Below are 72,089 nucleotides of genomic sequence, written 5' to 3' on the forward strand. Positions count from 1 at the left end.
GTTAATGAAGGAGATTTGAAACAATGCATTTACACCAAATTGATAGAATTTTAAAATATACGATCTTAAACTAGAGTCAATAATGAATTTCGAGAGTTGGGGAAATTAAGTAATTAAAATACAGAAAGCATAAACATTATTCTGTTGAGATTTTTAAATACTAACTGAGCATGTATCGATATAGCATAAGCGCTTAGATTTGTGCCCGAAATTCGTCATTCCAATGGTTGGTCACTAATACAGGCCAACTAGTACCAACCAATCCAAATAAACCATCCTAACGCTTGCGTGTTCAAGCCACCTCAAATCGACTATGTCTTTTTGTTGGAAGGCTTTAAAATAAACAAAAAAACAAACTGGCTTGGATTAAACATTTATTTGATTCAATTTAAACATTTTAAAAACTAAAACTAAAATAAACAAAATATGACTAATAATGAATACAATTAAAAATATAAAGGCCACTCAGATGAAAATAAAATAGTTATATGAATTATGAAGATGAAAATAAAATAAATTAATTTACAAATTAGTTATTATCTTCCAGAGTTGCGAATGTGTAGGTCGCAACTCTGGTAGCTAAATAAACCGCTGCAATGGTCCAAATATCCAATCATCAAGTCATGTTAATGTATTGAGCGAGCCGACGAAATGAACGCAGACAGGGCTATTTACACACGTTCATAGCCACTAATTGTCCGGAATTGATATTAAAATCGAAACACAGAAAGGTCTGGTTCCGAACTGTAATGATAGTTAACTCACTTAAAATTTCCAAACTATTAAATTATAAAGGCAGACAGCGCTGCTTAGACACTATGACCGCCACTAATTAGCCGGGACACATATTAAAGTCGAAACACAGAAAAGATCTGGTTTCGAACTGTAATGATGACTAAAACATTCAAAAAATGTATAATAAAATAACATCAACCAAACGCAGACAGGGCTGCCTAAAGAGACTACCAGGGCCACTAATTAGCCGGAACTGCTATAAAAAACTAAGATGGTCGGTCCGTTGCTAGGTGACGCCTTAGCAACCATAATCAGCCCCTAGCAACTGTCTCTATTACTCATTATAACACACAAATATAATTACATTTTTTTCTTTTCATATAACTAAATATAAATAAAACAATACAAATAAAAATAGATGTAACTAGATTAAATACTAATAAAAATCAAATACTATTTTACAATTATTTACAAGGTAATTATGTAATGGCGTTAACTCTTGCGCATGCGCGAATTTGCCATAGTTTGGCAAATGTGTACCAGTATCTTTATGGTGGGCATTATGACAATCTGCTGCCTGCGGTAATAGACGCCCTAACACTACCGGTACGCCGTTTACACAATCTGGTCATCAATTAAATATTGACATTTCATTCACCATTCATAATTGATTGTTTTATTTTCAAATGAGTGTTTTTGACTCCACAGGCACAAATACTTAGTTTGAAAATAATCCTATATTTCAGGGGTGGCCAACAAGTCGATCGCGATGACAAATCTGGTCGATCGTCGATCGCTCACATGTACTTGGATGAAATTCCGTGTACCATGGACTTTGAACCCATTGTAGTAGACAACACTTTCTAGCAATAGTTTAATGCATTCTGGAAATTTCTAGAATTCTGACAGCTTGGCAATGAGATCTCCGCCCATCCAGAACAATACATTTTTACTTCAGTGTTACTTTTATCACCGGACAAAACGCGTGAACAAAACAATTACGACTCAACTCATCGAAGAACACAGTCAGTTATCTTGAAAATTTGGTTGTGACATACGGTAGCTTCTTTTCTTTTATAATAACAGTATTATTATAAATCGATATTATTTATCCTCAGTGACCACGTTGAGTTTCAATTTTTCTTCTGTTTAAAATGCAAGTATCTTTTCTTTGTTCTAAATTAAATTGATTTTCTTACATATCTATTTATTTAATTAGTGAACATTCTCGGAAACAGATCTCTAAACTGCGGTCATTACACAGTAGATAGAATAAGAGACAATATCAAAAATATATTATGAATAACAATAATTCTATTTACATTAAAAAGTCAATATTGTAAACCGTAATAAATATATTGTAACTTTAGCATATTTCTAAAGTTCTAATATATCTATTAGATTTTAATATACTTGTATTTCTGTCGTCCGATCATAATATGCAGTATTATTATTTATCTCAATATAACGAAGATAATTACCGCAGTTCAAGAGTTTTTGAATTTTCTAGGAAAATATTTATTTCAATACTTATTCTTTAAATTGTCATATTTGATTTCATTCCAGTATGCCCATGAGTGTGAGTAGTAAACTGGAAAAATCTAAAACTTATCAGTTCAATGAAGAATGGAAACTTGGTTACTTTTTTAATGGAAAATGATAAATGTTGTTGTTTAATATTCCCTGGAATGCACTTTATACTGAAACGCTGTGTATAAACATGGTATGCATTTCACACACCTTATACTACACATATGACAAGTAAATCGCGACACACTTTTAAGATAAAAAGTGGATCTTATATACAAAAAAGTTGGCCACCCCTGGTATGTGTGTGTTTATTCATATATAAAGATTGAGAAGGATTCATTTTGACAGCATTTAAAATAGCATTACATATATCACATTATTGCATTCTAACGAAATTAAAATTGTAAGAATTTTCAACAGTATTCTTTGACCTTATATCCATGTTTTAACACAACAAATTTCGAATATGTTTAGTAAGTAAGGTATTATTCAGCTTGATAATAAGAAAAAACAAGGAGGAAAGAAATACAGAAGGAAAAAAAACAGAAGAAAACTTAAATTAAAGAGCAGTATAGTATCCTTTAATTATGTTTCTCTTACCCTTGTCGAACAGATCCGCTCCCTTGGACTAACCTGGAATCCTCACACAAGACAGGATACTGCACGTCGATTTCGAATACTACAGCACATACTAGACAAACGGTCTTAACTTCCAATTCATTAAAAAAGACTGATCTACATGACTGTAATAAAGCCAATCTGGACATACGGAATCGAGCAATGTTCCTTACTTTGTCACAAATAAAATCATACATAAAGACTTTAATGTTCTACATGTAATCGCTCTAGCCCGAACCAGATATCATTTCTTCCATTATAAACTCCCTAACCCATTTTCTTCACCAGTTTCTTTCCTTGATTCCTCTTTCATTCCTGACAAACCTCCGAGGCACCTGAAAAGAAGATGGCAACGGAACCTGCTCATGTAAAAACGTCATTAGAGTGCAACCAACGGATAGTTTCTCTACACGCCTCCATCACTCCATTATAACTTACATCAAATTTTCTAAATGTATTATTATGTACAGTTGTAAATTTCAATAAATATTTTTAAAAAAGAACAAATATTTATGTATATACTAAAATAAATTTGAATAAACCAAAATAATAAATTGGCTAAAAGTCTTGACTAGTCAAATAACATATTTTGCTTTCTTATACGATTTTTTTTTTCCTTTATTGACATCACGAATAATACAAACCTTTTGAGTTAAAGGAATATAACATATGATTCAATGCATGTACAAACTCGCTAACTTCTTTATCTGATAAGTTCACATACTAATAATTATTGGAAGATTGTTCACCGTATGAAGTGGATTGCTGGAAGATAGTCCGGGTGGCAGTCAATAAAGGTATCAAAATAGTAAAATATAACTATTTATTGTTAACCAAGGTTTCGCCCCACTTTGCAGGGTTACATAAGGGCTGTCAGACTGAAACGGAGCTGAGGACGATCTGACATCACGAATAATACATACCTTTTGAGTTAAAGGAATATAACATATGATTCAATGCATGTACAAACTCGCTAATTATTTTATATATTAATAGAAAGAAATATGATATGTTCATATATTAATTATCTGAAGAAGATGTTCACCGTATGAAGTAGATTGTTGAAAGACACTCATAGTCCGGGTTGCGGTCAATAAAGGTATAAAAATAGTAAAATAAATCTATCTATTGTTAACCAACATTTCGCCCCACTTTGCAGGGCTTCGTCAGGGCTGTCATATCGTCGTCATCTCCCTTTCAATTTGACAGCCCCTTCAAAGTGGGGCGAAACGTTTTTTAACTATAAATAGATTTATTTTACTATTTTGATACCTTTATTTACCACCACCCAAACTATCTCCCTACGATTAATAATTATTGCTGGAAAGTATACAATTTATTTTTTATAATTATTATTTGTACAATATTATGAATTTTATCTACATAAGATATTAAATCAAGAGCGTATTATATTGTATACCTATGTATGTACGAGTATGCATGGATTTATTGAAGTATTTAGTTCAACATTAATACGATCAACATATTTAACACGATTGTGTTAAATATTATATTCGAAACACTGTATTTTAATATTGATGTACTTTAATATTATGATACTGTACTTTAATGTTTATATATTTTGAATATCGATATAGTAATTTACAAACACTAATTGGACCAGGTTCCATGGCTTTGTTGTAATATAAGCCGATAAATCATCTAATCACTTTATTAGTATCAAATCATAATTTAAAAGTTCCGCCATCTACTAAAGGAGTTCCACCAACAAGAAAAAGGTTCGGAATCACTGATCCAAGGCTTAAAACAAAATACAACGATTAAAAATCGGTTGTTGTACTCTCAAGAAAAATAGCAAGGTACTCTTCATCTTAATAAATCTACGAATAAAATTCCTATTAAAACACTTAATTTTTTCCTATTTCTTCATAAATGGTGATTTCCCAGCACTCAAAGACCTCTAAACACGTACTCTAAAAAAAGTAGTAATAATAATAATGCAAGATCCCAAGAAAAAAAAGTCAGTTAGCCAAAATTTTGATTATTTTAATGAAAACTATAATAATAATTATATATACATATATAGTGTATAATTACAAATCAAAATGTATTTTTCTACCAAGTATAGTTATAGGACATAAAAAATTACGACGTATGGAAATATATAATTTTTCATTCGGAGCTCCATATCGTTAAAACTACCTACAACACCAGAAAGCCCAATAGAACATTATTTAAAGTAGAGTAAATTTACTAAAATATGAACCTTAAAAGAGCTTTTAATGTCCAATAGTTTCAGAAATACAGGTTATTTAAAAGCAATATTTCATTAAAAAATTGACTGAAAAATCAGTTGTTAGTGAATTAATTGTGAAATAATATCTCTGGAACCATGAGATGTACAGATCTCTAGTAGCACTCAAATTAAAGCAAGTTTAGTGTACCATAAAGTACAAAGAATACAAAGCAAACGCTTAAGTAAATTGATTTTTTGTTATTCGGACAAAATTTCATATAAAAAATTCATATTCATCTACAAATATAAAAACTACTACCCGTACGAAGATATATGTTAAACATTACTTTATAGTAGTGTAGTTAAACTATCTTTTATTTGATTTCTGATAGACATCTGTTCGTCCAATGAATAGTTCCTGACGTATAATTTTTCGTAAATCAAAAGTTTTGCCGGAACAACCATAAATCAACACTTTCAGAATTTATTTTGGAAAATATCATAAGAATTACTACTCCTACTAAGATAAACGTTATAAACTAATTATAAAGTAGTTTATGGCGTTTTATCTTCCTAGGGAAAGTAGTTTTTAAGATAGTTGCTCAAATAAATTCATTTCTAATCGTTCGGACCAAATTTCATTTGAAAATTCATATTCATCCACAAATATCATAAAAACTACTGCCACTACGAAGATAAATGTTATAAACTACTTTATAGTACACTTAATTATCGTTAAATTGATTGCTAGTAGATATGTAGGTCCAATGCTTCCTGAGATATAGTTTTTCATAAATCAACACTTTGTGAATTTATTTGGAAAATTTTTATAAAAAGTAGAACTCCTACAAAGATAAACGTTATAATCTACATTCAGCTAATTTTAAATTAAGTGCTAGCGTCTGTACGTCCAATGGTTCCTAAAATATAATTTTTCATAAAACTAAAGTTTTGTCCGAACAACTAAAAAATCTTGTTAATTTAGTTCATAAACTTTCACGGAAACGAAAACAAAGATAAGCGTCATAGACTACTTTATAGCATACTAAACTAGCTTTAATTTGAGTGCTAATAGACATTTGCAAGTCAAATGGTTCTTGAGATAAAGATTTCCGAGAATAAATTCACTATCTACTGATTTTACAGTTTATATTTCATAGAATGTTTTTAAAAAAAAACTGTATTAAATTTATTTACTTTAGATGTTCTCATAAAGTTTCTAGTGCTACTGGTAATTTCAAAGATGTAGAGCTCGTAATGAAAAATTATTTTTTTAACATGTTGAAACAGTCACCATTTTGTATTACGCCTCGGTATACATGTTAGATTTATCAATTTTTACTAGCTCTATGTAGTTTTCATTAAAGTAACAAAAAATAAAATTTCACAGGGATCTTGTACTATAATATTGTGATCAAGAACTTCCCTCTTAATCCTAAAAATGTCATTATAATAACAATATAAATCAGTAAAGGTGGTGAATTCACCATGATATTAATTACTCATATCACTGTTTGCTCCATTACAAAGTGTTAATTGGTTCAGTGTACACTCGGGCTCAGTTACCGGGGCAGCGGGTTCGGGAAACCAACACCCTATGAATAATGGAATGCCCCTTAATTTAAAGCTCATGAACCAAGCAGTTCGCTCTCGTAACGATGTGCTAAGTCTAATGGATAACATATTTATAAATAAATCCCGCTAAAGAGAATTAAGAGCCGAGGAGGCAAGTGCTGGTAGGAGGTTCCAGATTCTATGCCTTTAAGCTATTCATGGGATGAAATGCGAACAACAAAATAATGTCATACACTTATAATTATGTTCAGAATCAAGTGTATCTGGTAAACCACGTTTTATGTCTAACAATCCGTAGAATATCGGCTAAGGGAAAAATCTGATGACGTACGCATATCATACGACTTATCACCCTACTTCATCTCAAAATTTTGGGTATATTAATGGACTCTTGAGCCAGTTATCACTATTTTTTGTAATTTTCGAGAAAAATCATAGACAAGAAAAAAGGAAAATTAGAATAAAATATTTTGATATTTCCGTTGCTATAAAAATATAAATATATTTAATGGTTCTTAAATGGAATTAACTAACAAGGAGAGTGCAAGGTCTTGAGGTCACGAATTTTGTTCAAAATTTGTAGGGTGGTAGATTTAGTTTCTCTGTTGATGAAGATATATGGTTATAGGGGCCTCTACTCAATACTTTTTTTTAGTTATTCGCAGTTAAATTCAGTTCAGTAGCAAACACGTAATGGGTTTAGCGTAGCAGTAAGTGTTCCTCGTCAATTCATTTGTTTTTATGACAATTTTCACAATTGTACGAACAATGAAGGGTAACAAGGTTGTCATATTTTTATACTAATTCTGTTAATCTGATAAATCTTTTATTTATTCTTTCCAGGCACGATTAACTGGCAGTTAAAGGGTTTTTTCTCCTGTTCTTCTTGCGAAATGCTTTTATTGTTCTGTAATAAATATTATTCGGTACTTATACGAAAGATAATGACAAACAAAACTCTTATAAGTTTTCTAGTCATTAAAGGTCATTTCATTTCCAATTTATTTAAATTTCATTATGTATCTGTATATAAAAACAGGAACAGGAATTAGAAATTTTTCACGATCCCAATACTTCTATTTACTATATAATTCATATATAGGTATGTGAAAGTAAAAATTATCGAGAAAGACATGATTTTTAACTAATGTCAGTAAACAACTGTTCTGACGTAGGGATATGATGTCAATGAACATACGGATAAGTTAGTAAGGTAGTCAGCCTCCAAATCCTACGATAGGATTAAAGGTAAAGGAATGAGGAGAAAACAGAGAGGACAGAGAAATAAAAGACTAAATACATTTCCTAAAATATGATACAAGAAGGTACTACTCCACTAAGTAAATTGTTATGACCTGCCTCCTTAAGAAGTGTTTTTTGTGAAGCGATATTTCACACTGAGACCTTACCACAATTTTGGTATTTTTTAATCTCTGGGCTATTAAACGCAATCGAGAGGTACTAGGCTAGCTTTAAGTGGATTAGCAGATTCTATTGGAATCTTTATTAATTCAAATGATACATTTATATATATTACAATGTCTTAGATAGTTATTATATGTTACAATTATGGTATTTACAGTGAATAGTATAAATATTAATGTACAGCGTATGCCTGTTGCCTGTAGTAGTTCCTGGACTTCTGGACTCCTGGACTAACTAGATAGGAGTTATGAAACGAATTCAAAATCCAGTCTCGACCTTACGAGACGATCTTATAATAGTGTTAATCAAAAGATAATAATTTTTCATAAAAATACGATAAAAATAAGAGCTAAATATAAATCAACTAAAATTAAAATAATAGAATATATGTCACCAGGAATATTGTTCTTTATGTTTTAATTTAACTTTGTTTTATTTACTTACATCAGGATGAAGAACATTTGACAAACATTAACATCTTTTTTCTTCCTCTATGACATTAAAAATATTTTATTCAAAAAAAGTAATGGAAAGGTTAATCTTCTTTTTCATCTGTGTCTCTAGACTTTTAAAATGTATATTTATAATCCACGCAAACGAATGTAATCCAGATTTTGTTCATTAAACTAATTCAAAAGGAAGTCTGATTATCCCATAATCCTATAGAAGCAAAGAGAGCTTTAATCTCCAGAAAAAATACTCAATTTTTTTATAATTCAGACACAAACTAAATCAATGTGTCACTGAACATATTAAAAAAACCTTCCTCAATAATCATATATGTTTAAAAAAAAATCATTAACCATAAAATTATTAATTACTAGTTTGAATACTAGTTATATTGTTTGAATTTAAGGTAAAAAAACAGGGTAGTATCCTTGGTCCTATCCTTTATACAGTTTTCACAGCTGAAATCCCAACCCATCCTAACACTATCCTCACCACGTATGCCGATGATACATGTCTATTGTCTGTGAACAATGATCCTTACATTGTATCCCAAACCCTCCAATCCCACATCACCACACTTAAAGAATGGTGCCAAAATTGGAGGATTAAAATTAATTCCAATAAATCCCACCAAATCACATTTACCCTTCGTCGTAAACCTTGTCCAACAGTATCCTTTAATAATACCCCACTTATTCCTGTCGATCCGTTACTTAGGACTACATCTCGACAAACGACTGACATGGAATCCTCATACAAGTCTGAAAAGACAGGAAATTGCTCGTCGATTTCGATTATTACAACATTTACTAGAAAAACGGTCTAAATTGCCAATCCATTACAAAAGACTGTCTACATGACTATTATAAGGCCTATCTGGACATACGGAGTTGAGCTTTGGGGCTCCAATATAACATCAAATTCCTCCCGAATCCAATCCTTACAGTCCAAAATCCTTCGTAAAATCCTTAACGCTCCTTACTTTGTCGCAAATCAAGTCATCCATCATGACCTCAATGTCCTATATGTTGCCGATTTGGTCAAAACCAGATACCATTCCTTCCATGTAAAACTTTCCAACCACCCAAATCCACTGGTTTCTAACCTGGCTTCTCCTTCATTACCTAATAATCCTCCTAGGCGTCTGAAAAGAAGATGGCCTCGGGATCTTCTCTTCTAGAAATGTTATTGGAGTTCTATCAATGGGTAGATTCTCCACATGTTTTTATCATGTCACTATCTCACCTACAGCAAATTTACTTGTTGTATATATGTTATACAGTTGTAAATAACAATAAATAAATTATTTAAAAAAAAAAGTAAAAAAACTGCGAATGGTTACTAATAATAATAATTGCCCTTATAACCAAAAAAAAAAAATGAAATCAAAGAAAAAATAATTATTTATATTTATATTAATTATCGACGATGATTATGAGTTTTCAATAATGAATATGATAATTTATGAAATTGATAAGGATAATTTATGATGATGAAAGATATGATAAGTTATAATTTACAAATCAGATTCATATCAGGGTAAAAAAATCTGATTATTTTAATAAAATTAATGGTATTTTTGGTATACTCTCCTTATAGCTGCCCAAGTCTTGGAGAAATTTCGAGGAACACCACATTTTTCGATGATCCCTCTTTATCGGGGGAACTCTTGAAAGAAGTGAAAAAACTTTTTTTTTATCCTCCTCCCTTGCCATTTCTGGCATACGGGGTGCGGGAGCAGTGGGGTAGTCCGCTGGGGTTTGCGCATGCCAGTTTGTGCTCCCAAAGATCACCATTTTTTTTTTTTTATTCTTTTATTAATTATTCAACTATTAATTTTTTTTTAAAGTAAACAATTATGCACCACATGGTTAAATAAATAAAATCTTTAGCTCAGGGCATGTGATTGGATAATAAGAAACATATTGATGGAAGTTGAGGTTAAACGGTATAAAGAATAAATTAGTCAGGTTGTTTTGTAAATGATTAAAAAAACTGTTAACGATAGAGCTGTGTCACTGAGGTCTTATTTTCCTTTCATTTTAGTCTGGAAAACATATGAATTTTTTTTAATTGTGCAATTATTCATAAGAACTGCATTAAAAATGGTGGGGAGAGGTTCGGGAGTTCAATCCACATACAAATTCTCAAATCTAAACTCAATTTGTAGGCGTAAAATATAAAATTGGACAATTTTCGATGATGGTCCAATCTCTGGAAAATTAAGCTTTTTTTTAGGGAGGATACTCAAGTGTCGATCATGGATATTATTTGAAAATGTGTAAAGCATACGTCGGGTCCATTTTCAACCTTTAACCTGAGCACCAGTCATTGGATAAAAATAAGTATAATCGTTTTTTATACTATGAAGACTAGATTTTACCCCTAAATTAGATTTATAAGAAGTAAATACAAAATAAAAAAAAAAATATCGTTTTTGCACTCCTTCACCATGTCCGATCTTCCAAGGCACTTCAAAAATTCGTATTCAATTTATAATTGATTCTATTTTTCAATCCAAAAACTGATTCAGTCAGTAATTACATGAGAATTCAATTAAAAAATACACCTCATTATTTATTGCAGTCAGTAAAAAGAAATAAACAAAAACTGTACGTCCAGACGTTTTTCCTTCACTCCGTCACAAAAAATGTTTGAAGGGGTAGGTGAGGAACATGGCTAGATGGCTGGAGTAGGAAGGAACGGTAGTGGGTAGCCCCTTGGATTATTCTAGACCACCAGTCAGACGCTCAGTCGCTTCGGTTTTTCAGAGGGAGTTTTAAGTCCTTTTCGCCGCCCCCCGTAGTCGCCACAGACATCACCAAGGCAACAACCGCCTCTTAAACAGGTCCTCCGGTCCTTAAAAACCATACCGTCTAACCTATTTCTATTTTTTTTCTGGATTTTGAACCCATTCTAATTATTTTTTCCATCCAACCTTATACCCAGCTCATGTATGATCAAAATAAATAAATGCACTATAAAAACTTCACTTCTTCTGTCGGATTTACACATCTGAGAATTGTAATATTTTCAAACCTTACTTTGATACCCCCTTGCAGATATTGTGAATCACGCGTAGCAACCTGATGTTACTACCTTACATCATTTGTCACGCGTAACCTAGCTACCTCTATAACTATGAATTTAAACATGCTGGACAACGTTCGATAGAAAAACAACTGGATCGGGTGAAGTTACATTGATATCACAATAACCCGTCTGCTCAGCCTGGTCAAAGCCAAGCATTGGCGAACGAGACCTGAGAGGACGGCGGAACTGACTGGACCCACCTAAGACTCCAGCTGCACTTGAGCCAGCCATCAGACCTCAGGGTCGTGATCACAAAACCATTGTCTCCTTCTCTCACATGATCCTTCGGGATTAAATTTTGTTCTATAGAAATCATATGGTTACAAAAAGTGTCTCTCAATTTATTTAGTGAGTTCAATCTCTCAACATGCAATAAAGAACTCGCGGTCGTAGTGCATGTATCGGGCTTCTGAAGTTGCACACCTACATTTTTTACCTCCCAACAAGCGTATTTTCACTTCATGAAAAGGGGAGGTACTATGCTTCTTAGAAGGTATGAAACGGCCCCATCATTGAAAATATTTCCTTTCCATTGCAAATTCTAGAGTTAAGTGCACTGGAAAAGTGGATGAGGTTACCAGAAGACCTCACTACAAAATGAACATTCACCATAATTAAGAACTATCAAGTTTCATTTTGAAATTTTAAAAATACTAAAAAAAAAAAAAAAGGAGGATGTCAATTGATTCTTATAGAGGATGAACAACATTAAAATTTATTTCAATTAAATCAAAAATACTAATAGTATAAAAAACAATCTTACTTATTATAATACATTACTTTACAGGTTGGTTCAGGTCCAACTCCAGTAAAAGGATTGAGTAAGTACTAAGGGTACTGGTAAGTACAAAAAATCATCCCAATTCAGTAAACAGTAGTAGAAAGCTGAATTTTAATAACTGTAGTAATAATAATGAAAGTAGGAATTTTTAATTTTCCATTAAACATTTTTTAATTTTATTTTAAATTTAAATATTATATTATTCCTTTTACTGAGTATTGTAAAGCTATTAATGATCCAAAATTTATATTTCAGGCGGAACAAGGAATGTTGGAATATATGTAAATCAATTGTTTAAATAAAGTTTGGAAGGTTCACTACTTCATCAAAATTTGAGATTGGTTGCTGCATGTTTCATATAATGAAGTATTTTGCACGTACTTATATTTCATACATTAAAGTTTTAATTTAATTAAATAAACAATAATATTGGTAAAATTAACCATACTATGGATACAATGACCATACTGTTTATAACACCAACCTTGTTATCAATATAATAAAGATGTTGCCAACATTGACAAATTCATGATGATGAAAGCAGTGTCAACAGAAAGAAATCAATTACAAACCTCCTGGTAAGGTCAACTTTTATTTCATGGTAGACTGATATAATATATTAAAAATAATGCATACAAGTTGGTAATCCGGAGGATAGTCCATCCTTTCTCCTCCCATAAACCAGACAAATAGACAATGAAACAGCTAATACGCACTTGAGCCAATGGGTCGAATGAATGAGTGAGGTACACTCCTACACCCCAACTCCAGGTTCGATTCAAGATCTGGTAAATAACCATTTATTCTTTTATATCAGAAGTGAAACACTTCTGAGGAAAACCCAGCCTCTATAAAAGTAGGTGCTTTTAATAAAGATAAAACCTGGCTGTTGTTGTAGTTCTGATAAAATTGCCTCCTTGCACAACCATTGACATAAAAACAGTACTTCCTTATCAAGTACTGTACCCAAGACCCTCCATGGGTTGTAGCAGTACAGTTTTTATTGTTTTGTTTTTTCAATATACATGAAATTAAAAGGAACATCATTGCTAAAGAAGTTACAAACTAATAAAAATAGAGGAAAAATATTTTCTTAACATATTATAATATAAAAGGTGTTTCCGAACTTAAAATATGAATTAAGGATATCAAGAAAAAAATTCCTAATGAAGACATGTCCCTTAAGACTTTGTTTAGGAGATATTCACGTTAAAGATTTTCATTGGTAGGGATTATTTAGGTTATAATAAATTAATTAATGAGTTACAAGTACTTTATTAATGAAATATGAATTTCTTTACATTGCCCTGAATATTAACATAGCCTCGGCATCTTTCTCCCACAGGAGCAATGGCTGAACGGCAATAGATATGTGTCATTGCTTCAATTATCCTTCTTTGAAAAGAATTAAGGTCATTCCATAGATTATTGTTTTAAAGTCACCACAAACAAAATAATTCAATAGTGTCAGATCTGGAGGGCATAACAGATGCAGATCTATCCTCAATGTTTTTTAAATATTTAATATGAATTAAAATTCACATTTCATTAATGAAGTAATTGGAACTCAAACTAATTCAATTATTATAACTTAAATTATTTATAAATGGAAATCTAGAGACATTCATTATTTTCATTCTAAATCATATTTTCAGTTGAAACACTTGACCCTCAAACACCCTGTTAATACAATCCTTGCAAAATTAATTTTTGCTTTTTATTATCCTTATTTCTTTAGTCTTGGATAATTAGAGGCTTTTTCCTTTATCATCTGGATTACATAACATTTTCTTTAGTTGCCTCATTAATCTAATATATAATAAAATTTAGAACATATTTTACATGGAAAATTATCCTACTTAAACTGTCTGCATTATTACTTAATTTGTAAGTGAAAAAAGAAGTTAAGTGATAATGCAAACAGTTAACTTAGAATAAGTTTCTAAGCAAAAATAAAACAAATCATATATAGGACAACATATAATTATATGGATAAAATTAAAAAAAACAATTGAATCTGTACCACTACAGCCCATGAAGGGTAAGGGGTTCAGTACTTTGTAAGGCTTAGACCAACAGTTGCAAAAGGAGATGATTTGGTCAGAATCACACTCCTGAACCCACAGAGCTGACTCAATGGCTACAGTAAAACATATAATTATTATTTGCCACAGCCGGATACAAACCCAGGTCCTTAGAGTAAGTAGTCCATCCCTTACCAATGGCTACCCACTCCCAGATGGAGGAAATTAAGGAAAATATAGTGTAATCCTGATAATGGGGAAAAGATCCTGAAACGACCAATGAAAATAGGGGAAAAAAAATTAAAGGAAGAACTATTTTTGATTAATACATAAAGTAATTTCTTTGTTCCCATATGCTTAGCCATTGAAGTCTTGAGTATTAATATTTCCAAAAGAAAATAATTCGTTATTAATTCAAATTTATTTAAATTATAGGTGTGATTTCTCACACTCAACCATAATATATTCATACCTCTTTCTCATCAGCATTCAATTGAATTATGCCAATTAGGCGTATATTTATTAAATAATAATCAAATTGTATCCTTGTATAGCCTCAACACTTTTTATTACATCAATAGTCCAACGTTTCGGCCATCCTCAAGGACAATCTTCAAATATAAATTCTCACCTCACATCAAAATTTAAAAATTGTTTTCCTGGCTATTTTGCGAAGGTCATTAATAATACGTCAAACACACCCTATTTTTTAAAAAATTCATTAATTTTTAAAACTTCTAATTTTCAATTAATCCACACTAACACTATCATATAAATAAACTATTTATAACTTTAAGTGTATATTGTTATATTTAAAGCCTAATCAGGATTCACAAGAATAATCAAAATATAGGTAAGAACAATAAGCAGTGTTGAATTTATGCAACTAAATTATTGATAAATAACTCTCATACATGAATTTAAAATTATCTTTTTTTACATATCTTAAAATCAAATCCTTAGTTCAAATAAGTAATGTTTATTTAAATTTGGATTCTTAACTAAACAATTAATTAAAAATCTATCCCTGTATCTGATTAAAAAAAGGTCCAGTAATTTATTAAAAATATAGTAAGCAACTAGATTTCGAAAAATATGAGGGTAAAAAAATAATATCGCTGCTTTGTTAAAATAGTGGCAGAAGAAAAATATTTTATTCTGTATTTCAAGTATTCTATTGATTACTAATATAGACTAAAATAGTCTATGGTACTTAGACTGTAGTTACTTTTTGACAACCCTACTGGCATTGGGTTTGTCTTTGGAAGGACCATGGTAGCGAAAGAAACACTTGTCTATCGTAATATCTATGTAACATGTCCGTTTCAAAATGAAACAAGAACTCTTTTTTTTTTCAGATCTGCCACTATTCAAGCAAAGCAGCGATAAACGGATGTAGAACAAATCCTGCTTTAACAATCACAAGATATCTTTATTCAAACTAAATTTATTTACACCTTTAAAAGATTAATTATTATATAAAACCTGAACTATTTAGCAAAGGACTTTAAAAAGACCTGTTGCACATCAACATGAATGTCTCCATGAATAAACTTAATTTTTAAAACAAATACGTATATCAATTATAATAACAATTTACATTAGATTTTACTGTGATTAGTAAAGGAAATACTTTGGCTACACTGATAATTTTGAATGCTGACCATGATTACAATGGTTGATCAAATAGTTGCAATTACCAATATCTATTACCTGAAATTGTAATTTTATTTTTGCAATTTCAAACTACAGTAATTGGTAAGTAATTATAATAGAAATAACTTTTATACCGACATTGCATAAATGATAAAGTTCCATTATTAAACCAGGATCATTTTGACTTGTAACAAATTATTTAAATGAAGTCTTAAGGCTGCATTCTTATTGCACCATCTAAACGAATGACCTCACCATTCATGACAGGATTCTCAATAATCGACTGAACAAGAAGAGCAAACTCCTCAGGCTTACCCAACCGTTGAGGATAAGGAATAGATTTAGCTAAAAAGTTTCTTACTTTTTCTGGCAAAGAAGAGAGTAAAGGAGTATCAAATAAACCTGGTGCTATGGTAACTACCCTAATACCTTGTGAAGCTAGATCTCTAGCAAGAGGTAATGTCATTCCTGCAATTGCAGCTTTACTTGCAGCATATGCCACTTGGCCAACTTGCCCATCAAAAGCAGCTACACTGGCAGTATTGACAATGACTCCTCTACCACCATCTTCATCAGGACTGTTCTGACCAATGAGGCCAGCGGAAAGACGAATAACATTGAATGTCCCAACTGTATTTACCATTAAAGTTCTTGTAAAATCATCAAGTTTGTGAGGTAAATTCTTGTTGAAATTGTAAGTTTTATAAGCTACTCCAATACCAGCACAATTCACAACACAATTTAATTTCCCAAACTTTTCTTTGGCAACATTCAAAGCATTAGTCACATCACTTTCAGAAGTCACATCAACTGAAGCAAAGATAGCTCCAGAACCTAAATCATCTGCCACTGCTTTTCCCTGGGAAGTGGGTAAATCGCACACAATAACTCTACCACCATTCTTACAAATTCTTTCTACCGTAGCTTTCCCCAAGCCAGAAGCACCGCCGGTAACAAGAGCAACAATATTTTTGAACATCTTAACGAAGCAGTCACACCAACGAAATGAAGCTTCTCACTGAGAGAAATCAACTCATCAAGGTCAAATTACATAATTATCATAACAGATTATCTTTATTATCATAATCAAACACTCTTAACCGACATAACGATGTAACCTTAAAACAGTACAACCTCGCAACGAAGTAATTGGCTCAGAACCATCGTTGTCAGTTACAAAATTTTATGATTGATGATAAAAAACCAATAATGAGTAACTGTTTAAAAAAATAATAGAGTAGTTAGGATGCAGTTTTAATCACTAAAAACTGTCGTGTTAAAAAAAGACAAATTTGATAATAAACAATTTATTAAATTTTGCCTTTATAGAATAAAATGGATTATCTTATTGTATTTAGCATTGTTAATATATTTATATTTATTAAATAATAACTTTAAATAGTTGGGTTAATTAATTATATTTAAGTATCATGGAACAATTGTCCATTTGCGTCATTTCCGTAACGCCGCCTAGAGCCATTTTGCTAAGGTTTGGTGTTGTTGTGACCGGCAGTTGTGATTTGTTGATAGTCGTTAGGAGTATTATTAAAGTACGTAACTACCTACTTGGAATTCGTATTATTTATGTTTAATAATTGGTGATATTGTACCTGTTTAGCTATATCTGATTATCTCAGTGCGTTTTAAAAGATATATTACTATAAGACGCTTGGCGTTGATCTGAGCATCCTTGCTACTAATTGTTGTTTGCAGTTTTCTTTAATGTTATAATAGATTTGTTACTTAATATTTAGTGATCCTAAGAAATATTATTGTTCTATTAGCTTTATTTCACTTTTTTTCTTACGATAAGGTTATGTTAAATGTCAATTTAGTCAAAAGTTGATAGGTGTGGTAAAAGTTTCTAGCTGACTTTTTATTCTTGGTTTTATTATTTAAGGATTATCATGGAAAGAAGAGGAGGCAGAGGAGGTCCTTCAAGAGGTGGCTCAAGAGGCAGAGGCAGCAGTTTTGGTGACAGGGGGTTAGTATTGGTAGATTTACTTTTTTCAGTTACTAACTGAGGTTAAGTGACTAAGTCTCTCCATATTCACATTGCACTTTTAGAGATAAAATTACTTGATTTTTAATATTTTGTTCAAATAAAATAAGAATTCTGAAAATGTGAGGTGGTAATTTGTAACTTTAAACATTTTATTTCATTGTACAACTGTAATGTTTTAGTTCACTGTTTCTTATGTTTTGCTAGACATTATTTGAAAAAGTTTTGATGTGTATAATTAACAATTAGTGACTTTATTTGCATCAATGTTTCGCTAAAGGTGCGATATATTATCTACTACAGGCAATATGGCTGATTTTACATTTCGAAACTAAAGCATCCTAAGTTTATTAATGCTGTCACTGTCCGCTATTCATAATAAATACACCATTCCCTTTTTAAGGAATTTTATAGAATAACTCAATTTAAATAATTATGAATTTAATTCTTTTTACAAGGCTAACTGCTTTTTCTGTGTTTTATGACATTTCTTGTATAATTTTTTTTTTTTGTCATAATGACGCCTCTGTTGAATACTACATGACTACCCTCATAAATTGTAGATCGATATATACATCCAGCAATAAAGCTTAAATTACTAAAAATTGAAATGGACCAAGGGTAAAAAAAAAAAAATTAACTTCCTTTCAAATTTCAGATGTTTTGTTTCAAGAAATATTTAATTTGTAAATTAAAGGAAAAGTGTTTTCGTGGTTCTTTTAAACTATTGGTCTGATTTTTTTTTTTTTTTCAATTTGTCACAAATTTAGAAACCCCATGTTGAACCTCAGAGCTTGTTAACAACTTCTGAAGCTGAACGCTTTCAGAAGTGGCAGTCAATTAAGTGTATCACGAGTCAATATCTCATTAAATGTAAAATATTAGGTAATCACAATTCCAGTGTCAATTTCAGGAGTTTTAAAATGATTAAGCTCATTTGTACCTATTCAGTAATTCAAACATAATAGTTTACTATCATATTAAATATCTATTGTGAAGATTATTACACTTATATAATCTTGATTGTTTTATATATTTGAAGTCAAGATTATTAGACATTTGTGTACCAGTAATGTATAGTCTTACCACAATTTCGGAAGTTGATTGTCCATGATTAGTAGGGGTATTCATGATGTGTGAAAAGTTTTAACATGGTAAATGTTATAAGTATAGAATTGTGAGCAGCCTAATTTGAAGTCCAAGATATATGTGTAATGCAGAGGAGCCCTTGTGTATTTTCTGGGAAACTTGTTTTGTGACCTTGTAATGCATACGAGATAATAAAATCTCCTACAGTTTCATCACATCATCTTTCGTCCACCTCGCTTGTTTCTTGTTTCCTATTCTAGTTTTTTCCCTATTAGTTCATTGTTATTTGTATCAATTACTTTATTAGAGTTTTAAAATGTCCTAAGGAAAAACAACACAAACCAATTGTAAGTGTATTGAATGAGTATTAATATTGTTTATCAAAACTTAACTGAAATGTGGATATTTATTTGAATAAATAATACATTTTATATGGTCAATATTTGGAACATGTACAATAATTCCTACTATAAATTTTTCTTTAAGTGCTATACCTAGTTCTTTAATACAGATTCAAATTCAGGATAATGTAGTATTAAGGACATTTAAAGTAAAAATAAAAATGTTGAAGCTCTCATCTTGATGTAATCCGACAAAACATTTACTCTTACAACATAGATGCCTCCTTCTATCTGATTTATTGCTGCCTGAAAATTGTCAATCTGTCCATTTTTACTCATGAATAATATCTGAAAACCCCTAATTTCATTGTTTCTATTAAATTAACTTTGTGCCCTAGCAGAACAGTCCCTTCACATCCCACCAATTCCATGGCGTAGCCATATGCTATAGCAAGATTAACCACCTTAAGTGGACTCATATCAACTACTTATACTTGTAATGCCACATGGCAATCAGAGGGAGAAGATTCAATAAAGTATATATAATAAATACATTTCATGTATTATATATGTATGAAGTACTAATTTTATTTTATTGAAGGGTATGAAAACAAAAAAAAAAAATGTTTTTTCCATTTCCTTCTTTATCTGCTATATTTGTAATATGATTTTTATAGGGACTTGCTTAGGCCAAAATATTAAAGTAAAAAAACGATGACAGAAGTTAAGTTGAAGTATGAATCACTCTAGAAAATATGTGGATTGCTTAGTTTGTTTAATGTATTGATTAAGTTCAGCAAATAGCTCTGATTGCCTTTCTAGACTGATATCAAACTAAGAACCATGTATTTATCCTTGAACTTTAGCAGATGAGGATGAGAAAGAGGCATCAAAATTATCTATTCATGAAACTGATGTAATTAGTAAGTTGTGGATTAAGGAATAAAGGTTGAGAAGCTTTGTGAGCTGCTTCAGTTTAAGGTTACTGTTTTAAGATCCAGAGCCATTTGGTGGTTAACACTATTAAGCACTCAACTATCCTCCCACATATAGCATTGGTAATTTTTTACATTTTATTAATCTTGTATAAATAATGAATTAGTTTAGATAACTGGCCATGTGACAATGGTTAATTTAATGTATTAGTTAATTATTAGTAAATAGTTAATTTAATTTATCTTTATGTTTTCTTTCTTTAGAGGTGGTGGATCTAGAGGCCGTGGTGGCTTCAGTAGAGGTGGCAGGGGAGGTAGTATGGGTAGAAGTGAGAGCAGGTTTTCTAGGGATGAAAGATCAGACAGGCCCCCATTTGAAGGGTAAGTAAAGTTCACATCATTCGATAGTGTGTGTATAATTATATATACACACTTAAAATATGTTAATTAGAAAAATCTTAATATAAGTGAATAATTTACCGTATTTTTCTTAATATGAAGGAAATAGTCTGTGGTGTGGTCCACAACAGTTATTAACTATTTATTGTTCCATTTGACCACACCCCTTACCATCTCCTTCATATTTAGTTTTCTTTAGTCTGTGACATGAAACAGGTTTTTAATTAAATCCCCAATGCCCTTAAAGTAATTTTACTCTACTAAGTAATTAATTTAGTCTCTAATGAATATTTCAGGCGAGGTGGAGGTAGAGGAGGTCCTCGAGGACGAGGTGGATTCAGCCGAGATTTCAGAGGAGGTTAGTCACTGTCAATATTTTATTATTTCATTAAGTTCAGATCAATTTCCTCCTCTCAAGGCTGAGCTTGAGCTTAAAACAGCGTAGTTGGTTTGGGAAGAGGGTTGCAGACATATACAAGACTGATCAGTTAACGTAGATATAAAGTAAATCAAGAAATCAATTGTTTAAAAATATTTAGGTATGGAAAAATGATATTAGAGGCCTTCTTTATACTAAGAAAACTGCGCTAACTTTAATTACTAATGAATATACTTTAAGGGAACATAAGTTAGGCTATTTGTTGGGCTTTTTCTGTGATTAAATAGAGTTGCAAATTTAAGTGACCACTTCTTAAGAAAATACTATATTAAAATAGATATGATGAATATATTAGAGAATAAAAAAAATTAATTATTCCTTATTTTATGGAAGAATAGATTGTTTGTAGATGTATTTACCAAAAATAAACATACTGTATTTTATACAAGTATTAGTAAGTAGTATTTGTGGTAATAGTGCTGTTGTGTAATGCTTGAAAAAATAACCATATCCATTAAAGACTTGTTACTAATGTTGACTAAAACAGAATATGCACATTCATATATACTGCATAATTGAAATTATGAAAAACAGTAACTATGGAAAACAATTTTATACAACTGATTAAAAACGAATCTCATTCCTGTTGCCTCATATGCGATCCCTGCAGCTGTACGCTGTTGAGGTGGCGAAGCGGTTGTGGACTTAAATAATTTGCAAACTACATCCCAAAACAGATGCACCTGTGCACAACGCTTAGACTTTTGAGAAAAAACAAAAAGCTTGTAAATTATAGGGAGCACACATTCGTTTTTCTAACTCGTCCAAGCGAGCAGCAGTTACATATATATTTTAGACTGAAGCGATTGAAATAAGGTATGACTCACTCATATAGAAACCATATCAAACAAGAGATCTCCCTTTCTCATTAAAAGGAAAAGTTGATTACCGAGGCTCATGCAAGCACTGTTGGTATAGAAAATTGTTATGATGATAGAGAAAAAAGCCTAACAAATTACTTTCTGGTGGGCTCTTGGTAAAATCCTAGATGATAGTGACTTCGTTCAGACTATCTTGTCAACAAAAAATGATGGGAATGAAGTTAAGACTGAGGAACCAATATTAAAAACATTTAGGCACAGGGGTTCCACCCATCATTTTGTAAATTCTTAGGCATTATTATTTGAACAATAATTTAAAAAATAAAACTTATTCCGAAAGATTCATTAATTAGAACACATTTCCTTAGTATAAGAGAAGAAAAAGTTATTTGTATTTAAAATAAGTTGATATGGATATATTTGAGTTTCTTTTTTACCAGTAGCTGTTAAGATTTTGTCATTAAAATGTTCAGTAACTTATGTTACCATCCCAACATCAGAAAAGAGGTATTAGTTTAGGAGATTATGAGATATGTACTTATAGTGCAAAATAATCTAATATTAGAAATGAAATTGCTTCATCCCCTCGTGTTTATTATACGCAAGTTTTACTGTATTTCGCCATTTAGCAACGGGAAACAAAATAATCTAGTTGACATCTTTATAAATCTTGTTTCGTCTTAGATTAGTCTTAATCCATTGAGTTGTCTTCCTTTTATTGGATGTACAATACATTTTAAATGTGAAAATTCAATAATGATTGTCATTCTATTTGTCACATTAATATTGTTTTTTTTATCAACAGGTGGAAGATCAGGAGATAGGGATTTTCGAGGTGGCCGCATGGACAGGGGGGGTGGCATGCGTGGTAATCGAGGCAAGAGGCCAGCTTCAGGCCCTCCTCAAATGGGAAAGCGCCCACGATATGAGGGAGGATCTTCTTATCCTGATGCCAATGGGTATTCAGCGTAAGGATTGTCATTCCACATTATTTTTTTCATATATTCCAAACATCAGTTATTTTATTTTTTTTAGTCCATTCCTATCCCGTATTATTTAATTTATCTTTAATTTATTTATTTTCAGTCCCTATCAATCCTATGAAAGAAATCCTCCAGCACAGTCTTCTTACCCAACACAAGTACCTTATAGGTAAGTTCCGTTTAGAACCTTTGCCACTTCCTTACAATTTTTTATTTATTTTATTTTAGTTTTCATTGTTCACCTTCTTACCACCTGAAGTAGGTTTCACAATTTCATTACCATTACCTGTCTTACTAAAGGGTAGTGATGATCAACAGTGTTGGTAAGTTGAGGTTCCATTAAGATCCTCTTGTCAATATTATATTAAGCCGATACTAAGAACCAAGCTCGTGTTACTTGATAAAATAATTTAACCAGATTGTCTCTATTAAATTTGTTTCATTGATGAAAGTTAAAATTTCATTAAATATCTATGATCATGATAATTTTTTAATTGCATTCCTTATTTGACGAATGCTATTTGTTAGATGATTTTATATTTCAATAAACTGAAATCACTTTTAATATTTTTAATTATGTTAAGATAGTCGACTGTGGATCATATATATGAGGAGAAGATGGTTGGGGTGTGGTCAGAGAATAACTCAAATAAGTTTTTTTAAAACTTACTTATTAGTGCCAACGTTTCAGCTAGAATTTCTAGCCTTCATCAGGACTAAGAACAAAAAACAAGTTAACAACCAAGAATAAAAGGAAATATAGAATGATTAAAGTAAATAATTGTACAAAATGAAAATAAAGTAATAAATAAATTGGGAAATGAAATATAAACATAGTTAATTAAATATTTAATAAAATAACATCAAGGAAATAACAATCTAAAGTTATATAATTCAAAGAAATATACTTATTTTAAAAATTAAAGTTTTGGAAAAACAAAGAGAAAGAAAATATATGTAGCTAATAATATATGTAAGTAAAATAATAGAATAAAGAAACAAAATATAAAATTAAGTAAGACAAAGAATATTCAGAAGGTCAGTTGTCCCGAGGATACGGGGTCTCTAGCATCGGGTCGATCACCCGTCTTTAGTAAAATGATTCTAAGAAATATTAGCAGCCACGGATCTGGACAGTCCAATGATTACAGACTGGGCAGGAAAAAGGACTTACTAACTAGAATATAACATCACTTACGGGTAAAGAGAGAGAACTGGTGGAGAAACTAAAAAGATGTAAGGTGGATATTATCAGGCTAAGTGAAGTGAATAAGAAAGGGAATGGATCGGTAAAACACCCAGAAGGGTACAGTATGATGTATTCAGGAGTTAACACAGGACAAAAAACCATAGAAGGTGTTGGCTTTGTCCTGAAGGACGAACTATTTGATAGGTTAGAAGCCTGGAATCTCATATCATTAAGGATTATTACTATAGACATTGTGCTCTTCATCGGCAAAGTCTCCATGATACAGGTTTATATTTTTATTTCCTTAATTATGAAATTGTATTACATGTTTAGTTAGTCATACTTTTTTTTTCCACTTCTTTCATTCATTTATTTTTATCTATTTTCATTCTGTATATCCTTTTATTCGTTGGTTATCTTTTTTTTCTTTTTCTTTTTTTTCTTTTTTTTTTAACTCTGATGAAGACTAGAAATTCTGGCCAAAACATTGGCCCTAATAAATAAATGTTTTTAACATATTTTTGTTAATCTCTGACCACACTCCGAACCATCTTCTCATATTTAATATTTTCATTTAACTATTTCGATTTAGGCTTAGAAACTAATATAATACTGGATTAAGGTAAAAAAAAAAAGTAAACCTTTTCTGATTTCCTAATCCAGAGAGAACTCTTAATTGTCTTTGATAGTTAATTAAAGTAAAAGTTCATAATAACCTGTTGCAGAGGAGCTGGAAGTGGTGGATATGGTGGAGGTGATGCTGGAGCCTATGGAAGTAGTGGTGGCTATGGTAGTGGAGGTTATATGTCATCCTCTGGTTATGATAGCGCTGGTGGTGATTATGCTGGATACAGCGCTCCACCACCTCCTGCATCTGACCACTATGGAGATTCTTACAAATCGAAACACTATGAAGGTATTTAATTTGACTATCTTTTAACCAATCCAACCAGTTCTAGTCAGGCTCTACCATTGATTAGTCAACTTTTGAAACATTATTCTCCTATTGGATTGAATTTTAGGATTATTTTTCTTGGTATTAAAAAAAAAAATAGACTTACTCATAGAGTTCAATTAATTTTTTGTAGGTTTTATATAATCTCACTACAGCCTATGGTAATTGTATTTTGACCAATTATTGCTATATCCCTCTTAGAAATTATGTTATTCTTTAATATCAGTTTTTAAGAATACCATCTTTTGCTATTTGTTTACTTTTTTTTTTTATATTGTAAGCTTAATTCACTCCCCTTCACTAATTTTAATATTAGATCCTTCTGTGCAAGATATCCTGTTGATTATTACTATTCCTAATTTTTCTAGAAGCTTAATTATATCATTACATTTTGGGTTGAGATGGCAAAGAAATGATTAAATGAAATTTAATCAGGTATGACCTTTTTGGACATACTTAGCCATGCATAGAGAATAATTAATAGTTTTATAGTGTGAGTTTATCAATCATTGGTGCCATGTACAATTTTCTTCATTTTTTTACAACTAATGGAATTGCAGGAGATTTTTTGAGTTTCTCCAGCACATGTTCCAACACAACACAAAATTCCCACACTTCTTTTTATAAAAATAACAAATTATAGCCCTGGAAGTATATTTGAAATGGACTTACATAAGCCTTTAAAAAACAAAAAAAAAATGCAGAAAGTCGCGTATTGAGTAAGTCCAGCTTCAATTGGATTTAGACCTCTTAGTATTATTTCCTTAACTAGTTACTTAGGCACTGTGCATTCGGCTCTTCAAGCTGTGCAAGTTTCTAGCAGTATAGCATTTGAATCATCTTAAGATTGAAATTGCCTAGAATATTTTTTATCGTAATTAAGACAAAGAATGGTAGATTATTGAATGAAAATAAATGCATACTGTAATACTTATTTTTCATCTTCTGCTTACAAAAAAGGTTTGATATTTTAGTTATTAATTCATTCTACCTATTGATTATTTTTTTTGCCCTAGTATGGAAAAGTTGAGATTAGAATTAGATCTTGTTATATTTGTATTGATATGATAGAGAATTGCATGGGATTCATGGAGAATATATATATTATTTTTTTTAAGTTAAGGAATGTTATTTATATGTTTGAGTTTTGTCATAGCACTTATTCCATTCGAATAGGGGTTTCACACACATATACAAGAGTTGTCAATAAATCTGAATTAATAGTCGACGAACTATTTGAGTTTTAAATTTTAAAAACATAAAGCAACATATAATGAATAGAAATTCAACTTTAAAAAATCCATTCATGTTATGAATAAATATCAAGGAGGTGTTCAAAGGTATAATCAGAAAAGAAAAAAAACATTCTTGGGCTATTTTACACTATTTAATGTGCGCTGATGTTTTGGTCTTAAGTTGTTGGGACTGTACTAGTCAATATATATATATATACTACTACAGAAGAGCGTCAATTATAGAAACTGGAAAAAAAAAAAAAAAAAAAAGGAAATGGGAAACAACACCACTTCTGAAAAAAAAAAAAAAAAAAAAAACATTTTTTTATTGTGTAATACACATGTACATACTTAAAAAAAATAAACATCAATAAAAATATGTATATTTGTATGTAGCAAGATTTATCAAGGTTGTGACACAAAGAAAGTATTTAGTTTGCTTCAATTTATACTCCCTCTTCATGGTAGCTAAGTATCTAATTCTTCAAATGATTGAAATAATTGGGTCTCTTTTTGTTGTTCGAACCTAGTGGTTCGGTTTGGCTTCTTGCACCAGAAAGCCAGTTCAGATAATCGATGCTCTATTGTATATCTGAAAACAGAAAAGCATACATTGATAATTATTTACTGTCGTCAAGTGGTGATATGATCAACTGTACTTATTTTTCTATTAATGAATGATGGATTGTTTGAGAAAATTAGCATATGCAATGGATGTAAGTGAGAAGAAATTAATAAAGGTTGGCTAGAATATCTATTATTATTCCTGATCTGTTTTACTTAAGCTAACTCCTTGTGTTATCAACTTCTTTACTTATCCTTGAAAGTGATTTAATGAAATAAACAATTTTAGATATTGTTTTTATTTAAAAAATTTTCAAACCATTCTTGATATATTTATTCATGAAATTAATATTTTCAATTTAAAGTTGTCAATTTGGGTAATGGTTTGTAGTGCAATAGGATCAACTACTCCCTAAATTTTCTCTATAAAATTATTTCTTTTCTATTTGTTTTCCAGTTCTAATATTTATTTAGCAAAGATAAATAATGTTTAAGGAAATTATTTTTAAAATAAAAGTAATAAATTAAATGTATTTTCTGTTTTATTTAAAATGTTATGAGGCATAAAAGGAGTATTAATTAAAAAATGATAAAATATTTCATAGAACCATTTCTGACTTCTGTAATGCATTCTTGTTCCAAACCAAATAAGATACAGTATTTTAACTAACTCTATGAACCTTGCAATAATCAAAATACCTGGACAAGCTCCAGAGGCATCCCTTTTACTACGAATTATTAACGTTTTTGAAGTGGGTGAAAAAAAAGAACTTGTTTATTAAAGGTAATAAATATTTTACTTATAAATATATTACTGAAAACTTACGACTTCTATTTAAAATGAAAAATTAAGGAAACCCCTGTTAAAATTAGCCATTTTCATGTCATTATGGTTTAGCTTGAGTTGTAAATTTGTCTTACCCTGATCTTGTATTTAAGTTGTTAACCATTAATTAAATTATTTCATGATTCTAAGAAATTATAAAATTATTTTAAACTATGTATTACTCATTGGTTATTGCTCCAAGATACAAACAATCTTAAATTATTGATTGTTTTATTTATTGTGAACAAAACTGTTTATTATTTCTTTTAATGTATTTTCAAGCCGTTGGTTAAAAAATTAATAACCTATTTCACTTTCATTAGACTTGAATATTCAAATAATTTCTGAATAGATTTGATTTTTTGTACTCCTATATTACCTGAAGTCATATAAGTTTTATTATCATTATTATTATTATTAAGTCCAATCATTTTTTTTATTATTATTAAAATTGATAAAAAATATAACTTCTACTTAACTAATGTTATTATTTAGTTAAACTCTTTGCCGATGGTATCCCAAAATATCATTTTATGCCATTTATCATGTTATGAATTGACATTTAACTTACACCACTGATTCATTTGGCATATTAACAAGTTATATGAAAATAAATTTTATGTTATATTAAATTAATTCTCAAATTTTCAGGACTTGAGTTACATTTTCTTCGGTATATCAGGTACTTTTGTGAAGTCTAGCCATTAATATATTTATTTCAAACCTACCCTTACACGATCACCAGGATTAACAATCTTACTGTAGTTACAATATTATTTTGTTATCTATCCATAAGTCTTTAATGAAATCTCTTAAAAGTAGTATACATTATAAAATATTTTAATTGAAGAAAAATATTGAATTATGTATCAAAATGGCAATGTGACTATTCATAAGATGGTTTATCCTGAAAATGGGAGAAGAGACCCAAAATTTTGATAGGAAAAAAAATTATATATGAAACATTAGGGGTGTTCATGATCGATCTTTAGTTTAACATGTTAAAGTTTGTTAAATGGAGAAACATTTCCCTATTTTAGCATGTTAAAACGATATACCATTTTAGGCGGTTGGGAGTCTGCTTAATGAAGAATGACCACATAACACATCAGTCGAACTCCACTCTATTTTGTTAGATTAGTTGTTCGTGTTTTTGACCTTTTTACTCTAATAAAGTAATGGTTAAAAATAATAAGTAATAGAAAAAATACTAGGTGATGAAACTAGGAATAAGTGAGGTGAAGGAAAGATGACGTGACAACTGTTACAGATTTTATTATCTCGTGAATATTACAAAGTTGCAAGTTGCCCGGAAAATTCACAAGGAACTGCTGTGCATTTAACATTTAGCATGTGCTTCAAATCTAGCTGCTCATAATTCTATATTATAACATTTAGCATGTTAAAACGTTTTATATTAAGCACTAAATCATGAATACCTCTATTAATAGGAAGGCGTTTTCACAAAAATACCTGCTAATATAAGAAGAAAAACATTTTATTTGGTACATATTTTGAGGAATGTTGTAATCAATCCTTCATGGGGTCATAAAAAGAAAGGCAAAACAACTAAATACAAACTGGTAATCTACATAAAAAAAAAAAAAAAATGGTCAGTAATCTACATGGATTGTCTGCTGCTATGAGTATTTTGGTAACATTTTGTCTTTTATGGGAGGAAAACTGTTGGTCAATGATAAACCTCATTGCCCGTTATGTAGTGTAGTCACCTGTGACTAGTGGTCACTAACATACTTAAATGTTCTTTTTTATATTGATTTGATTACTACCCGCTGGTATGAAATAGATAGTGGTTCATATTGTGATGGAGATATTTATATACTTCATTAGAACGCCATGGTTAATGGTTATATAGAACAAGTTAGGGAGACAGTATGAACTAAATTCAATAGAAAGATTGGAATTGTGTAGTAACAGCTAGTTTCCTGCTGAAATATTTATATAAAATGTAATATGCAGGTTTACTAGCATTCCATTGATATATAGTGAATAGTTAGCATTCTAAACCCTTAATCTATTTGTGAAGTCGAGTATTAGTACAATTTGGGTTGCCACTAAGTATGTTAAAGTCTTACTAACAAAATAAATGGCACTGACTTTAAATAGACCTTATTTTAACCAAAGTTGACATCTATGGAAAATGGTGTAGTTATTTATGAATGCAAAGATAGGATTTGAGTGAACTCAGATTATTTCAATTTATTGAGATTAAAAGTTTGGTGCACAGTAGAGTATTTCAGGTACCCTCGAAAGAGAAAAATACTAAAATAATACAATTGAACATAAAATGAATGAAGGATTGGTGTAACATTGAACAGAGATTAATAATTTTGAAATTTCACCCTCTTGCAGGTTCATCGTCTGGTTATGGACAAAGCAGAGAATATTCTAGCCAACCACGTTCAAGATATTAGGCTTTTTGACGCTATTTCTATGTGTCACTATGTGACAGTTTAACTTTCATCTTTTAAGTATTTCTGTGTAGGTGTTAGGCATACAGTATGTATCATTTTTACTGTTATAAAAAAGAGTAGTGTATTTAGTGTTAGGAGATATCATCATTACGCGTCCATAGATAAAAACTTTATAAAATGAGTGCCCAAAAATTATTTATTATACTTTTTTTTAAGTGTTTTATATTTGTTTTATTTACTTATAATATTCAGTGTTTTAATTTTAATTAATTAAATGTTAGTTCTTCCAAATTTAATTTGGATTTAATTTTTTAACAAATTGATATTGTAGTGATAATTTCCTTGTTGCTGATGTTCAGGCAACATCTATTGTATGTTTTAAAGTCAGAGTTGTGATAATTGCAACATGACAATGTGTTTCTTAAAACTAGTCTTAAATCAGGCTTAATATTATTGGATATTTAACTGGGAAAAGTAAAAGTATGTTGTAGATATTTCTTTACTTAAGTCATACTATCTTATGTGTAAAACAAACAAAGGAATAAATGAGTTATAAATTAAATTATTGTTCACTATAATTACAAGGCTAGAAATCCAACGGTAAAAGTTACAAAAAGATAACGATGAAAATGTAAGTGGTTCATGTATTTTAAAAAAATGGAGTTTTAATATTGTAGCTAATTATGATACATTAGAATAAAACATTCTGACCTTGACTAATTAGTTAATTCTGTATGATCTAATAAATTTGATGTTTGTAAAGAAATATAAGGATTTGAAAATGTAGTAATGGCTTATTTTGGCAGTATACCCAGACATCTCTGTATTATGACAAGCTAGAACTTTTAGCAATGTGCCTATCCATATCAGGAGGGAGAAAAGTATTATATGCAATATTAAATTTTAAAAAAGAAAAGCTCAAATTGTAAAAAGGTTATTCTGTAAAAATAATGATTAAAAAATTTATACATTTCCGTTCATATGTATGTATATCCACGTCTAGAATACAAATTTCTGAAATCATATTCTCAAATAAAAATATGTTTCCATTCATAAATAAAACTAGCATTTGATTGACAGGATGGAAATTGGAAAAATGATTAATCTTCAGCAGTATCAATGTTATAAGGTATAGTGCATCTAAGATGAGTTTGCCTGTGGGTAAAGGAAGGGGAGAGATACCTAGTGCCAAATGTTTCCCTACCAACCCTCTAATAGGCCTATTTCAACCACTTTTGATTGTACGGTGCATGCACAGTACGTGTTTTTCCCTCCCAAATCCTGTTCTGCGAATGTTCAGTACAGTTCTAGGTAGTCAGAAATGGTTGTTGGAACAGAACTACTCAGTTGACTAGACTACTTTTCCTCTCCTCAACCTACTTCTGCAATTTTACAAATATAAATTCCTTGTATCAGTTTTTTTTTCAAAATTATTTTTCATTAATATCGCAAGATTATATGTTTACCATGTCAAGTAAACTGAGTAGAGGTAGAACTATCCTCTCTCAAACCAAAAATGTAATTATGAATATATTTAAATTCATGAAAACAGGCTGAGATTGGTCCAGTCCATGTTTTCTCTGTTATGAAAAGCCATAAATTACTGCATTTATCATAAATTGATCCTATTCTAGGACCAAATATACTGCATTTTAAAACATCAGAACTAAGGAAATTGTTGCACCAACCTGTTTCACAACAAATTTAAAATTGAAAAGAGGCAGTTTTTCTGAACACAACGATAATTAAATCTCAAAAATGACTTTCTGGAAGATACTGCGTTCTTAAATAGTAAGTCAGAAGAGAGTTGTCAATATATATTTCCCTATAAAGTAAAACAAGAATCAATAAGAAATAGTCCCAGTCAATGTTAAATGATAACCTAAAGAAACGAGTATCTTCTTGTATTTGTAGCTTGAAAGTCAGAGAATAGGGGAGAAAAGCATTCCTAGTACCAAGCCAATCCTGAACTGGTTAGGTGTTACCGAATTTGGGGCTGCCTCTTGGTTTGTTCCCAGTAGGAGAGGTTTGTATGGAGGGGAGAAGGAGCTAGGGTGGGGTGTGTATAAGCTCTCTTTCTGCGGGCAAACTCGTCTTAGATGTACTATAGAATAATTGACAATCACAATGGGGTGGAAAAAATATTAATATTTGATTATAACATGTTCACATTTATTGTTAGTTTATGGCTGTGTACCATAGATTAATAAAACGCACTATTCATTTCAGGGTCTTTCCATATTTTCCTCAGTTTCAATCTTGGTATCATAATCACTAAGCAGAAATTATGCTTTTATCATTTCATTACCATTCCTAATGTCAGTTTACGACAAATCATCTATTATTTATCAAGATGAAGTATCCATCAAATTCTAGCCAATGGTATGAAAAAAAAAAATAGCTTTTTATGTATTCTGATTTCCATCTTAGGCGATAAGTTATTAATTGCCCAACAGCTTTACAAATTTATTTGAAATCTAAATATACAAAGTTAAGAATTGCTGAATAAATTATGTTAAAAAATGTAACAATGTTTTTTTGTTTTGTTTTTTAGTTTATGGGAAATTCCTAAGTATATCTTCTTCATTATTGTCGTCGATATAACAATCTTTTAAGAGGTTTATTTTATGTATTTCTTGTTTATTATTAGAGACAAATTATTATTTCTTCAATAAATATTATCAAATCAGTCTGATCATGAAGGGGAAACTATCATTTGAATCTAAATTAAATACATCTGGGCTTTCCTGAAAAGTGTTCCATATATTATATCATCGACTGTTAAACAATATTCTACCGTCTTTACTGCTTTTTTATATAATCTGTTACAGAACAGTTAACTCCAAAAAGTGAACAAAATTATATATTTAAAAATTATTTTAAGTGTGCATATTATACAGTGTGTTGCCGAAGTTGGAAGAATTATCAAAAAAAGCTTTAGATTGATTTTAGTTCCTCTTATATACTATACATGAAGCTCTTGTGTTTAATGATAGCTTTTTTTACTTCAATGGTATTTAGAGACTAGAGACTTGCAGTATTCAATTTCTATCCACTATCCTTGATTGCTGTTATTTTAGTGATCAGCATTATATATTGATTCAATTTAAGAATATTTATTAATAGCAAGTCAGAATCCTGGCGTATTTGATGAAATATATATCATCGAGAAACACCTTAAAGCTAGTAGCGCTCATACAATTCAATATAACTGTTTTCCTTTTTTTTAGCCATAAGTTTTGTATTGTTTTCAAAAATAAGTGTGCGCGTGCGTGGTAAAACAAATGCATTTTTATTAACATTTTTACCTCCTTAAATTTAAATAAGAAACAGGACCCTCTATAAACAACTTAAACCTGCCTACCTGTAAGAACGGGTAGATTGAAAGCCTCTTTAGGTGACAACAAAGTGTAAGTTATTGATATTGAGATCCCAGTTATTTATTCTGGTGTATCTTGAAAGGTAATACATGTTGTGTTTACCTGTAAGACCACCTTCCAGTGGGCTGTAAATATGTCATGCAATATGCTTAATTATCGGTTTTACTTACATTCCTGTTTGACGTCACATTATTAGTTTGGTTATATGAGTAGGAAACTAATCACCTATATTTTATTTTTAATTGATTTATTAGGCGAATAATCAACAAAATTACAGCTGTTGACGGCATAATGATGATTTTGACAGTTTGGCATTATAATTTTTCTTAAATTCTAAGCCTACCCGATCGATTAATTCCTTTGTGTTGATGGCATAATGATGATTTCAACAGACTGGCATTATAATTTTACATAAATACTAAGTCTACTCAATCGATTAATTTCTTTATGTTGGTGGCATAATGATGATTTTGACAGTTAGGCACTATAATTTTTCATAAATTCTAAGCCTACCCGATCGATTAATTCCTTTATGTCGATGTCATAATGATGATTAATTTCTTTGTGTTGATGGTTCAGTTTTTTGTAGTTGGCCATTATAATTTCTCATAATTTCCAAGCCTGCTCTATTGATTAATATCTTTGTTTTTATGGTATAGTGATGATTTTCATTGTCATTTACTGATTCATTCCCCTTTAATAACATCTTATTTTCTTCTGTTTTTATCCTCTTAAATATCCCACGAAAATCTTAACTATCTTTATTATTAAGAAAGCTATTAACAATAATAAAATTACTGTTAATTCTTGATGTGGTAATGAAATATTATATATTCTCTTCGAAATTGGCTAAGGAGAAGGTATTTCACAAATAAAAGTAAATTAGGTATAATACTTTTTTAATGTTAGTGGTTTTTAATCATTTCAAGATATGTTATGTACTACATCTTATTACAATAATAAAATAATTTGAAAAAAAGACTCTGGTGTTAATGCTTTTATTTATTTATTTTATTTTTCATCCTGAATCATAACCTGCCTGTATTTATACAGTTATTTAATGTTTTATTAATTTACAAAATATTTAAAAGATGAATGATATACATAGAAAATGAAATTTATGTAGGTAATAAGAAATTGTTATGGGGCAACTAATGGATAAGTTATTTGCTACAGCTTTATGTGTTAATGTTGGACCTCAGCATCATTATGGGTAAACTCTTGACATTATCTGTTCTCTCACAACAGAACAGTATGAACTTGAGGCTGTGATTGCTGAGAATGTTAAGGTCACACCTGAGCATTCTTGAGCCAGATGTGGGTTGAAATTTATTTCTTAGAAGACCCATGGAATGAATCCTTAACTTTCCACTCAAGCTACTATGATAATCACTTCAAATGCCAAAATTGCCTTGGTAGGTAAAAACAAATTTAAAAAAAAAAATCATGCTTTTGTAAACTGACCACTTTGTCTGTGGACAACTTCAGAAAATAAAGCCAATCATATAAATATAAGATATGCGTGTGAATAATATATGTATATTTTAAATGACAATTTTACAGCTTCCCAATGTTCCTAAGTAAATTAACTTATCCAGGTTCATTTGAAAAAAAAATTGTTGTTGAATCATTTCTCTCATTCTGCTAAGGTGTATAAGATAATCTTTTTGTGTAAAGAATGGTTGAAATCCATTTATAGAGTTACTTTTGAAAAAAATTAATTCTATCGTTCTTGTTTCAAGGAAAGGCGGGGATTAATTTATATTTAGGTAAAGACTTGAGATCTATATTCTCAATCCATTGAGATGTGAGGGAATGGGATATGTGGAATGCTCTCAGTTGCCTCTTATCTCTGATGCACAAGAAAATAATAACACCAAACTAATATTCAAATTTCTGTTGTAATTTTGATGAATTATAACTTCAATAATTGTCTGTGTAGTTGAATAGATAAAAAATGTATGTTAATTTCTATTTATTAATGATTCTTGCTCACTCAATTAGCAACAAAAGCAGAAGTGGGAAATAACAATCCAAGGTAGAATAGTTATTCAATGGGCGTCTGTTTTTATTATGACAGTAAGTAACATTACCTGATAAATACTTTCATTTTTAACATTTTAGTTATTAGTATGAGATAAATCAAATTGATCAATTTAAGCCTTTCTCTGATTTCACTCAGCAGGTAAAGATATGAACCATTTGCAACATTGGCAAGGATTTTTTAATTTTAAAATTGTACTGCACTGAATTAAATATCACTTTTCATGGAAGGTTAAGAGAAAAAAAATTAGCGTATGTAGCTCTAAATGTTAGCTTTCAAGGTTATGGGAATGATCTTAAAAATGATAGTTATTGATATCTTTAACAAATCAGATTGGTCAATTGAAACCCATCTAATTTCACTGGCCAATAATTGATAACAAGAATTGTTCAATTGAATAAACCATTTTTCATTGAAAGATAAAAGAATATGAAATTAAAAATATGTAGCACTGAACATTAGCTCAAGATCCTGGGAATTATCTCAAAATGTTAGTGCTGGGGAATGTGGCTCGCACACATGCATTTTATGTTGATCCAGCAAGTTCTGATTTACTGCCCTGTAATTAAGATTCCCAATACTTCACTTTTTTTTGTGTGTGTAATTATCACCATTTTCACCAGGTATTATTATCTTGCTTTTATCTTTTGTTTCTCATTTATAGAACAAAGATAAAGATATCTAGAATTTACAATTAATGTGAATGACTGGAATTTGTAATTAGCCAGTTATCAATTTATTTTTGTTTTAGTGAGGTGTTTATAGTTAATGAGATGATGATTGGGAGTGTGGTCAGCAAAAAGTACACAAACAAAAACTTATTTAATTGTACTAACATTTCAATCTGAATTTCAGGGCTGAAAAAACATAATAAAGGAAAATAATATATTTAATCTTTTATCGCGTTATCAATCAACTCTATCTACTTAATTCTTTGTTACGTAAATTTGTTTATTTATTATTTTCCTTTATTTTTATGTTTCTGAGTGCTGGATGTTATCTCTTATTTTTTTTTCAGCTTTGATGGCCTGAAATTCAGGTTGAAACGTGGGTACAAATAAATAAGTTTTTTTTATTTGTGTACTTTTTGCTGACCACACCCTCGACCATCTTCTCATATTTTTGGAAGAAGATAGTCGGGTGGTAGTGGTCAATAAAGGTATCAAAATAGTAACAAAAAATTATTTATTAACTTATTTATTTATTTTATTTCTATTTTGATACCTTTATTAACTGCCGCTCGGACTATTTTCCTCCTATCTACTTCATATGGTCAACTATCTTCTTCCAATTATCATATTTTTGTTCTAAGCCATACGTAAGCATCATTAGTATCTTTTAAAATTATTTTAGGTAATGTAATAGAAGGGAGTTATTAAAGTACTTGTACTTCCAGGCCCAAAATGTGCACGGCCATTGACTATAAGAGGCCTTAGTAAAACATACATCAGGGCTGTAAGGAGATCTGGACAAACATTTATGAGAATCTTTGATGGGCAGGAGATTTATTGAAATATTATTATTACTTATTATTTATGATTAACCAGAGCAAGGTACTTTTATTTTACAAGTCCATATATTCTAACCGGTTGCATACAGTAAATCTCGAGTCAGTAGCCCTACTATCTGCAACCAGCCCAAAGTATAAAGCAACCTCTTAAGGATGACCAGATCTGGCCTCTTCTTAAAGGCTGTTGTTCCCTAAATGAAACTATAACACTGCTATATTACTGTGCACCCCAATTTTTTTTTTTTTTTTTTTTTTTTTTCAGTGGTTTATATAACAGTAAAAAAGATAAAGACAGTTGGTATAAATAATGAGATAAAGGATTAATCAAAGTAAATAACGGCGTATGCATTACTTCATTAGGGTTGAATAAGCATTGAAATGGAGACTTAAATGTCAGTTATAAATAAAGACTTCATCTTCAGTCAGAAATGGCATGCTGATTCAAACCCAGTCTGAGAGGTTCTCTGGGGGGCACATATGATAAATTTTGACTTATTTTGTCTGGAATAAATGTAAAATATTTCTTCTTTCCTGCTCTAGTTGGAGTACAGAACATTTATCAAACATTGACAAAACGGAACATTTGTAGTTGTTTCAGGCTGAAACGATTATTTTTTGTGATATACAACTATCAGTATACATATTCGTGTTGTTGACAGTTCAAGAATTAGTATTATGAAGTACTCCTAAATTGTATATTAGTTTGTAAATTAAAGATTTTGCTTGCTCTGAGATTAGTGGCCACATGATAAGTCAAACCCAGTTGTTGATTCTGTTATCACCCTTAGTGAATAAATGGTACACCCTTATCGATTGGCAATGAGTTTTAATTTAATTTAATGAGGCATTTAAACTGTAGTGTTAAAAAAGAAAAAGGAATTGTTCATGATATTGAGTATTTTTAAATTAACAATACCTTTATGCAAATTTTTACTGCACTGCAATGTTTGATTAGATTATTTTTATTGATATAAGTTTTAACTTTGTGAACTTCTGAAAAGGTAGGGTTGACTTATAATTTTTTATAAGCATGATATTTTCTTTTTTATATAATTAAGTTTGTTATAATCCATTAATTTTTATTGTTTTCATAGAATAATAAAATGTAGTCTAGCTAGCTTATTTCATATATTATAAGGCTATTAAACTAACATCTCTCAGCTTGTGGAAATATGGGGATTTGCATTTCCTCTTCTGATTAATTTTTAGTCAGTCCAATTAAATCACTGTTAGTCATAAGTAAAGTTGTCTTGCATCATGCTCATTTAAAATAAAGAAGAGACCCTTTTACACTTATTTTTCTTGTTAAAACAGTAATAAAGGTATGGGTTAAACAAATTATATTGGGTATTTATTAAACATAATGTATTCTGAGAATGTGCTGGGTCATCCTATTTCTAATAATGTTAACCCTTTGTGCTCGAGGGCTCCGCTATGGAAACGTTGCAAATAATTTTCAGTCCGTTACATGAGGACAAAGACAAATCGTAAAAACTATTGTGTATAATATTTTACTTTTGGTGACAAATGACGGCCGCAGCTAGCAGATTATTTCGCTGATAATGTGAATGAAAAAACTTGAGTGCAAAGGATTAATATTGTCATATATTTCAGGCTGCTATTCTGTTTCTCTTTGTACACTTATCAATTAATTTTTAGTTTACCACAGCAATCTTATTCTCAAGTTTTTTTCTATTAATAAAGTTCTGAAAATTAAAAAAAAAAAAAAAAAGAATACAGGCTGTGAAGAATTTGATACAAAATAACTGAGTATATAGTTATATAATTACTTTCTACTTGAGGTTAGTTTTATTGAGACTTAGTGATTCCAATGAAATTTTATTTAATTAAGTATAATATATATTTGTCACTATTAAAAATATTTGAGAATTTGTGGGGCCAAGTGGTATAAGTGCCAAAAAAAATTGAATAACTGCAGAAACGATCTCTTTTAGCTGAAATATGGAGCTTTAAGTTTTGTCTATAATATGCCAGTATTTTTTTTTTTTTTTAATATTAATAATATTGGTTTATTAAATTCTAGAATAAACCTTTCCAATCAGTTATCGAAAAAAAAAAAAATTCAAAATTATAATGAAAAAAAAATGTGATCCTTCCGCTTGATTTAAATTTACAAAAGCCATTGAAGAAATGCTGGAATTATAAGTCGTCTGAGGGAGGGGGTTGTCACTAAGGGGCAAATAAAAAATAATTCTATGGCATACTGCAGTACTTGAAAAATATAAACAAGTTTTACTTTAGATTAGTTGTAAAAACTGTTGGACTTAAAACAGACTGGATCAACCAAACATGGAGGTAATTCAGTTCTATGATTTTTTGGTATTATGCTTCTTAATATGTAAAAAAATTAATAGAGATTTACAATCTTTTGTTAAAGTGTGACAGGTTTTTTAATTTCCCAAACTTTTTTTTTTTGGCACTTTAATCATTTTCCCTTGCATGGTTTCATTTATCAATCAAAACTTCTATGATTAGTGATCTGTTATATATATTTTTTAATTTTATAAAATAGTAAATGTTTATTTTGGGAATTAATTACTAATCGGGTAGTTAAAATTAACCAAACAGTAAATTTTCAAACATGTATAAAAATTACCGATAGTTAGATTATTCTATATTCTCAAATGATGGATAATTTTTATTTAATCATTATTTTAAGTAAAATTTCCCTTTCAAATATTTTCGAAGGGATTTATTTTTTTTTTATTTTCTTAAAGATCAACCCAGTTGGAATTAGTTTTTCTTTTTTAACCTTATTAAAGTGAAAACATGTATCATAAAATGTTGTTATACTTCCAGATGATTGAAGATCAGCATAGCTGAAAATCATCGAAAAGTTTTAATTATCTGTGTGGAGAGACCTTAAAAAAATTGATATGAACTGGTAAGTCTTATATGATTATTTCTTTCATAAATATTTTAAACCCATAAATGAAATGTCATCCTTTGCCCGAGATCAAACTCATTGTGTAACCCAACAGTGAGACTGTTATTTTTTTCCTTGATATTATATATGAAACACTCAGTTACTTGTATGAAGAGTGATTTCTGACATTCCTCAATTTTACTTTAACGGATATATATATGTCATTTTTTTTATGTTTATGTGTTAATAATGATGAGCCGTATCTGATTGATGTTTCTCATTGTCTGAAAATGTGAGATTTACTGCATTTTGTCTTTGCACTTGTGATTTTCTGGCCTGTACCTGAAATTGCGATACATCGACCAATGAGCTGTCTATCCGTAGTTTACCAGACGCAGGGCTTAGTGATTAAAATATTCTCAATGTATTGTAATTATTATTTTTTGGCCATGAAAACTAGCTGCAGGTGCTAAAGGAGAACTGGGCTTGAAAATGGTTCCTAACACCTTAACTAAGGATTTGTCACATACGTTTATATTTGTTACATTGATCTGGACACTAATATTAGCTATGTATGCCTTAAGACAGAGGATTGGGTTCAAGGTTCACTAGAAACTCAAAGAGATTATCTGCCCTGTTTCCCTGATGGATCAAGCATTCGAGTGGTCTAATGTGTGCAGGAGTATGTATAGAAGATTTAGTCATAGAACTAAGCCTCCCACTAGGCAAATATTCGACTGTTTTTCAGGCAGAAGTATTTGCCATTCTGTTGGCAGTTACATGCTCTGAAATCATTAGCTGTGAAAGGGCAGGCATTACCATCTTTTCAGATGGTCTGCCCTTCAAGCCCTTAGGTCACCTCTACATTGGTGATAGAGTGCAAGCAGGCATTATAGTCACTGGTGAGCTTAAATTAGTTTGGGTCCCTGGACATTAGAGAATTGTTGGTAATGAGAAACCTGACCAGCTTGCTAAAAGCGGGGCTGAGCTCCCTTGAATGGAGCCAGAACCTTTCCTAGGCATCTTTAAAGGCATAAGCGCAAAGAAGGTCCTATATTGGACATGGAAGATAGCAGGCAAGGAGTGGAGGGAATGTATAAGGCAGAGACAAGCCAAGATACTAATAACTAAACCCTTTATTTATAATGGTTTGATATTAAACATTGGCGATATCTGTGTTGATAGATAGGGGTGATGCGTAGTGGGGGCAAACTATGGAGTGTGTGGCAGTAATTCGGACAGAAGAGGTGACTGCAGGCTTAAAATTTTTCAGCTCGTCCTGGATAGCAAGGGCTTGTCAGGGGTCATTTTTTTTTACTTCTAGGGAACATGAGACAGTGGCCACAAAGGAGATAACTGACGACTGTGTATTCCAGCAGGAGTACACCCAAGGACTACATGGGGTTTGAACTAAACCTTTTTTTTTTTTTAATTTTATGTTCTTCCGTTAAGTTGAAATCAATCTATAAGTTTTATTTGTTTGATGAGATATTCTTTTTTTCTTTCCGTTATTTTTTATTATATAGCTCTGCTTATTTATGTGTATGTATATGTACGTACAGGTTGACAGCTGAGAAGCAGAGCCGCTTACTTCAGAGCTGTTATTTGACAAGTGTGGTGCTTCCAATATTATATGAGTGGATTACATTGTAAATGAAATCTATTTTATAATTAGCAGTCAGAAGGAATACAGGTAAAAACATAAAACTCTTGATAGATTTCTATATGTTTATAGTTTGGTTTTATTTATTCAAATATAAAATACAATTAAATTGTACTAACCTTGTTATAAATAGAAATTTTTGTTGTATCTTAGTGAAACATAAGTTAGGTTTAAGATTCCAAAAGATATTTTTTCATTATTATTTTTATTTGGATGAAATTAAAATTTAAATCATTTTAATATCATGGCTATGTGTTTATTATGATTTTTTTCTTTTCAGACGTTAGATTAGCAGTTTTGTGGAATGAGGTTTCAGCTACGTAATTTGTGAGGTTGTTTGCTCATCCAAGAAGCAAAAGAAATATTACTATCTTATTTGTATGCATAAGTTATTGTAATTTTATTACTGAATTGTTGAAATTATGATTCTTGTAATGAACCTTTTTCAAAAGAGATGATATTACTTATTAATTAAAATTTTAGTTGTTATTAAGTTTTATTTACTATCTGATGACCTCTTAGATTCTTTAAAACCTAATCATAGACTAGATTAGTCATCTTTATTTAAGCTAGAGCAGAAAAAAGTATCCTTACTTCCTTGTGCACATTCTGTTGTCATGACCACATATTTTGATTAAACAAACATTTTAATAATATGTTTGAAACAATTGTTCAAAAACACTTATATATTTGGATATATTTATTTGACAATAAAAGCTGGATGTTCAGAAAAAAAACTGTAGAAAAATGTTATTTTTCTAATTGGACCAGGGGAAAGAAAAAAATGAGAAACTTATATGTTACTTTAAATGTTTTAGTTTACTAAATATATGAACTTATTATTTACAGGTCATTTCTATCTATAATATTACTAAAGATGGGTTTACAATTTCTGATAATATATTTCAGTCATAATATAATTCCATAGTACATGGCTTTGTTACCTTTTGTTAAAATTTTATATTCTAGGCTGGAACAAAATTGATAATTGTTTTTCAACTTCAAGAAGCCTTCAAAAACAAATTTGTATAGCGCCAGAAAAATATTCATGAAATTCTTCTGATTTGATATTTGTTGAGGGAAATGTTCAATGATTTTTTTTTTGAAAAAGTGGTCTTGTTCTAATATATTCTTGCAAGTATTTCTGAAATTCTTGCAAGAGTGTTTTTAACAAAGTCAACTTTTCTTCTCATTTCTGATTCAATATGATATCTGAAAAATTGTTCAAGTTAAAATTATTGATTTACTCATTCCCAATTTTTAAAGTTTTGTTACTGTATTGAACCTAATCTTAGTCTTCTATTCATAGTATTTTATATTGTGTAAATGAAGATATCTAGAAAAAATTAAATCGATAATTCCAGGACAAAGAATCATATGGTTCATTTCGAAGTGACAGTTTGATGTCCAGAGTGTTTTTCCAAGGCACATTATAATTTTTCTTGAAAAAAATAATCTTTTTATTGCTGTATCTTACTTTATCTAAAAGTTAATAATATTCCAATTATTTAGTTCTTTCAATAGGAAAAAGATAAGCAGTCAAATATCAGGGGCCGACTTTCTCAACCTCCCTGTTCTAAATGAGGTTTTTCAGAGGATGAATCTGGAAATTTTGTCTCATTTCACTTTGTTCCAAGGGGTTTTTAAAATTTTCGATAGTTAGCTGAGTATACCAAATTTTTTTTTTCTGACTTTAGTATATTTAATTTTCCAATATTTATGTTTCTGGCTGCTAATTTAAACATATATCATTTATTCCCATAATTAAACCATAAAGTATATTATTTAAATGTTTTTCAGTTCAATGATAGAATTTTTTTATTTATTTTTAGACAATCTTATCAGTATACTAATTTATCATTCACCCTCCATGGTTCAGAAGTTATTAATATATTGAACCCAATCAAGATAGTAAGTGGTATTATTTAATGTAACAATTTTATGAGTAAATTATAATTTTAGAACAGGTGATATTGGGTTCAATATATCCACATAATATACTTCTTTTTAAATCTAAAATATTAATCTCAACTGTATTTTAGGGTATTAAACCCTAAAAACATTTTTTTCTCAGTTCTTATACATAACTTTAAAATTATATTTCTTTATTTGGTTAAAAGAAGATCACTACTTCCTAGAAGTAACTTTTAATTTTTGATTTAAGGAAGATAAATTTTATCATGAATATTTAATAGGAAAATAAACATTTATTTAATATGGCTATACCCAGTCAGCAAGCTTCTGCTCGTAAATATTCAACAGTATTTTTACTCATGGATGCCTTAGCTAAGCATTTTAGCTCTGAATGCTTCCCTGAACATCAAATGTATTGCGTCTCCCAGAACTAATGAAGTATATAGTGTAAACAAAGCAGATTTCAGTCTTTGTGTCAATTTGGTTACACCTTTCACATTTCAAAATATCATTATATTTTTAGTACATAAGTCACTTTGATAAAAGCTAAAGGTTCTTGTATTTTAACTTAAGTGTATTATGCTTCTTATGAAAGGAAAACCATTTTATTTTTAGAATAAGTAAAAATATTTATTGATCAAATAAAATCATACAGTTTAAGTGTATTAAACTAGTTACTAATGTATGCTAGGTTAATATTCAGTTTGAAAAGAACCACTTTCTTTTATGTGCGTGAGTATATACTGAACCTGAAAAGTTGGAACATTCTATTAGTGTATTTCTGAGAAGATTGTATATACAATCATAGAAACCACAAGCAAAGAGAAAAACTAAAAAAAAAATAGATTTAACAATTTTTAAAATAAAAAATGGCTCACAAAACTTTTTTCTTTTAACACAAAAAAATGGAAATAATCACAATTTCATACTAAGCACAATTTAATATTTCTTTGGTAACATGTTTTTTAAATCACTTAAGTCTTTCTTCAGTTATCAAACCTGATATCAAATTAGTTGGAAAATGACACCACTCTTAAATTCTTTTTTTTATATTAAGTTCTTATTTTTTACATCTTAAGGTAACAGATGGAGCTGATGACGATTTCAAGCACTGGGTAATTCTGCCCTAAGTGTTTTATTGGTCACTAATCTGGTTTTAAAATTTTTAATTATGTATTTACAGTCAAGAAAGACAAACTGAACATGCTAGATATGTTATCAGTAAGTCAATCCTTATTAAAAAGTTTAAAAATTTCATCCGTGTTGAACATGATTCTTGTTATTTACGACCTTTGTTGGAATTTCCTTTCAACACTGAACGTTTGGCTCACTTAATATTTTAATTTGAATAAGGTACATATGTATTAGGTGAAAATTATGACCTGATTGTAGTTGCATCTGGGAAGAAGAATCCAGATTTAGTAATAGATCTAAGATTTTCTTGCCTCGGCTCATGATTTAAGAAGATATAAGAAACACAGATTTTCAGGTGCACTAAATGCTCAAATGAGAAAAAAAAAATATGTCATGCTAGGAGTTTACTGGTGAGAGAAATGCTCAGTCTTACCATTGGAAGAAGGCTAGAGCTGAATAGAATATAAGTGGGGAGGTAGAAGGAAGGTAGACAAAAGTATAAACAGGACATGAAATACTAGGAAAATATAAACTTTTTCCCCAATATGAAAAAGATGCTCAAGGCACACCTCTCTGGAATTAACTGTCATATGTATATGCCTTGACAATGAGTTGTAGCAACACATCAACCTTACCAAATGAGCAGCAAAATATTGTTCTTATATATTTGCATAATTGTATCAACCACGGGCGCCAAAAATAATTCGCACGTGGGCCCTAAATAAATGCACCTCAGACCCCCAAAACCAATCCAACATGGACCCCAAGAGAAAATTCGCCCAAGGCCTTGAATAAATTATTCCGAGCCCCAAAAATAAATATGTCATGGACCCCAAATGATGTTCTAAAGTACGCCTATGTTCTAAAATTCAATATCTATGGGGAAAAAAATAACTTGTTAGAAATAGAAAAAATGTCTCTTAGGATTAACTAAAAAAACTAGATCAAAGTCAAGTACGACACAACTCTTACAGTCTACATATAACGGTTAAGCCACTTTACCCGAAATCCCGGATCCCCAACAATTACCCACTAAAGTGAAAAATATCTGAAAATCGGGTAAAAACACCCGCATCGGCAGCACTGAAAGTTATTATTACATTATATTCAATAATACAACGCGAAGCCCTTGGCCGTCGCCCCTGACTTATCACTTATACTTTTCTTGTTTATTTTTACTCAACTAATTTAGGCCTCTTATTGAATTGCAGTGTTGAACCTTCATAATTTATTACTTACTGATATTGTGTGATTGGTACCACTGACGTCTTTTTTTTGGCTCGAAATTGTGATTAATTTCAGTGTTTGTAAATTGGATTTTTTCTTTTCATTTTCTGTTTAAGTTGTTAATATATTTGTTAAACCTTATGGGACATTTCTCCCAGATAAGATCACCTTGAATCAAGTAAGTAATCGTGAATAATTATCGAGTTTGATTTCAAATCCTTTGATGCCTGTACAATTCATTCACTTATATTAGTTACATTATACGATTGTATACAATTATCTTTGATATTTTTTGAATTAAAAAAATACGGAAACGTAAAACTATTATTTGTTTCAATATTATCAAGATATTACTTAGTAAGGCATTATAATAATGGTTCAGATATCCATTTAGTATTTTTGATATTGCTTTTGTATTTTTTGCCTTCCAAATTATTATAATTACATGAAAATAACTAGTTTTATACTAATTAATCCCCATGGTTTTAGCAAAGTGAAGAAATTTTAAGCTTGTGTGATCTCTAGATTTATTTTACAAGTAGTTTGTCTTCAAGCGCATTTGAGTTATTCTGCCATAAAACTGAGTTACTGATTTTTCTTATGAAATTAATTTTTTTGTTTTATCAGATTTTTTTAAGGCTAATTTGATAAATTTTTGAAAGAATCTTTATGAATTTTTTTCCTAAGAGAAAAATATTGATATTTAATTATAGTAAATGATTCCTGTTTGATTGTTAAACATTGTAATTAACAAAAGCTTAATTATAATTTTTTTCATTTTGTCGGTTATATCTTATAACTAAACGCTTCATTTATTAAATACAATCCTCCTTAAGTTTTGGCTAAATTGTACCAGTTTAAAAGTTATAGAATAACAAATGCCAAAATATTTTAAACATTTAGCTTTTGATTTCATAATTTATCGTATTTGGTTCGAAAATTGCTATTTTATTTAGTTTTACAATAAGGTTTTTCCTGCACTGTTTAATAAATCTCGATTTATGTATTTCATTATAATATCTCTACAGGTTTGTGTGGGTGTCCAGTGGTAGGGCTGACCTTTTCTCACTAATTAGATTATCTTATAATTGAATTATGGGTCTTGTTTGTTTTATGAATATAAATTTGTTAATATATTTTTTAACAAAAAAAATTTGTTTTCCTTACACTAAAAAACCAGAACGCTGTCATAGAAATCGAAACACATATTTTATTCTATCCTTATTTCTTCTACAAATTTATTTTTCAAATATTTTATTCTAGAAAAACATGCAATAATTAATCAGATTTTATATTATTTGAAGAAAGCTGGATTGGTTCGCTGTCTGCTATGCCCAAACCTAGAATAAAAAATATAGTGTCATTTTCCACTTAATGTTTGATGCGTTAAATTTTTTTTAACAATATTAATATATGGGCTAAGGTATAATGAATATAGAACTTGCTACTACATTATAACTGGAGATTATTGTTTTACATTAATAGTACACAATTTATTGATTTGGATACAAAATTACTTCATAATAATAGTATGAATATAATTTAATAATAATTACTTCAGTAAAATGTTCATAATAATACTAGTAGACCTTGAAATATTTTTAATTTACAACAATTACTCATAATATTCTTCTTGTCATTTTCCTGTAAAAGTTTGAGTAATTAAGTCAAAATTCAATATTGTGGCTAACATTAAGCCAATATTCTTTTCATACTTTCTTTTCTGATTAAACTATAAACATCATACATATATATGGATTAGGATACACTATCTGAGTATGATAAAAGTACATGCTATTATTTATTATAGATTAAAATGGTTTGTTTTTACTTACTTACAAGGAATTTATATTTCAAAAAGAAACAGAGTTAACTCTGATAAATAAAATACAAAAAGTATAGTTATTATGATTCAAATCACTGTGATTGTTACGAACCAACTGCTACAAAATAGGAATGGGATTAAATCTATAATAACAAAAAATTTGAAGGCTTTTCAAGATAAATATTTTAATTTTATGAAATTCTCCTTCTTTATTGGCGCTACACTCTGTGAGGGTCAAGGCCGGCCACCTGCTTCCAAAGGCTGCCTGCAACTTTGACCACCAGTCATCTTTCTGCTGTGCTGCTGCTCTCCAGTTTTGAAGGTCCAGAATGGACCAAATGTCATCTGCCACACCGTCAGTCCAACACAGCCCACGTCTATTTGTTCTACTTACTCTGTATGTGTAAACTTTGCCTCTAATATCGTCCTCAGAACTTGCCTCGCTTACCGTAGTCGACTTATTTTAATGACAGTGACAATTTTGTCATTGTAGGGGCCATCAGTATGCTGTCTTCAAACTCCATTATTACACACCACCTCATATATTCTATGATGGATTCAGCATTCATTCCTAGCAAGATTGAATTCCTGACTTCTAGGGAGTGTCCAGGAATCTGATCTGCGGGTCTAACAAGAGTTTTATAAAGGCGTGCCTTAGTAGTTCTAGATACCTCTCTGCTTCTAAGATCCATCTTGATATCTCTCTGCATCTCGAGTCCATGGTTTTACCTATTTGCAGCCATTATCCGATGATGGATTTCAGAATTAATGTCATTTCTGGTGTTCACCTGAGTTCCCAGGTATATAAATTCTCCTACTTTCTCGAAGGTGTGCTGGTCAATATAAACCTATTCATCATCATGAACCGGACCAATGGGGTTGGCATGCATGTATTTCATCTTTTGCTCGTTTACCTCTAGTCCTTTCCTTCCAGTTTCGCTTTGTACGTCGAGAAAGGCATCCTTCATCACTCCAAAAGTCCTCTCAATCATGTTATGTCATCAGGAAAGGCTAAAATCATAGTTGAGCTGTTGAGTAATCACCCACCTGAAGGTAAGTTAACCAGTCCCCCCTGTCTGAGTCCCTTATGTGTGTAAACACAACACTTCACATTCTTCATTTTCACTCGGACCAGGCGTACAAGTTTTGATGGGATTTCTAACTTCAGCATTTCATTGTAAAGTTCCTCTCATCTTTTATTGGCTCAGCTGCAAATTAGTACCCTATTAATGATGTATTCTATAAAAGTTGTTATTAAAATTAAAATTTTCATCCTGAGAATTATATAAATTTTAAATTCTTTTTTAATTTCATTTTTAATTTGTTTTCAATTCCTCTAGTTGTGGAACTGAACATCTCAAATATACCTAAATGTAGTCGTAGGGTTTAGTGTATATTTGAGATGTTCAGTTCCACAACTAGAGGAATTGAAAACAAATTAATCTCAAATATACACTAAAGCCTACGACTACATTTAGGTATATTTGGACATATGATACATATTGAAGAATTGGTTTTCTCTAGAACCAACATGTTCCTCTCTTATCAAATAAACCAAATTCAGAATATTTCAAATTGATCATAGTACCCCTTGTACCATTTAATTGATCCAAAAACACATCTTTATATTCCAAGGGTCATTTCCTATTTTACTCATCTTACTTATTACTTATTACTCAGTTTTATTATATGTTGGAAAGTTATTAGTTACCTTGGCCTAGCTCCTGTAATTCTATGAGTACTGGAGTTTAAAAATGTCTTGTCCATTCTTTTTTTTTTAAGCCTACTTGTTTTTTCTATAAAGTTTATTGTGATTAAAAGTGAAAAAAATTGCTTGAAACATTCCACTGAAAATTGAAAATTTTCAAAAGAGTACATTATATGTGAGTACACAACAACATATTGTCACAATAGAAGCCACTTATAATTTTATCATCTTTCCAGGAGAGTATGAAAATGTATTAATCATAAATGTATAACTGTAAAATTTTTCAAACTAATATTGTTTTCAGTTACAGAATCAAAAATTTTTAAAAAAACTGGTTTACATATCTCAATTTCTGTACAAAATGAGATAAGTTATGTTGTTGCTATAGTTACAATATCTGCGATTATCCAAAGATTTTTTTAAAATGGGTGATCAACGGTTTTAAATTTATGAATGAATATTCTTGATGTTTAATTATAAAACAGTTAATATGAAATTCACATTCTGCATAAATGAGCCAAACATTCAAATGAATTTTTTCTCCCTCTATTGAAAAGCTCCCTCTGAAAATGTTATAAAGTTTTTATGATTATCTAGTACAGATTATTAGTGAAAAAATATATATATTAAAATTGGAAAATGGACTTGTTTGGTTTTTGAAACTCTACACCTCATACCATTTAGATTTGTAGTTTTCATTGTAATAGGATAGGTAATTTTTTTTTTTGTTCAGTAAAATTTTGAGTTCGTTTAATGGATAAAATTCTGTTTTCAGATTTTTTTTATTATTAAAACAACTGTTAACAGTAGAGAACATAGTTTCAAATAAATATTATGTTCTGCGAATATTCTTATACATAGTCATATATCGTGTTATTTATAACAAACGGAAATTAAAATAAATAAAAAGTCATCTGTTAGAATTTTAAACTAACTTTGTACCTTTCATTCTTAATTAAGTGTAATAATGAATGAAATGAAAAATAGTTTATAAATGGAATATGGTCCGGGTGCGGTCAAATTAAAGTCAAAATAGTAATATTATTATTCAAATAGTAATAATATTCTTCTTTTTATCTGTTACTATTTCCGTTTTCATTTATTGTTTATAACCTTTAATTTTTAAATTTCATTCTATACCCTTGTAATTTTCCATTTACTTTTTTTACTTATGTTAAGTTTTTGTATCTTTTTTTTAGCCCTGACGAAGCCCTGCAACATGGGGCGAAACGTTGGCTCAAATAAAAATAGTACTTAATAGTAAAAAAATAATAATAATAAAAAAAATAGTACTATTTTAGTTTAATTTGACTGCACTCAGACCATATTCCATTTATTGATATACACAGCCAATCTGCAATCTTCCTGAAAAATAGTTAATTATTTTGGGACTAGGTCCTTTTAGAACAATTACAAAAGTAATTTTAATTTTATAATAACATTTATTGACCAAAAAACAGAGTGGTCACACTTAATTATAACTTTTATACAGAGAAGAAAAAAATTGATCAATTAATAAACTGACTAAATAAAAAACAAAACAAAAAGGTAATTACAAAATATCTTTACTATTATAATGATGGATTAGATTGGAGAAGTAAAAAGTAGTTAAATAGAAGGATTTTAAATAAGGGAAGGGTTGGTACATGACATATGTTAGAGAGAATCGAGTTCCAGAGATATGCAGCTCGGGTAAAAAATGATTTATCAAATGCAGCAGTTCGGTGAGATGGAGAGTAGATGTCAGATAAACATGACCTGGTAGTATGGGATTGGACTGTGAATTATAATTGTATAATGCTTTTTTGTACTAAGTATAATACTTTTACAAAGTATAATATTTTTTGTAAGTATAACAAGTATGATATAATGGGATCAGAAGTCATGAGTTCCAGTTTATTTTAATATTCATTAGTTAGTAAGATTTTATGCCTATTATGTAATGAAAACTGAGTCAGATAAACAGGCATAAATTGAGACTTTTCTGGGATCCTTATCGGCAAGTAAATTACTTCTTTTTGGTAGGTGGTTCTTCTTTTCATTTCCACAACCTTTTGCTGCTTTTAATATGCAATTTCTTTGTTAGATCCATTTTTATTGTTGTTTAACTAATGGTACTTTCACTCGACTATTTATTATTGGATTTTCTCTTAGCATTTTATGATAAGTTGCTATATGCATTGTAATATTCCTTATATTTCATCTGTATTAATAATAAAAAAAAATAATCATGTATATTGTTTTTCGAGCTGATAAAATGAAATGTGTGGGATATAAATTCTATAATGCTTCATTATCTTAGGTTTTTTTCCGGACAAAAATATTTTTATTAATTTGTTAAAAAGAATTTGATTTTTTTATTCCAATAAAGTTCTAGTACCCTGGATTGTGTAATTTTTTGTTTTATTTGAGATTGTCTATAACACTTGTTATTGAAAGTCAAATTCTGTACTCTCTAAGAATTATTCTTATTTACAGTACTTACTATGGCTATTATAATAATTTTGAAAAATGCTGTGTAATTATTATTCAAACTTATTTTATGCTTGAATCTCTTTTCCACCAAGTACATTTTTATATTTGGTGTTGATTTCTGCACTTAATTCAGTTTTGAAAAAAAAAAAATTGTGAAAGCCTGAAGGCCATTTTTTTATCAGACTTCAATTGTACTAAGTCCCACAGCTTTAAAGATATCAATTTTAATACACTATCCAAAAGGACAGCATGCCATATAATTTTGTAAAGTCATGCAGTAGTAAAAATATTATAAACAGGTAATTATTATACTAGAATTCTGTTCAACCTTTCGCTTTGAACAGCCCTGCAAAGTGGGACGAAACGTCGGACATTATAATAGTTATAAACTATTTGTTCTTTTTTTGACCACAACCCTGACCATCTTCTTATATTTAAATTTTTATGGTCAACTATATCCACATATATATATGTAATTATACTAGATTTAATCAATTAAAAAATTTTTTTTAGTAATGACTATAGAGTAATAGTTATCTGGGTTATATATTTATTTTTTAAATAAATTTTGCAATAACAGTTTCTGCATAATTTTTATTTTCAAAATTGAGCAACTGTTATGAAAACATTTTTTATTTAAATTATTACAATTATTTAAAAAAAAAAATATTGAGCAGCTGTTAAATAAAAATAGAATTGTTCTTTAAAAAAATGCTAGTTTTTATTTTATTTATTTTTTTTAAACAAACAAAGTACAGTTATAAATTCCAATAAAGATAATAAATAAAATAAAAAAGTTTTGGTTTATTTGAATTTTAATTCTTGAAATTTATCAATGAATTTGTAACTCTTATAGAAAACGACATTCAGTTATAAAAAAAAATATGCACAGCTCTTAAATAGGGGCAATATCTATTTTATTTGACCGACATTTACTTTTTTTTTTTGTATTTATTGAAATTTACATAAAAATACATCTAGTGAATGGGATGTTAGATCAAATCTAAAGTGCTTAAGATTGGGCTTCTAAATTTATTTTTCATAATACTAAGAAAATACCAAGAAGCTGGTTGTTGATTTATTAATATATTAAAAATCTTTAAATTTTAATTCTGTTTGTTAATAAGAAATACTGAATCTCAAATTTAGTTCTTGATTATTTATATAATTATTCACTTTTTGAGCATTAAGTATTATTTTTTAAATGCTGTATTTTATTATATCCTTACTTTATTCTCAGAAAAATACTATAATATAAAAAAATACTATATTTTTTTTACTTTTAAAAATTGTTATAAAAATATTTAAAAATTTATATACAGTTCATTAACAATAAAATACTTTATTTGAAATTTTATTTTTATTTAAATTTGTTTTTTATTATTTCAATAATGATTCAGTTTGTTAGGATTGAAGATTTTTTTTTATGTATTTATTCTTGAGAAAAAAATTATATTTTAAAGTTTTGTTGAAAAACTGGAAAAATTTGAATTTTTTTTTTTTAAAATATATTAAAAATTACTCATTTTCAGTGACTGGTAATTTTTTTTTTATTTAGTAGTATGTAATTATATGTTCTATTTTTGGAGTTATTTATTAGCCTTCTTACTTGAACCTTTTATTTTTATAAATTTTACATAATTACAATATTTTTCATTAACGATTTATAATATTAAAGGCTTTAAAATGTGACAAAATTTCGATTAGAAATTACATAGAAAGTGACCATTAAAAAATTATTTATGTATATTGAAACAAAAATCTATTGGGAAAAATAAGAAAAAAACATTAGATAAAAATATCAAAACCTGAAAATGGATGTAGAGTCAGTACTTTGAAAGGAATATTTTTATTAAAAATAATTTTAAAGAATAATTATAAAGAATACTTTATAAAAATAAAATATTGAAGTAAGAAAAGCAATAAATTACACCTCAAAAAGTTAATTTTTATTAAAATAAGCATTGAAATAAAAAGCGAAGGGGGGGGGGGTGCTCTAACAGCTGCTATGATATAGAAGAAAAATTTTCGTTTCTTTTTCGTAGAAATATATTTTTAAGCAGTTTTCTTATTTCTTTAATATTCCTAGCGAAGTAAATTTCACTATTTTCCCAACTGAATGATCGAATGGTGAGTATTATATCTTGTCCATCGGTTCGATTATCTGTAGTGCACGAGTGACCGAGTGCGACGGCGCGGACGGGGAGTACCAGAGTGGTAGCCGCGACGCGAGAAGCCCCCAGCTGGAGGTGTGAAAGAGCTCTAAAGAAGCCTGGTCTAGCCGAGGATGGGACCTGGCAGGAGTCTGTCCTGGTGAAGAGAGTGGAAACCCTTGAAGGGGAGACGAGGGCAGTATCCAGAGGGAGGAGGCGGTGTGGTCTTAGGAAGAGGGATCAATAGCAGAGAGGAGGAGTGACGTCACACAGCAGGGAGGGCTGAATGAGTGAAGCCGGATGGGGCGGTCCGGCCGGCTGGTCGCCGTGACGAGAGACTGGCATGTTGCTGACCGAGCCGGCCGCCCTGGACGATATGGCAGAGGGCCCCGACCTCTCCCACCTCACCCCGGAGGAGAGGCACATCATTGAGTCCGTCATGATTAGGCACCAGCAGGAGGAGATGAGGGAGCACGAGATCATGAGGTAATTACATCTTCATCTTCTCTATCTGAAACACAAGTCAACTCAATAAATATATCAATATTTACATAAATAACAATCCAATATAAATATGTAGAAAAAGGGATCTTACAACTTGAATCCCACAACTTGTATATTAAATACCTATAATCAATTCATTTTATGTTGTAATTCCCTTGAAACTTCATTTATAACCACCACTCGTTGAAAACCCCACTTTTCTAACCTCAAAATGAACGCTATATCAAAAAATACTCCTTTAACATGATACCCTTTTCGCAACGACCTCATTTGATTTTACATTCCCTTTTTGACAAATGTATGCATCTATTTTCTCCTCTAATATTCCAGCATGTTAACAACTTAATAAGATCTTTGACCACCATCGTTCTTCAATTACCTTTATAAGTCTAACTCAACTCAATTCAGGACCAACTGTAGGTGAAAACCTAGCTCTTTTAAACTTGAAATAATCTGTAAATTCTGTGACTAAGCCATTGTCCCCTTTCCGAAACGACCTTGCTTGACTTAAGGGGGCCATTTTTGACAATCCATTATATATATTTTATTCTGTTGCATGTTATAGTTGGAGATCCTTTCAAAATAAAATTTGATACAATGGCATTTTGAAGCTATTACAAAGTTGTATTTTTCCTAATAACTTATTTTTTTCAAAATATGAATTCATACTATTACACAACGGCCGCATGCTAGTTCTTTCAATCAAACAATAAAAAATCTCAGGACTATATAATTTATCAATTTCACAATAAAAATTACTGTTAATCATTAGAAAACGGAATTACATAAAAAGTTAACCATTATTTTTATTTATGAATGAGTAAAAAGGGTTCCTCGATAGGAAAATATATTTCAAAATTGAATTTTCCTTTAAATTTCAAAAATAGTAGCTGGTATTTTTAAGTGTATAAAATTTTAATTCCCGTATAAAGATGAAGTCTGCGCGTGGAGAGGGTAAATATATTGTACTTTACCGATAAATTCAGTTTCCATAGATTTCAAAGTTAAATTTTCTTTCACAGTTTGCATAATTTCAAATCGACAGTTGTATTAAAATTTTCTTTCAAATAAACCTTTACACGTATAATAACGGCAATATTTTGTGTAATGGTTTCCCATTGATAAGATCTAGAATTTAAACCATCCAGTTGATTTATTAGTGATTGAGTCGAGTTAATGAGATTTTTTTAATTATATTTAATGACTATTTGGTTTAGTAACAACAGTCTCCTGTGAGTTCAGTGAGCTTGGTTACTTATCGTCAATGGCTGAAATATTGTATATAGATGATAAGGTTTGCTGGAATATCGATTTTTTTTTTTAATATTATTTTATTACGTAATATTACTATGTTATATCATTTATACCCCAGAATCGAGTTAAATGAAGAATTTAATGTACTTTCAGATACAAAAAAAAATATATTTTTTTTTTACATTATTCCAGTAAGGTTAATGGAATTTCGTTGTATCGGTTTAAACTTTTTCACAATTGTAAATACTTATCCCATAAAAATCCCTAACTAGTAAATTCCTGAATAGAAAATAAGCATTCCAAATTAATGGAAAAGTATCAATTTTATCGATTGATTTATTTTATTTTTTGTTTTTACATAAGTGATTTTACTCTTTTTTAAGTACTGTAGTTTTATGCAGGTTTTGATTAATTAAAAAAAAAATTAAAAATGTTTTAAATGCCTCTCTGTATCGGACAAATCGAGAATCTGGGCTGCGGGGTCGAGTTCTCCAGTATAACCTTCCCTTCTCCTACTCCCTAAAGTGGTTATATTCATTTTACTTAGCACAAAAATTTTCAAATTGCTATTTTGAACTTTTTTAAAAATAATTTATTCACCATTAATGTATATTCCTCATTCAAGTTATATGGTATGTCAAAACTCGGTCGATATAATTTTTCTAAAGAGTAATTATCATTATTATTCAATGCGCTAGTTTTTAATGAACTTCCTTTATTATTATGAAGTTTAGTGAAATTTGATAAGTTTTAAATGCTCTTATGATAAATTTAAATTATCTTTTTTTTTCTTAATGCAAGCCAAGTACAAGGTATATTACTGCTTTGCTTGAACAATGGCCTATCAAACAAAAAAATAAGTTTTGTTGTTTAAATAAAATGATATGTATCCAAGTTAAGTCTCAAAACACTCTTTATTATTCCCTTAACTGCTCAACGTTTCGGCCAACCCGGCCATCCTCAAGAACAATCAATCTTAAGTATAAATTTACACCTGATATTCAACAATTTATAAATTTTTTGCAGGCTATCCTGCCCCGGTTAATTTCAGTCAAATCACCCTATCTTGTCACTTTCCCGTTAAATTTTAAAACTTAATTTTTTTACAGATTCACCTACACGCAATTATCATATAATATATATTTTTTTATGATGATTATAAAATCTTATAGAGAGTAATGATAGTGTTATGTGAATCTGTAATTAAAATTTTTTTTAATTGAAAGTGTCAAAATAGGTTAGTTTGACTAAAATTAATGACCTGGGCCGAATAGCGTTCAAAAAGTTTTTAAATTGTTGAATATTAACTGTAAGTTTATATTTAAGATTGTCATTGAGTGTGGCCGGGTTGCTCAAAAACGTTTGAAGGCTAAGTAAATAATAAAGAGTGTTTTGAGACTTAACTTGTATACAAATTATTTTATTTAAACAAAAGGTTTTGTTTTAGTCTGGAAAAGACCGCAGTTCCAAAGATAGTACTGTAGACTGTGGTTACTTTATATACTGAGGTCATCCTACAGACTTTCCTAAAGCTATTAGAGTTGTTACAAATTGACAACAGTTTACGATAAAATCTATGGAATACCTCAAACACAAAATAAAGTAAAAAACACTTTTTTTTGTGAGATGTGTTATCATGTAAACATATTATATATATATATATATATATATATAATATAAACATTACTGTAAATAATAAATAATATTTACAACCTTTTTAAAAAGATGAAATTTGATATCTTGGTTTTTTTTTTCCTTTTCTTCAAAAATGTCTTCTTAGCTCACATATACATTATTTTATTTAAAAAAAATTATATATGTTAAAAATTGTTATTAGTGGTCAATGAATTCTATTTATGCATAATAGTGTATAAATTCACTATTAAACAAGTTAATTTTTAATCTTTAGGCTACGTTAAAATTTGCAATAATGTTAATTTTTAAAGATGTATTTTTTTTACTTAAAAATATTGATAAGAATCTAACTAATTTGTTAGTCTTTACAATTGCGATTACCAGTTTTCTTGAATGACATTCGATTTTTTTTTTTTTTTTTACAGCTAGCGTTTTCGGCGTTAGTTTTGTGTGTTTAATATTAAAATGCTTATTTTATGAATTACTGTTATATACGCATGAAACTTGGCATTGATGAAATGGAAGATTCCTATTTTTTTCATCTTTTCTTTTAAACAATCTTAATAATGTGTTCAATAGTAATAACAGTTGTTTGAAATTATATTCACAAAATAAATAAGAAAATTATGAATTAGTGACTAAATATCGTGCATTCAGGGTTACTTAAAAATTTCATTTGCTCTTTCCCTTAATAATAAATTTTTAATGTCTCAAATACTTAATTTAATAATGAATGTTCATTTCATTTAATGATTTTGTTTTTTGACCCAATTTTGCAAAACATTTTCATTGTCAGTTAAAACTTATTAACAATAATCATTATGCAGAATGTTACGAGTAAAGCTACATAGCAAGACCAATAATTCTCAAAGTTGCTCCCCGGAGCGCCGCGGTGCCATCTTAAGGGCGCCGCAAAATGTATGCTGACAAAAGTTCAAGAATTTAGCAACTTTCGAGTCTTTCGTTGTTTTCTATTCAATACGCATCTTTTGAAACGGCTAGGGCGTAAGCACTGCTCCCCACTTTTTCGCTGTTAAATGGGTAATCACTTTTATAAAGGATAGTTTTTCAATTATTCAAGAAAATCAAAAATTTAGAAAAAAAAAATCCGGGGGAGCTGCAAACCGAAAAAGATTGGGAACCCACGCTATAGACATTTTTTTAAAGTTATATAAATATTTTAAAATTTCTTTCTTAATTGTCATTATAGTAGCGCAGGCTGCCAACCATTACTGGGCACAAATTCCTACCCAACACTGCTTTAATACTTTCGTCACTCCCATGAACTTACAGCATTGCTACAAATTATTGGGTATAAAACTTAATCAATTAACATATTAATATGAATTACGAAAAACGTCCACACATATTTAAACTTATACCTCTGTGACATCCAGCGAATCTTTGAAATTCAGTAATGCTCTTAGCGGATACATGACATAACTTTAGTCCGACATTCATTGAGGTACTCGCTCTAAGAAAAAATGGTTAACAACAATAACTGAAGACATGAGTGAATTATGATGTTTTGTGACATTTTAGAAAAAAGTGAGATATGTCAGGAATGCGGTCAAGAAGAATAAATAGTTTTCAATTATTTATTGGTCGCCGACGTTTCGACCCAAAATGTAGGTCTTCATCAGGAATGTTGGCTGGAAATGTACACAAAGAACCAATAAAAAGTTGAAAACTATTTTTTCTTCTTGTTTTATGGAACTTTGATCACCTCTTTCCTTTAAATTCACGATCAATCGTCTATATACAATATTTTAAATAATCATTTCTACACAGTACTATAATTGTACTTGGGTTTTAGAAAAAACAGAGATTTTTGTCTTGATGAATATTTTAAAAATGAAGATGGTCAGGATTGCGGTAAAGAAGTAAAATAAAAAGTATTTAACTATTTATTGGTTGCCGAGGTTTCGACCCAATATGTTGGTCTTCTTCACGGATGTTGGTTGGATATGTACACAAAAAAACAATAAATAGTTGAAAACTGTTTTCTCTTATTGTATTGGTAACCCCTATCATCTATCTTCTTTAAATTCACGGTCAATCGTCTATAAATAGTATTTTAATTATTTATTTCTACACAGTCGGTACTTGTTTAATTTTTCTTAGCCTTAGGTTGTTTTCAAAAGTTAAAATTATCTTTATGATTGTAAAACAGAAATAAATAAACATTGAATTCAATTTTTTTTCCCCGATTCATATTTTTGTAGTAACATGGTACGCTCATTCTCTTGTTTCTTCAGTGCTCTCTAAATCTACATACAAATTCTAAATTGAGAAATAAACTAATACTTTTAGTTGCTTAGTTAAGCTTGAATAATAAATAAAAACTGAAAATGTTTCATTCTAAAATGTTACAAATGCTGCATTAAGGTACATACCAATTCGTACAATTAATGGAAATATCATCAAAGTCGGATTAACTGTAGTAGTTGTCAGTTTACTTTACTTGTCAGTTGTTTTTAACAAACTTTTTTAAACTGGGAAGGAAAAAAAATGATGTAACTCAAATTCATTCTGACATTTTCACTTTTGACTCAAGGAAAGAACAAACAAACGAATTTCATAGGTGTTCCAATTATGTTATTATAATTTATAAAATAGAGTACAATTAAAACTAGAGACAAGTATAATTATTAGGTTCACTATTGGTCTTTTCCCACAAGAGTTTTGATCATAATCAAACTGACGAGCGCATATACACTAGGTCTCTTCAGTCCCAAAACCTGTACCTTCCATGCCCCTACCAGTTTTATGATAATGAAAACTCGTGTTGGAACATGTCTTTTGGGTGTTTCCAAATTCCTAATTCTTTATCAACCTACCATAATTTTAAAAAAATTAATGTAAATTGTTTTATATTGAATGAGTTGCTTCATATTATGTCACTGGTTGAATTATCAGTGCGTTATTACTTACGTTCTATCCCATCGACCGTATGTTCTGCTCTTGTGGGTTATAACCTGACACCATTAACTTATTCGTATTTATGCTAATTAAGGCACTGACCTGTGGGGATTATCGCTTGAGCGGGCATAATGAGAGAAAATCGATATCTGTGATCCAATCAAAGCGTTAATAATAATCATATTATAATCATGGTGATATTGGTGAGGTAAAGTTGCCTGGAAATTTTTTTTTATTTTTTTACTTATTGACATTTTCTACTGTATTTACATACAAATACATCTAGTAAATGTGATGTTAGATTGCTATGGTATGATACAGACATGTAGAGAAACTACCAATTGGTAGCACTCTAATTGCATTTCAACATTAGAAGTTCTCAAGGCCCACCATCTTTTCAGGGGTCTCTGTCGATTTTCAGAAATGAAAGAGGAAGCAAGGTTAGAAACTGGTGAGTTTGGGAGTTTATAATGGAAGGTTTAAAATCTGATTCGGGCTAGATAGGTTACAAATGAAACATTAATATCTTCATGGATGATTTTATTCGTGGAATAATAAGGAGCTATGAGGAATTTACGAATGATTTTTGATTATAAGGATCGCATACGAGAGGAATTCGCAGGTTTAGTGGAGTCCCAAAGTTCAACTCCGTATGTCCAGATAGGCCTTATTATAGGCATTTAGATCAGTCTTTTGTAATGGATTCGAAGTTGGAAGTTTCGACGAACGAGGGTTGTGATATGGGATTGGAGAGTCTGGGATGCAACTAAAGGGTTATTATTAACTGCGAGCACACGTGTGTCATCGACATAAGTGGTGAGGATAGTTTTAGGATTGGTTGGGATGTCTGCTGTAATAAAAGTGAGGCCAAAAAGGCGTGCCTTATGATAAACCCAAGAGGAGTAGGAGCCAATACTAGCTGCCTTATGTTTCAGTTTAGATTACAATGGCGAAAATTCCCATTGACCTCAATGTAAATCTGAGCTCAGAGGGTGTGGCTTACTTCCCGCTTTTGATAATAATCGGATTCGGTATACCCATTCGCAACAACAATGAGTGGGTTGGTGAAGTCATACTTCAGTATCCATAATAGATATTTCTTACTAAAAACAACTGAGGTCATAGCATTTCGAAATTTACATGACTTAAGAAACTAACAGACTTCATCCTAAAAAATTAACCTTAGTTATTATTATTCTTACTTTTAAACCTTATTTGTTATTGAGTTTCAATATGAACTATCAAAATTTATTTTTCTTTTCGTATTTATTTTCTTTTTCTCAAAAGGACCAAATATCCCTCTTTGGAAAAACTGACTAATGGTTAAATTAAAATTTAGACTTTTTCATATTATTTAGCTTTATGGACAACATTGTTATTTTCGCCAGTTCATTAACTTCATCCTTGAGCAGTGCGAATCGGTGGGGTTTAATATCAATATACATAAAAAATAGATAATAATGAATTCACAAAAAGAGAGGTCAAAGTAAATAACAATAAATCAGTTTTATCGAGCAATATATTTACTTAGGACAGTCCATTTCATTTAAAGATAGAAAAAATAAAATAAATAGAAGGATAAGCATGGGAGAGGAAAAATACTAGAGCATGAAACACATTTTTAAAAGTCAACTGCTTCCAGGATTAATAGGGGATAGGGATCTATGGGGTAAAGTAATAAAGAACCTATTGTAAGCAATCATTTATATTTGTTCAAATATAAGTGTTATAAATTAAGTGTTCAAATATAACATAGAAAATACTTTAGTGAATTAAATTGGAAAATTAGTAATTTTAAAGTATTGGAAATATGTGTATATCCGGTTGTTTTATACAGATCTCATATATGGTCGGCAACAGGAAACAATTTTGAAAAATTGGCGTGGATATAAAAGCAATTTTCAAGAAGTATGATGGGTAACAAAACAAAAGACTGCAACAGAAAAGTACAGTCTACAATTAAAGTGAAAAGAAGCACATAAACCGAAATGGAGGTTGGCTGGTCACATTGCCAGACTTGACACCAGAAGATGATCTAAAATTGATACCGAGGGAACACAAGGAGAGAAAGATCAATCACAAGATGGCGAAATGAGATGAGTGCAAAAAGTGGGAAACTGTTACTAAGAATGGGAATCTATGGGGTAAAGTACTAAAGAACCTAATGTAAGCAATCATTTATATTTAAGTGTTCAAATATAACTTAGGAAATACTTTATTTAATTATTATATTATTTATTTAATTATATATTATTATAAATTAATAATTTTAAATTATTTAAAATAATTAAGTAATGAAGTTAAATTAATTTTTGTACATTCTTCATGTTTATAAACCGGACTCTTACCTCCCAAGGGAGAAGGTTTCAGTTATGTAAAGAATGCAAATAAAGCTATTACCATTATTTTTATGTTATTTAGATTATTCTTTAGGGTCCCTTATAATGATCTATTATTTCTTGGAAAGCACTGAGAACAGCAAGTTCTGAAATATCGATCGCACTCTGTTATCTGCTTAAAAGTGGTTTTCTCTATGTGGGTTGTTAAAGAGATAGCACACGAATAGTTCTATAACAAAAACTTCACTTTGTAGAAATATTGTAACGACTAAAATCACTCTTTTTTAACTCCAATTAATTATAAATGTTCGAATCGAGTAAATTGAAATCATGGTGTGTTGAAATGACTCATCATGAATCATGTTCGCGTATGCTAATGATGTAATTTATTCAAAGTTCGTATATCATGATTCTTGCGTTCGTGATTAGATTATTAGGATTCTTGAGTCCTTGGTAGCTTATTTAATTTATATTGATGAAGTAATTCCTGGTACGTTTATGCCTTTATTAATATAACGTCAGATTTATTATTAATGTTAATATATAATATTATGTCAGATCCAATGGTCAGGCTTCTAACCTTCATCAGCCCTATTCTCGGACATATAACTCATTCATAATTTATATTACGGGGAACAAGTGAATAAATAATTGACTCCATAATTATTCAAGCAAAGTAATTTTAATTACTCCATTGACCTTCACCATATATCATTTTTTTAAAAGTGAAATACATTGAAAGTCGAAAACAGAGGTTTTGAGATATTTAATATTAAACTTTTTTTAATGTTATGGAAATGGTAATTTACTTTTTATAAGCAGATCTTTATGATATAAATGAAGACTTTGGAGTTTAATCTTTTTAACATTTTTAACATTAGACTGAAAAAACCAAATGACTCAAAACTAGAAAATTTTGACATAATGTCCAACTTATCTTGACCAACGATATAGTTACTAGCCTTCTCTCGAATCAAAAAAAAAAAAAGTCATTCTTCTGTATGATTGTATGCCACAATTATTGTTTAAACGGAATCCTCCTTCTCTTTAAATCCCTTTAAAAAGTTTGATATTTACAATTATTTCTTAAGAAAAATCTTGAAAAAAAGTTATGTAGAAATGAAAAAAATTTGAACATAACCTACCAAAGTATAAATTTTAAGGTGAATTATATGTATTTATGAGGTTGTTTCAAAAATAATTTAATTTATTTAAAAACAAAAATATGAAATAAAAATCTATATCGGATTTTATTAATTAGCTGAGAGAGAGAGAGAGAGAGAGAGAGACGTATTTTATTCAAAATTTATATAATCTTTTCATTTTTTTGAGACTGGTTTTATTGTTTAAATAAAATAATTAGTATCCAAATCTCAAACATTGTTTACTATTTCTCTAAATTTATAACATTTCGGCCAACATAGGCACCCTCAAGGACAATCTTAAGTATTAAGTTACACCTCATATCTAACTGATAACCTTTTACCAGCAAATTAATTTTAGTCGAATTACCCTATTTTTTCACTTTTTCATTAAATTTTGAAACTTTATTATCACACAATATTTGTATTGTAAAGTTTTTCGTATTTTTCGCAGGTTTTCTTATAAATCCGTTTATTTATTTTCGAATAATTCGAAAACTATAAATCTCTCTGAACCTTTTTAATACCTCAATGAAAAAAAAATCTTGGGCCAATATTATTATAGATATCGCAACCGAATTTATTTTTGAGCTTGGTAGCACAAGCTGAAAGAAAAGTCATGTGACTGGGCATACACATTTTAAAATTTTATTTATAACCTTAACACTTCCTTCAGACTGTTTAATATTGTTTTATTAAATAAAATGTTATCCATTTTAGTCTCAATATATATACAATTTTAGAACCAAATCATTTAGAAAACAACTTCATGCAGGCTATTCTGCTGAGATCATTTATATCAATCCACAAATTTCCCTATTTAGTCAATTGTTCAAATTAAATAATTTAAGTTTTTTATTTAATGTGAACAATTGACTAATTAGGGTAATTTGTGGACTGATATAAATGGCCTGGGCCGAATAGCCTGCATGAAGTTGTTTTCTAAATGATTTGGTTCTAAAATTGTATTAAGATTGTCCTTGAGGATGGCCCAATTGGCCGAAACGTCGGACGTATAAAGGCATAAAAAAAATGTTTTGAGTCTAAAATTGACAAAATTTTATTTTATTAGACAATTTTTTTTTACTGTTAAAGTGAAATGAAACTGTTTTATACGGATTTGTTTTAAACAATATATATGTTTGAGAACCCTTAAGCTGATTTTCAAATTCCTTATATAAACAACCAAAGCATGGATGAGTGGATGAGAAGCCAGTGGCTATAACTTCGCTGATAAGGAATATTCGGCAATCAATCCTTACTACCTTGTTAATTAATGATAATTTCACAATTTTCGTTAACTAATAACTATTTTTAAAATCCGTCACCTCTATAAGTGCTTGAGTATGTATGTAAATGAGTATGGTGGTTTATTTAATTTATATTGAGGTGTTATTTTATGCATGGACTTAAACAATCGCCAACATTGTCTACTTCCCATAGAATCAGACCCAATGGTTTCGATTCTAACATTCATATATTCCATTATATTATCATATTCATAATTTCCACGATGCTCTTTTCTTCTTGATTGGCTTCAAACTTCGAGCTAGAGTCTCATTATCCATCCCTATCATTTGTTTTAACCAACTTAAAATTTCTTTTGGTATGCTATGGGTATGATTTGAATTAAATCGATGTATTTTTTTTTGTCCCATTTGGTTAATTTATATTAGATTTTTCTGTGGTATATATTTTATAAGTAAATCTGTTCCTCAGTTGAGGATGATAGATAATACCTGAGGAATTCATTTTTCGTCTGTTTCGGCATTTTACTTTTCCTCTTCGCTCTATAGACTAACAAGAGCCTGCATTAGTACTGTATTCATTTATGGATCCTTGTGTCTTGAAGTCATTTATTTATAACAACTTAATATTCAAAAACGAGACCGCCTATGATCATTCAAATTTAAGATCGATTCACACTATACGTTCTATCCCCTTACTGTCCCCCTTCCTTTCCATTCATATACCGTTTCCTAATATTAATTTCCACTTTTTATGAAAATGAAACAGAAAGTACAGTATGAATCGATCTTTAAATGAACTGTTATATTTAGCTGCTTTCACAACTTTTTTATTAACTGTAATAAACAAATGTAATCGAAGTACAAAACTGTGCTGTACAAAACTATAGAGCTTGGTAGTGGGACTAGCTACCCAATGGCTACAACCATTATTTTACTTGAGAAGGTCACGGAACCACCTTCTTTTCAGACAATTGAAGCAGTTTTATAGAGAAGATAAATTGCCGAGAAAAGTGAGGCTAAATCGTTGAGCCTTGTTGGCCATGGTGGGCGTGTCAGAGGAGTTAGGGCCCATTCACCGGCTGCCCTCTCTGTTTATATTACAGTTGTTGAGTTATTCTAATCTTATATACGAAGTTCTTCAGAATTATAAGAGCATTTTTTTCTGCTGAAATTGTTTTTATGTCCGTCCGGCATTCACGCAAAAAAAAAAAAAACATCAAAACTCTCAAAAGAAAAAATTACTAAATTTTGATTTCTGATGAAAATTCATGTTTTAGGTTTTTAAAGGAAGCTTAAAACGAATTTGACTTGATTTTTTCCTAAAAATAATGTATTTCGCCTACTTTACTGAAAGTGTCTTTTAGTTTTTGTAATTTTTTATACAATTAAACTGATTCAATACGATTTTCTTCTTATTTTATAGGAAAGAACAAATTGGTATGCAATTACTTTTAAATCCATTCAGAGTAAGGGCAGAAAACCAAAATATAAAAAATTGCTTTAATTACATTTTTCCTCGGTTCTTAGAGCGCATTAGAAAGAATACAATGACACTTTTAGAATATTTTTCAACAAAGTATCACCAAAAACGCTAATTGAATTGGCGTTACCACGTCCGTAATAGACCTCTCGTTGGTTAAGTTTATGGAACAGCTCTACTGATTCTAATCAGTTTTATTTTGAAAAATAATCTACTATATATTTAGATTGTTTGTTATAGGAAACCAATCGGGCATCATAAATAAATTTTATATTTTACTAGACTTTTTGCGAAACTCTACTTTTGTTTCCTTGATGAAAGTCATTATATTTAATTTTTATTATAGGATACTCTTCAAACAACTTTATGTAGTTTTTGTTATTATCTATTGAGTATAATGGACAGATTTATTTAGGCCTATTATACTATTACAAAATATGGCACTACAAAACTGTGTTATTACTCATTGTTGATAGACTTAATACTTTACATATTTTATATTTAACTTAAAACTGAAAGAGCTTAATATATATATATATTTTAAAGTTAATATTTAAATAAAGTTTCCATTTCAGTATTTAATGTATTGGTTTATTACATAACCAAACTTTTCCTAATCTAAAATTAAAATGATTGAAGAGTTGACTATTAGAGGGTTGCGTGGTAATCTCTTTAAGTTTATGGTTTAGCGTGTTTCTTTACCAGCGCGATGTTAAATATTGAGATTCATATTTCATAATTAATCTTTAATGAGTTGCTCAGCGATTCATTGATACGGTTGAATTCATGAATTTTTTTCCGTTCAAAAAAAAAATCCTAAATTTATGTATACAATTTTTCAATATATTACAGTTTCTAATTCTAGTTTAATATAAAGCAGTTTTTAGTACCGAGAAAAATGTTTAGTTCTTTAATATTTGAACGTTAGGAAATGCCCCTTTTCATAACTAAAGACGTGAGTTGATGAGGTTTTATGAAACATTTTAGGAAAAAAATAGAGGTTTCTGTTTTGAAGAATATTTTTCGTAGACCTTTCTAAATAGCACCTTGTTTAATTTTTCTAAATCTTAAATTGTAGTATTAATTGAGCTTTCCTGTCTAAAGTATGAATAAAGAAACATTAAATTAAATTTCCTCAAATTCATATGTTGTAACATAAAACTATAAGTTGGAAGAAAATTGTTGACCGTATGAATTAGATTGTAGGAATATAGTCCGGGTGGCGGTCAATAAAGGTATCAAGATAGTTAAAGAAAACTATGTATTGAAAACCAACGTTTCATCGAAAAAAACATAACGTCGTAATCTCTGTTACAATCTGACAGCCCTGAATTGTGGGGCGAAATGTTGGTAACAATAAATAGTTTTATTTTACTATTTTGATATCTTTATTGACCGTCATCCGGACTATTACTACAATATAAAACTTTAAAGTTTGCGACTGGTTGCCCATCGGTAGAGTCCAAGTTCGGAGCGTTGTGGGTTAGATTCCCACCTTGGGCAGTTATTTATTTCTCCGCCTAGGCTTGGCAAAAGGACCGCTAGGCCCACTTGCCAGACCCGTTACCATAGCAAACATAACACTTTTACATATTATGAATAATTTATTAATTTACACCCCACGCACATTCCGATGGTTAGACAAATTCTTCGGTTATTTAAAATATGAAGAGCTATGTCAAAGAGCTACGAATAAAAAAATAATTAATATTTTATTTATTTATTCTTATTTACAGCTGTAAATTATAATACATAAAAATTAATTAAAAAGTTATTTTTAACCTTATAAAATAAGCGCCATTTTTTGTTCCCTCTGACTTGCTATATACTTGACCGGCTTATCAATTTTTATTATCAATTATATATAGTTTTAATTAAAGTAATAAAAAATTGGGGTGAAATAACTTATTTTCTTCTCCTCTTGGGCTCTAGTACTAAAATGTGTGGACACATGACATACCCTTGTCACAAGCATTCTTTGTCTACAAATTTCCTACATATTTAAGCTTGTCCCAGCCATTCTAATCATCTCTATACGCTTACGCTCTAACTAGCCGATGTTTTGCAGATGTGCAGACGCACCTTTAGCGTTCTCGCCAACAATCTCCCCTAGATGATAGGTTACTAGGTCATCCAGGCGTGACCTGGGATTAGCTTTTCTCCATGACATCCCCACACTCTATGGATCGAAACTTTAATTGGAATGAAGTATAGTTTTAAATTAAAATCGATACACATAAACTATTATAAAAAAGTTTGAAGATAAAAAGCAATTAATATAATTAATTCAAAATGAGATTAATACAGAGTAATAATTTTTAATTATTATGTATTACTATTATCTATTTATTAATGGAATTGAATTAGTTAATTAACTATTCAGCATTTTTTTCTTCTTTTGTGTTGAAAATAAAAGTATTGATTTTTTTCAGTTCTTAAATTAGCTAAGCAAAAAAGTGTACTGTTGATTTTTTTTACATAGATTAATTTTTGGCAGCACAGAATTTAAGTAAAGTATTAAGTTTACCCAATAAGTTTTTACTTTCACTTACCGGTATACGGAACATATAGTAAGTGGAGGTACTGCGATATTGGAAAATTTCGAATAGTTTTCTACGGAAATATACGTTTTGAGACCTCAATATATAATACTCGTTTATTTATAGGGACCCCTTAAGTTCAAATAACCAATTCTCACAAAACGATCTGATGTGAACAACCTAACTCACTAACGAAAAATTCTAAGAAACTGAATTTGATTAAACTTGGTAAATCTATGTACAATTAATTAGTCTTTAATACCAAATAGGTGTTATTCTCATTGAAATATTCTTACAGCGCTTAAACGACGAAATAAAAAAAATCCTCCTTTAATTTTGCTTATTTGAAATAAAAAACAGTTTCATTGTTAGAAATAATGAAAAAAGGACTAATACAAAATAATAAATAATTTGGTTTATAATTAAAGGAAAAATAGAGAAAGGTAGTTCGAATAAGAAAAATCGCATTCCCGAAGCATTGTATCCGTTATCTTTAGTCAAACTGTTATTATTTGCAGGAAAAAATACGATACTCATTATTTTCTCCTCGAGAAAACCTAAAATATTATTTTTTATTTATAGTATTATTGTGACTGAAAGTTTTATGATGGGTGCACAACACCAGAATTTTAAAAATCTTCTAAACCATTGAACTTTCTTCAATAAAACAACAAATTTTGGGAGTTTTACTGATGTGTTCGATCGTGAGTCTCTAAGAAAACATTTACAGTGAAAATGATAGATATTATAATAACTTGAGTAGACTTTTGTCCAATTTTGAACCAATCTTAATAGTACAATACCCTCTGAGGAGAAAAAATTATTACAGTTATTTCACCCCAATTTTTTATCACTTTATTGAAAACTATGTATAATTAGTTTGATGAGCCTGCCAAGTATAGTTAGAGGTAATACGAAACAGTGGCTGTTTCAAAACTTTAATAAAATTAAATTATTCGGATTAATAATAAATCATTCGGAGCTCAATATCTTTTAAACTACCAATCCCATCGAAAACCTAAGAAACCATCATTTAATGTAGAATAAATTTGCTAAAAGTGATCCATAATTCAAAGTGATAATAGCCAATTTTGAATCAATCTTAATAGGACAATAGCCCAAGAGGAGAAAAAAAGGCAGTTACCTCATCCCAATTTTTGATTACTTTAATGAAAACTATGTAGAATTACTAGTCAAAATTGATGAGTCTGCCAAGTATAGGTAGGGGGAATAAAAAATGGCGACTGTTTCAAAACGATAAAAAAAATTAATTTTTCATTCGGACCTCCATTTCTTAAAAAGTAGCCACAACATAAGAAAACCTAAGAGAATGTCATTTAAAGTAGAGTAAATTTGCTAAAATATAAGCCCTGACAGAGCTATTTACGTTAAATAGTTTTCTAGAAATAGCTTTTTAAAAAGCAACATTTCATAAAAATGTTGTACTGAAAGATCAGTAGTTAGTCAATTTATTTTGAAAAATTTATATCTCAAAAACAATTTGACGTACAGATATCTATTAGCACTCAAACCAAAGCTAGTTTAATGAACTATAAAGTAGTTTATGATGTTTATCTTCATAGGAGTAATAGTTTACATGAAATTTGCTAAAATAAATAGATTTATAGTTATTCTGACTAATTTTCATTTGCCAAATTTATATTCATATGTGAATATCATAAAAACTATTACCCCTACGAAGATAAGTGTCATAAACTACTTTATAGTAAGTTAAATTTCCTTTATTTTGAGTGTTGGCAGACATAAGTGCGTCTTATTGATCTAGAGATACATTTTTTCAAAAATCCAACATTTTATACGAACAACTAGTAATTAATATTTTGTGAGTGTATTTTGTTAAATATCATAAAAACTACTACTAAGAAAACCTAAGAGAATGTCATTTAAAGTAGAGTAAATTTGCTAAAATATGAGCCCTAATAAAGCTATTTACGTTAAATAGTTCTTGAGATACAGCCTTATAAACAGAAACATTTCATACAAAATACACTAAAAAAAAACTGTAATTAGCAAATTTATTTTGAGAAATCTATATCTCGCTACTATTCGACCTACAGATGTCTATTTAAACTCAAATTAAAGCTAGTTTAATGTGCTATAAAGCAGTTTATTACGTTTTGTCTTCGTAGGAGTAGTAGTTTGAATACCGTCAACAAAATTAATTTACAAAATGTTGATTTCTAGCTGTTCGGACAAAAACTTTGACATATGAAAAAATATATCTCAGGAAACATAAGACGTACAGATGTCTGCCAACACTTAACATTAAAGCTAGTTAAGTGTACTATAAGTAGTAGTTTATCTTCGTAGGAGTAGTAGTTTTCATGGTGTTCGACGAAATGTTGATTTCGAACTGTTCTGCCAAAAATTTTTTTGATTTATGAAAACAATACTGCAGGAAGTATTAGAGGTACAGATGTCTATTAGTACTCAAATTAAAGCTAGTTTAATGTACTATAAAATAGTTTATGACGTTCCTCTTCGTAGGAGTACTCGTAGTAGTTTTCATTATATTCGACAAAATAAATTCACAAAATGTTGATTTCTTCTTGTTCGAATAATATTTTCTATTTACGAAAAAATATATCTCAGGAACGCTAAGCTATACAGATATCTGCGTGCACTCAAACAAAGCTAATTTAACTTAGTATATAGTAGGTTATGTTATTACACTTATCTTTGTTGGGATAGTAATTTTTATGATATCCGCATATGAATATGAATTATACTCATGAAAGTTTGTTCGAACAGCTATAAATCATTTTATTTCAGCAAATAAGGTTTT

At 29.8% G+C, this 72,089-nt stretch overlaps 3 protein-coding genes across 8 annotated transcripts in view; 2 read left to right on the forward strand and 1 right to left on the reverse strand.

The window, feature by feature from the left end:
• Positions 1-11,733: 11,733 nt before the first annotated feature.
• Positions 11,734-42,270, forward strand: LOC106685953 (uncharacterized). Of its 6 annotated transcripts, XR_010842839.1 has the most exons (12): positions 11,735-12,116; positions 12,411-12,444; positions 12,660-12,982; positions 17,985-18,068; positions 20,716-20,832; positions 21,147-21,208; positions 22,916-23,078; positions 23,197-23,262; positions 25,008-25,198; positions 40,052-40,136; positions 41,681-41,811; positions 42,062-42,270. XR_010842839.1 is itself a non-coding variant. In XM_014428982.3 (10 exons), exons 3-10 carry the CDS (start codon positions 12,933-12,935, stop codon positions 30,295-30,297), a joined length of 786 nt encoding a protein of 261 aa, XP_014284468.1. In that variant the 5' UTR covers positions 11,738-12,116; positions 12,411-12,444; positions 12,660-12,932; the 3' UTR covers positions 30,298-31,083. The 6 variants fall into 6 exon arrangements, 5 of the variants coding, with proteins under 5 accessions (XP_066901339.1, XP_014284468.1, XP_014284471.1 ...); XM_014428982.3 differs by lacking the exons at positions 40,052-40,136; positions 41,681-41,811; positions 42,062-42,270 and adding an exon at positions 30,236-31,083 and having other exon boundaries at positions 11,738-12,116; positions 22,916-23,069; XM_014428980.3 differs by lacking the exons at positions 40,052-40,136; positions 41,681-41,811; positions 42,062-42,270 and adding an exon at positions 30,236-31,083 and having other exon boundaries at positions 11,751-12,116.
• Positions 15,840-17,219, reverse strand: scu (scully). Its single transcript, XM_014428987.2, has one exon. It carries the CDS (start codon positions 17,061-17,063, stop codon positions 16,296-16,298), a length of 768 nt encoding a protein of 255 aa, XP_014284473.1. The 5' UTR covers positions 17,064-17,219; the 3' UTR covers positions 15,840-16,295.
• Positions 42,271-54,267: 11,997 nt separating the features above from the next.
• Rim (Rab3 interacting molecule) overlaps positions 54,268-72,089 on the forward strand; it is a gene marked incomplete in the record, with an annotated part of 186,328 nt that continues 168,506 nt past the window's right edge. The window contains 1 exon segment of the mRNA XM_067045239.1: positions 54,268-54,703. Coding sequence (XP_066901340.1) covers positions 54,561-54,703 — 143 coding nt within the window.

This window comes from Halyomorpha halys, unplaced genomic scaffold (assembly GCF_000696795.3).
Source record: "Halyomorpha halys isolate HHAL.00 unplaced genomic scaffold, Hhal_1.1 Scaffold760.1, whole genome shotgun sequence".
In the NCBI taxonomy this organism is placed as follows: Eukaryota; Metazoa; Arthropoda; class Insecta; order Hemiptera; family Pentatomidae; genus Halyomorpha; species Halyomorpha halys.

Excerpts from the sequence above, each read along its gene's own strand:
- LOC106685953 (XM_014428980.3), top strand. The coding sequence starts at position 12,933 with ATGATGATGAAAGCAGTGTCAACAGAAAGAAATCAATTACAAACCTCC. Across the intron at positions 18,069-20,715 it reads AGCAGTTTTGGTGACAGGGG|AGGTGGTGGATCTAGAGGCC; the intron begins GTTAGTATTGGT and ends TTCTTTCTTTAG. Across the intron at positions 20,833-21,146 it reads GACAGGCCCCCATTTGAAGG|GCGAGGTGGAGGTAGAGGAG; the intron begins GTAAGTAAAGTT and ends TGAATATTTCAG.
- scu (XM_014428987.2), bottom strand. The coding sequence starts at position 17,063 with ATGTTCAAAAATATTGTTGCTCTTGTTACCGGCGGTGCTTCTGGCTTG.